At 45.2% G+C, this 71217-nt stretch overlaps 1 protein-coding gene across 1 annotated transcript; it reads right to left on the bottom strand.

Annotated features, from left to right (window-relative positions):
* Positions 1–17063: 17063 nt before the first annotated feature.
* On the bottom strand, positions 17064–41916 carry BMP3 (bone morphogenetic protein 3). The gene is made up of 3 exons (XM_080796404.1): positions 41574–41916; positions 25449–26356; positions 17064–18296 (listed from the first exon to the last, which is right to left on the bottom strand). The coding sequence occupies exons 1-3, from the start codon at positions 41896–41898 to the stop codon at positions 18105–18107; spliced, it is 1425 nt and encodes a 474-aa protein (XP_080652530.1). The 5' UTR covers positions 41899–41916; the 3' UTR covers positions 17064–18104.
* Positions 41917–71217: the final 29301 nt, after the last annotated feature.

Below are 71217 nucleotides of genomic sequence, written 5' to 3'. Positions count from 1 at the left end.
TAGTTAGACTTACTAGTATAAGTCTGTAAGGTGACATATTCTCCATGCCTAAATGAGGGCGAAGTTAACTTGACTGGTGTAAGCCTCCTGGGGAAGCCGGGGCAGTTCATTTTTGTACGAGTGAAGCAAATGATCTTGAATTTTAAAAAGCGGGAGTGCTTGGGTTATAACTGCCGTTCCTTGTTCTGTTTGTCTTACCGGCACCCGTGTCTCATTTGTAGTTTTTATTTGATAGGTCACGGACAGGCAGGGGACCACTAAAACCTGGGAATTTAAGAAATAAAGCACAGAATAGGATGGCAATTGCAAAATGTGCTGTTTTCTCTGTGGAAACTGACAGAAATAGGAACGTGACAAAAGCATTCCTGAGTATCGTTTCCTGAAAGGGTTTTAACGGAGCGCGTGCGATCAGGAGGCATTCCGCTCCGGGTCCGTCTAGCGTTTCATCCTTTAGACAGAATTAAGAGGTGAGCCTATTCCTTGATTTTTTTTTTTTTTTCCTATTTCAGCGCAGCAACCTTTCCTCACCAGGTGAATCTAAGAGCTCGGAATACTTTGGGGGCAGACATTTCTGACTGAGGACAGAGATGCAGAGAACAGTCGCTGTCTTTAAAGAAAATAAAGGTTAAGGAGAGAGAGGGAACCAGAGGGGAGAGGGAAAGGGGTCCAGGAACACCTAAAGTGCCATTTCAGATCTGCCCAAGGAGCTTCACAAATGGATAATTAGTTCACCATGGGGAGATGGACAAAGCCCTTTGATCTCCAGCTTTACCTAGAATTGTCCCCGAGGGTAGCAAGGGCCACTGGAGACCGTTCTGTGCAGGGGCAGGTTGGCATTCTTTTTTTTTTTTTTTTTTTTTTTCCTTTTCAGCGTAACAGAGTTCATTGTTTTTGCACCACACCCAGTGCTCCATGCAATCCGTGCCCTCCCTAATACCCACCACCTGGTTCCCCCACCCTCCCACCCCCAAAACCCTCAGGTTGTTTTTCAGAGTCCATAGTCTCTCATGGTTCACCTCCCCTTCCAATTTCCCTCAACTCCCTTCTCCTCTCCATCTCCCCATGTCCTCCATGTTATTCCTTATGCTCCACAAGTAAGCGAAACCGTTATGATAACTGACTCTCTCTGCTTGACTTATTTCACTCAGCATAATCTCCTCCAGTCCCATCCATGTTGATACAAAAGTTGGGTATTCGTCCTTTCTGATGGAGGCATCATACTCCACAGTGTATATGGACCACATCTTCCTTATCCATTCGTCCGTTGAAGGGCATCTTGGTTCTTTCCGGTTACCCCAGGGCCACTGGGCCGCCCGGAGGTGGGGGTCGCGACAGCCTCTGTCCCTTCAGGCTAACGACCGACTCCATCTAGTGGCCGCAGCGGCAAACGGGCTCAGCGGCCTCCAGAGACGCCGAAGCCTGCGGGGACAGAGCGGGACACAGCAAAGCGCGGGGCCCACCAGGCCCCTCCCTCCTGTCACAGCGGGACCCTGGGCGGGGGGGGGGGGGGGGAGCCGTGGAGGCCGCGCAGCCCCGCGGCCCTGTGAGAGGCCGTCGTCGCTGCGGGACCCGACGGAGGATGCTGGAAAGAGCAGGGGTGGGCGGTCGGGACCAGGTCTCTGCTCCGCGACTTGGGGCGGATCCCTGAGGCTAAACGTCTGCAGGACAGTGTCCTTGTGTCCGGGAGGAGGCGGGACGCGAAGCGTCCTCCGCTCCCCTATTTAATACCCGCCGGGCACTGGGCTGGGCGCTGTGCGGAGCTCAAGGAGCCGAAGAGAAGAGAGCAGCTTACTGTGGGCACCAAAACGCCATCACAGAGGGGCAGAGGTCGGCACCAGAAGGCCGGGGAACGTCCCGTGTGGAAACGTGAGGGTCAGGTGACCGCTGGAGGTCACAGCAGCGAGCGGTGGCAGGGAACTGGGACGTCTGTGCCCGTCCGTGGCTACATCCACGTCCACACCTGTTCTCTGTGTGTGTGTGTGCACGCAGGCAACGATCTGCACACACAAGCGCGTCTGCACGCAGGCAAGGGTCTACACACACAAGCGCGTCTGCACGCAGGCAACGATCTACACACACAAGCGCGTCTGCACGCAGGCAACGATCTACACACACAAGCGCATCTGCACGCAGGCAACGATCTACACACACAAGCGCGTCTGCACGCAGGCAAGGGTCTACACACACAAGCGCGTCTGCACGCAGGCAACGGTCTGCACACACAAGCGCGTCTGCACGCAGGCAAGGGTCTACACACACAAGCGCATCTGCACGCAGGCAACGATCTACACACACAAGCGCGTCTGCACGCAGGCAAGGGTCTACACACACAAGCGCGTCTGCACGCAGGCAACGGTCTGCACACACAAGCGCGTCTGCACGCAGGCAACGGTCTGCACACACAAGCGCGTCTGCACGCAGGCAAGGGTCTACACACACAAGCGCGTCTGCACGCAGGCAACGGTCTGCACACACAAGCGCGTCTGCACGCAGGCAAGGGTCTACACACACAAGCGCATCTGCACGCAGGCAACGATCTACACACACAAGCGCGTCTGCACGCAGGCAAGGGTCTACACACACAAGCGCGTCTGCACGCAGGCAACGGTCTGCACACACAAGCGCGTCTGCACGCAGGCAAGGGTCTACACACACAAGCGCATCTGCACGCAGGCAACGATCTACACACACAAGCGCGTCTGCACGCAGGCAAGGGTCTACACACACAAGCGCGTCTGCACGCAGGCAACGGTCTGCACACACAAGCGCGTCTGCACGCAGGCAACGGTCTGCACACACAAGCGCGTCTGCACGGACGCACTTGCAAAAGCCAATTTTAAAATTTCAAAATCAATAAAAAGACAGAAGATCACCCGGGGAACACATGTGCAACACAAACAACAGATCAAAATGTTATATTGTTCACATACAAAGAATTCACATATAAAGAAATGAATAATAATAACAACAATAATAATAAAAACTTCTTTTAGTGACTAAATAAGCAAAGGATATGAACAGAACACTCTCAAAAAAGAACTACACATGTTTAAAAATCCATGAAAACTCTATTAAGCTCACCAGCAGTTAGATCAGTCTAACTTTTAAATAATTAAATTAGTGTGAATTCCTGATTATTCAATTAACTCAAGTTAATTATTAATAACAATAAAATTTCTCGTTAGAGCAGCCAAGTTTAAAAGGGTCGAGAGCCCTAATATTGAATGTACTGTGCAGACTACAGGCTTTTGTGCACTGAAGATGGGAATGTGATGTATCTAAGTCTGGTGATGTGAGTCAACAAAGAAGAGATGTCATTGTTAAGAGTGAATCTAAAAGAAACAACGGAGTGGACAATTATACAGAAATATATTTGTAATAATCATCATTGTAGGATTTTATATAACAGCAAAAAACAAACAAACAAACAAACAACAACAACCCTAAAAGCAGAACACAGCAAGCAACAACCAACTGACCCAAATATTTTGCTATTTGGGAATGATAAAAATAATTGGGGTATAGACACATAGTACAGTATTACAATGCAATGAAAATTTGGGTAGATCTATATTTATACCCATAAAAATATTCATAACGTGCTACAGAGAACATAACTTAGAAAAGTATACCACAATTTTATTTGAAATAATAAATTTCATATGTACATGAATTAGCATGGAAAAATATCCAGGAACATATACATTAAAACGTTACTAATGGTTATTTCTCGGTGGTGAGATTACAGTTTCCACTTTACTTTTATACCTTTCTCTGTTGTCTGTATCGCCCACAATTATGATAGATTACTTTTATTATCACATAAACCGATTAAGCAATTTTTATTGAAGACGGAAATAAAGCCTGAGCAACTGGGACAAATTTCCATGAAACACTCTAACTGTGCCTTCTACAATGTTTCCTAATCTGAAAGTATAATTTCCTGCTTCGGTTTATAGTACTGCAGAGGTAAATAAAGAGAGTAACCAAAGAGATGTATCTTTCACAGACCATAAAAGTTCCATTTCACTGGTGAAAAATTCTCTCTTCTCATATCCCTGAGGCATTATATTAAGTCTCCATATGGAAGGAGGGGAAAAGGAACCTTGCAAAGACACAAAGGCTGTCTCTGAGGGAGGCAGCCCAACAGAGAGCTTGTGCGGTCACATTGTGGGGACACATTCCCACCCCCCTCGCCCCGCCCCCACCAGCTTCCGCAGTCAGCCGCCCCTGCGCCCGTGCATGCGCTGTGGTCAGAATCCAGCCGTCTGAGAGGAGGAAATGGTGGTGGAGAGCTACGCCTAGGCAAGGAGAGGGTGGGGCTGGGGGAGGATCCGGCCCTTCATAGGCTCAGTGACGTCCGCGGACCTCCCGTCTCTACGGTGAAGGTCCAGGTCCCGAGTGTCTCGCACTGATGACTACTTCGTCTCCCATAGCCTCCCTGAGGATCCTTCTTCTCTGGTCCATAATGTAGTTGTCAAACTCAGCGCATCTGTGGCTACGAGGAGCGACACACTCTTGCGTTTGAATCCCAGTATTGCCCTTTAATATCTCTGTGACTCCTGGGAAGTAACTGACCTCTCGGAGATTTCACGTCCTCATCCGTGGAGCAGGTACAATACCCTTGCCTCTGGCTCTCTGGAAGGGCGGGGGCCATGGCACCCAGCACTAGGCTGCGCCCTAGTCAGGGTTCCAGGAACGAACGGGAAACCACTTCCTGTGGCTAGAGCCCAGCGGGTGTCCACCTCCGGGAGGCCTTCGTTGGCTGACTGTGTCGTTCATCACACAAGCAGGATCGTTTCTGAGAGCGAAAGGGGGGCGCGTTAGTTAGGCCCGTGCAAGAGGGGATCAGGGGACTGACCTGGGCGAATTAGGACAGATGGCCATTCTGGTTCTTAATGTGATTGTCTCCAACCGTACAACGTTCGTGGGGGTTGGTGCATGATCGTGGGCGCGGAGTCTGAAGGGCTGCCTCGTGGGGGGTGGGACAGGAGACCTGAGCAGGTGTCTGCGGTGCGCTCACCGGGCATTACTGTTACTCACTTGCATGTCAGCGTCCCCATGGTGTGTTGTGTGACTTCACATCCATGGTGCCTGGCATCTTGTACGTGCCCAATAAATGTTTCTTGGACTTATGACCAGATGCTCGGGAACCCTTCGTCTCAGGTGCCAGGAAATGGCTCCTGCAGTATCGGGATGGTTCCTGGCTGGAAGCCCAGCTTCCTAGCAGTCGGAAAATTGCACCCCGAGGGTCCGCCAGCGACAGCAGCAATCATCCGTACTACCCGTTGGGTCGAGAAGAGAGTTGCTGGCTGCTGCTCTCCAGACGAGGTGGTGGGACTTTCTGACGGGGTTCGGACCCTACCTGGCTTTCTTGGCATCTTGTTGGGTCACTGTGCTTTGCCTGCAGAATCAACTCTTGAATCCGTGAGACTGTGAGCCGTTGGAGAGCAAGTGGCGGGTGGTTTTGTTCACGTGTGTATTCCCAGCCCTTACAGAGTCTCCACACAGATCTCAATAAATATCCGTGGGATGAAACATAAGAAATTGTGATAATTAAGTGGTTATGAAATAAAGATCCAAAGATAAAAACTGAAAGGAGTACTGTAACTTGCCATATAAATGTGGAAGGTTCACTTATCTTTGGGCCCCGTTTCCAATATCTGTAGAAGGGAGATAAAAAACCTCACAGTGTGAAAAAAAAATCTCACAGTGTGGCATCAGGTATGCCAGTTGTCATCAAAAGGTATAAGTTGTAAGTACTAGTAAGACAATAAGTCTGTAAGTCGTAGTGGCAATGCTAATAGCTTTGGGTTCAGATCAGTCAGAGTTCCCATGGAATCTATCTACTTTTTATTAATGGTTGGAATTTGAACATTAACTTAGTTCATCCAAGTCTCAGTTTCCTGCAAAGACTAAGCGAAGGGCCACTCTGGAAAACAGTTTAGAGGTTCGAACTGGAGGGTATCTGGTAAGGGAAATAAGTCAACCAGACAAAGACAGTTATCGTAAGATTTCACTCATACGTGGAATTTAAGAAACAAAACAGAGAAGCATAGAGGGAAGGGAGGGAAACATAAAACAAGAGGAAATTAGAGAGGGGGCAAACCAAAAGAGACACTTAATCATGGGAAACCAACTGAGGGTTGCTGGAGGGGAGGTGGGTGGGAGTTTGGGGTAACCGGGGGATGGACATTGAGGAGGGTAAGTGATGTAATGAGCACTGGGTGTTATCTAAGACTGGTGAATCACTGAAGTCTATCTCTGAAACTAATAATACACTGTTATGTTAATTAATCAAATGTAAATTAAATTAAATTAAAAGAATAAAGACTTCTCATATCAAAATTTAAAAAAAAGAAGACTAAGATAGGGGCACCCAGGTGGCTCAGTTAAGCGTCCAACTCTTGATTTTGGCTCAAGTCATGATCTCAGCATTGTGAGATCAAGCCCTGCATAGGGGTCTGCCCTGGACGTGGGCCCTGCTTAAGAAGGAGAGAGATCTCCTTCTGCCCCTCCCCACCTCCTCCTCTCTCCTTCTAAAAAAAAAAAAAAAAAGAGTACACTTACCAAATATAGATCTTTAAAAGAAAAGAGTAGATCAGACATTGTGAAAGGAAAAGAATATTTAACAAATGAAAAAGATACTATTATCAATATTATGACTCATATCAAAGGTGACTGTAAGGTCTTAGAATTTTATGCATTTGTTTCTATTATCTACATATCTATCATATGTAAAATAAAAGTGTATTTTTTGGTTTATAAAAAAAATATTAACATTCTTCTTCACAATTAGAAAGCCAGGAAGGTATCTTAGGCTTGGACTATTGGGACTTGAGGATGAAGGGAATAGATACAATGCACAGAAACCAATAAATACTGAAAGTTCTACGGTATTCTAAAGTACACAAAACATTTCCACAAGCTTCACAGCGTTGGAACAAGCTATGACGCCCTGGGCGGGTTCCATGCGTTACTGTGTCTCACCTTTACTCCTCAGCACGGCGTCTGGGAGCTCCCGCGGACACGGAGGACCACGGAAACTCATTTTCCTGGCTGATCGAAGAGGAGCTTGCGAGCTTCCAAGTTTCCACTCTCTCTTTGCCAGCCGGAAAACCAACATGCAGGTGCGTCAGAGGGACTGGAAGGAGTTTAATGGGGACTTGTTAGGTGGGGGAGAACACCGGAGAAACCCCGTCTGTAAATGTGTGTGCATGTGTGTGGGTGCATGAACACACGAGCGTCTCTGTCTACACAGCCCGCGTGAGGAGGTAGGAGAGTGGAGAGAGCTCCCTCTGCATTCAGTGACGGAGACAAAGAATCCTGACAACGTGTGCTGAGCCCGGGAGGAGTAAGAGTTTCAAGCAGGCGCTCGGGACTCTCGACTCTCTGGTCTTCAGGGTCTCTCGCCGGCTAAGACGCTCACTCACTAACGTCTCAGTCAGAACTTGGGACACTCTGTAGTTCCACACGGTATGATACTATCATCTTGATTACTCAGCATTGCTCGCAGTTTCCATTTAAAAACATCCTACTTCAGATATGAACTTCTTCCTCAAAACTGGCGTATAAGCAAGGATGATAGCTCAGTACTCATTTTGCTTCTCCATTCATCTCCGTAGACAGGATACTGAGGGAAAAAGCCCTAGAGCGACACACACACATTCTGAAAACATAACTAAGATGTATTTCACAGATAGAATCCCGTCCAAGGCTAGAAACATTAACATGTTCAGTCAGTTGGCGCAAACTCTTGTACGCTGGAAAGTTATAAAACACTTTTTAAAAAGGGTCTTAGAGGAGCATAATTCCTCCAGAAAATAGAAAGCAAGTGTGTTCTCTGGATTATAGAGACTGAAGTGCCCCCCCCCCGGCAAAATGAAGGCTTCTCTGGGCAAACACCCAATATTACATGGAGACACGACAAGAGAGTTTGAAACCGACTGCTTTTGTCTAGTTTATCCCCACAACTTTCTATTTTAGCCTTGAACATGGCTGCCTTTCTGAGATAATTATTTTTAACTGTTTATGACTTATTTTGAGAGCAGTCTATCTCAAAGGAGGGAGGTCTGGTGGTATACTTGGAGAACTCTTCAACTTTTTATAAGATACAAATAAATAATATAATTTTAATAATACTGTGGTTTTTTTCTGTAACATTTACATGTTTTAATTGATGCCTTTTATTTGTCAAGTCATTTGCTTGTAGAAAACTTACTGAACAGAGTCGTTGTCAAGAAGGGGTTGAAAAACTGTTGATGAAAAACAGGATAAAATGCTTTAACGGTATTTAACTCCACCCACTTATCTACCTGTCATCATCGTCTACCATGTAGACAGGTCCCGAATGCTCAGAAAGGGCAAAAGGGCAGTGGCACGTGAAAGAGGACTTAATGAATGAGGAACAACTGTGGGCAGGTGTAACGTTAGCACACGCAATTGTTCCGAGTCAATGGAAAGGCGTGCTGGGGCCACGTGAACCCAAGGTCAGGGTGGGAGTCGCCCAGCTGGGCCTGAACAGTAATTAACGCCTGTATTTTAAAGAGCAGGTGAGCAAAAACTGGATCTTGTGCCAGGACAAATGTCCTGAGGCAGCTTTTAGGTCAGACAGTGATTAACATATACTCTTAAATAAGTATGGATTAAATTACATTTTATAACAATTTTTCAACTTTAATTAGCCAAGAGGGCACTCACGTCTTCTGTCAGTTTTCAGAGGCTTGCATCTCGGACAAGAACCTCCCTACTTAGTAACGTGCTTGTTCAAACGGGGAACTAAAATAGACCACATTTTCCTGAAGGGCCAAGGTGAAACTACTCCTGGTTATTCCTTAGATCAGCGCTGTCCGGGAGAAGCTTCTGTAATGATGGCAATGTCCTACATCTGTGTGGTCCAGTCAGATAGCCACTAGCCACGTGTGGCTATTAAGCATTTGAAATGTGGTCTTTTGGACTGAGGAAAAGAATTCTTATCTTTATCCCATTTTAATTAATTTGAAGTTAAAGAAAGTTAAACATCTGGTTAATGGCTACAGTATTCATGCAGCTTTAGACTCGAGCTCTCCTAACTCTTGATGGTGAGGGAATTGTTCTGGACGGTTCAGTGTTGTCAGATACTGGACCTTTAAAACCTTCGCCAAAACTGAAACTCAAGCTGCCTGTTATCCAAGGACCTAAGGAATCTCTTATTTAGGGTCCTTCCACCTTTAGCCCCCGGTTTATGTCGGTGAATGAATAAATTACTGTCTAGGACCTTGTGTCTCCATCCGTGGTCATGGTAACAGTCTTCAGATTCCTAGGGATTCAGAAGATCCCTTCCCTCCCCTTCCTTTCCCCCAACTCTCCCCGCTCCCCTCCCCTCCTCTCCCCTCCTCTCTTCTCTTTTTTCTCTTCTCCTCTTCTCTTCTCTTCTCTTCCCTTCATTCTCTTCCCTTTCCTCTTTTCTTTTGTCTTTCCTTTTTTGAGTAAGTGGCTTTACAGTCAAGATAACTATCTCTCATCAGTTATAAATATCCGGGAATTGGCTCTGGCATTTCCATAAAATCAATAAACTTAAGAGAAGACCCTTTCAGTAAGTAAACCTTCAAAGTGTAGATTCAGTCATTTCATTTTTCTTTGTGTTCTAATTCAAGTATGTTGTCCATCATCTATGTGTGCCTGATAACCATGATAGACGTTCTTTGTCCTTCTCACAAATTCAAACTTTATTCCAGAAAGCTATTAGAGACTTGAGGAAGAATAATAATGAAGTCTAAGTTACATTAAGATTTTTGACTTTAAAATATGACATTTTCGTTGAGCTCAAAATACTCATGTTTCTGTGCTTTCTTCCTTGTTCTCAAAGCATTGAGTCATTTTCTTATGTGTCTCACAGGTGATTCAAAGCAGAATGCACTAGAGGGTCTGCCTGCTACAAGACAGAAATACCTCATCTTGATGATGAACTCTAGATCTCCATTTCATAACTAGAGAGAGTGGAGTAAAATTTTAATATAACTTCTGGAATGTTCTGCTAGGGGAAATGGGAACTCCTAAGGACATTACAGGCAAATACAACTTCAGAATGCTCTCGGCCCAACCTGTCACAGCTGAAATTTCTCTTTGCATGTTGCTCTCCATGGAAGTATTACAAAGTGAGCTTCAAATTAAAGGCAGTAGAAAGCACAGCTCCAAAGGGCTCCGTTATCTCTCGAAGCACACCCCTAGCCAGGCAGGTCATCTACTCCTGCATTATAAAATCATCCAAACCTTACTAACAGTTCTGGGCTTTCTAATCCACGTTATTGACACCGGAATATGGGCTCCAGATTCCACACAGCATTTGTCTGACTGTTTCAACTGGCAAAACTTTTAGATTGTGTCATTGATTTCTCCCATTTCTAACAAGATTATTTAATGAAACGGCATATGTTGGACCCAGCTTCAAGTCTGCTCGTGTGTATGTATACTAGTGTTTATAGTGATGGAAAATCTCCAGAAAGCAGGACTGAAGTCCTGAAAACACCAGAATGTGTCTCTTAAGTCAGTCCATTTTGGGAAAAGCTCTGTCACATGGTTCTTGCACATAATCGTCTCACCTCTGGACTGCTGCGTTCACATCTGGCCTGAGCCCTCATGAGGCAGGAGTGGGTTTTCACTGTAACTTGATGGCAGTTTGCCCATGCTTCGAGTTCGAAAATGTAGTTGGCTGATAGTTTGAGCTCAGGGGTTGGAACATAACCATACCTCACTCTCTGCCTCAGTGACACTGCCGTGGAGCCAGTGTGTGTGTGTGTGTGTGTGCGTGAGAGTGTGTGTGAGATGTGGGGTACGGGGCTGAGATGAAGGCAATGTGGGGAGGAAAACACCTGCCACTCTCTGATTTTAACTTCTTCTAGGACTGGATTTCTTATTGCCCTCAGAGCAGCAGTTCAGTGTCCCAGAAGGAAATGAGGAGAAAATGAAAACCAAGTTGTTGCAAACTAAAATGGACAACATTAAGGGCAGGAGGAAGAATGTGATTCAGGCTCTAACCTCGTTAATGAGAGCAGCTCCCAACTGTTTCACAGATAGACCTCTCTCTCCTGCAGGCTGCAGCTCAAATACCCAGACCACTCTGGCCTTGGACTCAAGGCAACCAAAGTTGGATTAGTTTTTCCATGTCTTTTGATTTTCCTGGAGAAAATAGGAATAATAAACAGGGCAGAAGAATTCTTATAAAACTACATCCCAATCACTAACTGAAACGATTACTGTATACCACGTTTGCTCCTTTTAGATTCATAATAAAAGTTCAGTATACTTTAAAAAGGTGATAGGAGACAGTTCATAACATAGTTTATGTTGGGGGGGTCAGTTTTACCCATTCCTCACCTTTCCATAAACGGGGTTCAGTTTTACCCCTGCTGGCTAAAAGGACACAGTGGTAGAAGACACGTCCTACTTCTCCTCATGGGAAGGCAGCGGTTGAACCAAATAGTGAAAGAGCGAGAACTGGCCATCCACCCATTGGCCCGTATTTCTCAGTGGGGCCAGGTGAAGATTTAAGATTACAGTCAAATGTCATAGACTTGTTCTTTCGAGTTCTTCATGCTTAATGGGATATGGGGAAGGGGTAACTTCCCATTGTGATGGTACTGTAGGAGTTGGAAGAGGAGGTTCTTTGCAATACTGGACCTCCAGCTTCCCTACAGGGAAAAAGAGCCCTGTGTACTCTCTTCCAGGAGAGTAGTGAAGTAATATTTTCAGTTCCTGTCTCCACTCTTTCTTTTTAAGGGGTCAACGTGTCTGACTGATGATGGGAAAAAATGGCAACCGGAAGTTCAGCCCCTCTTTGACTTTTTCCTTTTTAGGATCATCTACTCAAAACACACCTTTTCCATCTTTCAGGACCTTAGCTCGATGGACAGTCTCCATACCTGCTGGGGTTGACCTACAATCAGACAGGAAATTCAATGCCGGCAAACAGCCTCAGATCCAAACACTAGTCAAACATTGCCCTTACTAAAGACTGAAGCTTATTTTTTGCTTCCTGTCTGATGCCTTGGTCCATTTCCTCCATATTTCCCTGAACTCTGAGAGAACATTTACGCTGACAGCTTTCTTTAGGAAGAGGCATGGGAAGCAAAGTGGAGAAGAATAGGACGATCAGAGCAAGTCCACTACTACGTGACCCCCAGCTCTGCCACCAAATGGCTCTCACCTTGGCTGAGGCAATTATTCTCCTTGATGAATAAACTGGGAATAATACCTGAGATCCTACTTCTCAGGTCAAAGGAGGACTCATTCACAGAGACACATAAAATACATCTAATACATCAAAAAGCTAATATTATAGAACATTGAAGCTGTGAAGCTTCATAGGTAACAACCCAAGTAATCCAACTCTGCAAGGGAGGGTCTATGTTTCATTCTTATTTTACAGGTGAGGACATGGAAGTGGACAGAGATTTTGCAACTTGCGCAAGTCATGTGGTTAGTAAGTGACAGAGTCGAGATGCTGATGCGATAGTCTGACTCCAAGCCTGAGCTCCCGACTCCCACGCTGTACTCTCTTTACACAGCCAGTTTTTGTATGTTCTTTTAATTCGAGTGCGGTTGACACACAATGTTACATTACTTTCAGGTGTACAATGTAGCCATTCGAGAAGTCTACTCATGAGGCTGTGCTCACCGCCACTGCAGTTACCATCTGTCCCCATACAAGGCTATTACAACACCACTGACTAGATTCCCTCTGCTGTAAGATGCCCTAAGAGAAAGTAGGGAAAGGAACATAGCAGAGCGCACAAGCCCAGAGCTTAACAATGCCAGGGCTAGACTCCAGGATTACAGCAAATGCAACCGAAAAAGACAAATACTAGAACAAAAAAAAATTGAATTTAAAACTCAAGCTATGAGAACATTCATTTGTGAGCAAAAGACCATGAAGAAAAATTTCATGGATTCTTAATTTTGTGTGTTGCAGATCTAAATGTACAAAACCTTGTGGCATGATGCTTTTTCCTATGGTATGTTTTAGTTTTACTGCTCGATAGTCACTTGATAATAGTGACATAGAACTTATCTGCAGTTCTGAGACTGAACAATTTAGACGTTGCATGCCTGATATAAGAGAATTACAACCCTCCCGGGCAGCGCTGCCGCTGTATCTCCTCCCAGATTTACCAGCACTGGTCCAGCTTTTGTCCAAAGCCCATGTTTGTCATGTCAAGGAAACCATCCCTTGTTGGTGGGAGCGAGTTTTTAGTGGAGGGCGTAATCCGTAGACATTCCAAGAGGTGTAAACTATAACATGTCTACCGGTCCTTATTTGGAAAATGGGAAGACTGAATTAGATAATAATAATAATGATAATAATAATAACTGACAATAACTAAGTATTCTGTTTCAAGCACTTTGTAAAATAATTTGCATGTATTGTCTTATTAAACCTTACAACAAGCTTATGAGGCAGGAAACTTACTGCCTCATCTTATAGATGAGTAAATTGAGACCCGAAGAGGTGAAGAAAGTTGTTCAAGATGATCTCTAAAGTGCCTAAAAATTCCAAAATGCTATAGATTTTAATTAAACTTCACAGTCTGAATAAATCTGATATAGATTAAATGAGTGCAAGTAATAGGAAATTATGATTTACTTCTTAATATCAGGTCATTCTTTTTCTTCAAGGGAAGGCAAGAGCTTAAACAAAAATAAAGCAATCTACCCCGATGATCAGATTAACTATAGTTAAATGCTTATCATCTAAAATGTACCTAGAATATGCTAACGATAAGTGGTGAAGTCATGTTATTGTCAAAACAGGGAGTCAGGCTCCCAGAGGAAAAAAATATATATCTCCAATTAAGAAATGGGGACTTTGTGGTTAAACAAGAAATACAAAACCAAACAAACACAAAAGAATTCAAGTGGAGTTTCTCCAGTTCGGAAGACAAGTTTCCTCCTTCTGGGTGTGTTTCAGTTTTTTTCCATGATGTAACCATGCTTTGTTGATAGTGGGTGACAACGCCCCACTCATAACACCATGTGAAAATGTTCAACTCTGTGCCCAACCTTTATAACCTCTTTTCAAACACAGCACAGTATAGTAGAAAAGAATGGGGAAGCATTCAATTAAGCAATTTTTATTTTCATACTGTATAATGAAAAGCTCTCCATTACTGGAGAAAAATGATACAAAGTCAGCAAAGCTTATCCATCAGTAGTGACGTGTCTTGCACAGTCTCACTGCAACATGTCCCATTAGTGGATTTGACTAAAGAACCAAATTTCACTTTGCATGTAATAACTATAGTAAAAAGAATTTCTTCTCACCATCTAAGGATGAAAATTACCATTATAGAAAAGCAACAGTCATTAAATAAATTAAAAGCATCTTTAAAGTTTTCCATATATATATATATATGTGTGTGTGTGTATATATATATATATATATATAATATATATATTTTAAATTGCCATCAACTGTACAAGCATTACATTCTGGACTAACACATTTACAGAAACTAGTGTGAAAAGCTGAGGGGAGGTTTGGTTTTTAGAAAAGGGGGATCATTTAATCACCTATAAACTACATTAAAATATGATTCTCAAGGGGAAAAAAAATCTATACAGAGAAGTCTGATTTATCCAAGCTTTCTTATTTAATTTCGTATCTAATCTTACACATCACATGTGCATAGTTATTCTTTAACCCAACCTTGATTCAAAAAGAAGTCAATAACCAGATGTTAGTTACTTGTTAGCACAGAGAAAAGTGAAAGCAGAAAGACTAAACCGAATAATGTAATTATAGAAAAAAATTTGCAGCAGAGTGGTAATAGTATTATACACATATGATTGTCTATAAAAATATTAAGCAGGTGACAAGAGTTGTTCCAGAAATATTAAAGTATAAAATCTTCTTTCAATGAATAAATGATCATCTGTTAATATATAGCTAGGTGAATGTAAAAATGTATCTGGAGTATTGTATTCCTGAGATCTGGGGAATCCAATCTTCCAGTTTAAATTCCACAAATCCCAAATCCTATGAATTATATATCTTCTACACTGTTTACAGTAAGATATTTTGAAAATACTATATTGACATCAGCAGCCCCTGAATATGAATTTAAGAAAAGTTATTGAAAAAAATTTCATTTTTTAAGCAACTATGTGTGTGTGCATGTGTCACATCTAGGAATGGGGGTGCGCTGGTGGTTGGGAAAGAAAAGGGGGGAACGGGAGAGAGAGAGAAGAGGGAGAGACAGACAGAGATGCATGATCTAAGAAATGTCATTTCTAAACATAATTTCTCTTCTCACACCGTTGCCATTTTTATACCAGGAGATTTGTAAAAAGCCTATGTAAAAATTACACATATACTAGTACCTAAGAAATTGTGAAATAGTCACTCCATTTTCCAACTATTTCAAGTAAACTTTTACTAGTTAAAATATCATTTATTTCAACCCCTTTGACTAAAAAGAAATCTTCCTTTATTTTGGAGGGAATGAAACTTTTCCTATTTATAGCATAACATGTCTTCAATGTGGTTGTCAAATAATGGTCACAAGGCCACCCAGAAATAACTAACTAGTGGTCAAAAAAATATTTTGATTACTGAAAGACTACCACGCACTTTAATTGTGTTGTAATTTTGTTATATAAACTGCTACTTAAAATAAAATCTTACTTGGTTCATACTCATAGATTTTTATTATTTAGAGGCTTTTCTGGACATTGTGGCATTTAATCTGTAAAAGGGGTCCTCAATTAAAATTAAGAAAGATAACGAACAAACATCAGGGAAGAAGGCTGAAAAGTAATGCTGGGAACTGCTAGAGGAAAAAACTAAATATAGAATTTCATCATTTCTACCAATGAAAAAGAAATCTTTATTGAAAGATGTGATGCCCAGAATAGGGTAGCCACATACCGGCTCACTTCTATTATATAATTTTGCTTTCAACCTTCTGATAAAGTTTATTAAAAGTAATTCCATCACCTACCTCACTTCAAATATCTAACATAGCGCAAGCCAGAATAAAAAATGAACTAGGAGAAATCACAGTAACTCAGGCCCCAGAGCTTAACTTACTACTCAGAACAAGTGTTAATAGAAGTTAACAGAGTTAATAGAAACTCACGCCGACCTCTGTGTGTTCCAAAAGTGTCAAAGAGCTTCTGTTCGTGGTGATCTTTGAATGGATTTCTAATAAGTTAGAACGATAGAAATACGGCTGAAACCACAGAGAACTCCACACTCACTCCCAAACACTGAAGACGAGCACATTCTTGCCTTTGGTTTATGAACAGAGCCCCACAGTGTTTTATCTGCCAGTATCATCCATTCGAGGAAGATGTGTATGAAACAGCCGGTGTCATACGCCCAAACACAGAGTATCAAACAGGCCTTCTAGCTCAACCAGTCAACCTCTTCATTGCACCAGTGGGGATGCTGAAGACACACAGGTAACACGGTGCCTCTTACAAAGTAAATGCTCAGTAAATATTCATTAAGTGGTAAACCAAGATCAGGAGCTACAGGTAGAGAGAGAAAACGCCACGTCTTCTGATAGTTCATGGTCTCTGAGATGGCTTAGTTGTCTCTAATCAGGTGAGACTCAACTAAAAGGACGGTGAACCACAGGCGTGACATCTCACCAGGCCAGGGTCTGAAAACGTTTTTGTCACACACAGAATATAGTGGGAGAGATTTTTGAAGCAAGTTTTCAATGGCAAAGTATGAGAGGATACTTATGACAAACGGGAGTGGGGAGAAAAACAAAGTGTCTATATTTGACTTCCTTCTTTTTGGTGAATACTTTTTAGTGAGTCTGCTCACGTCCTGACTTCAAGGCTGAGCCTTGATCCACCTGAAAAGGTGCCTCGACCTGGATGTGGCTGAAGAACGACATCCCACATGTGACTGTGATTCATTCATTTAAGGAAATCCCCAATGTTCCATTCATTCTCCAGCCTTGGTTTCCTTCACAGGAAGTCAAGGCGTATCCAGAGAAGTGCAATTTTAATCAAATTTTAAAAATTCAGTTGCATTTTTGTTTTTGTTTTTGTTTTTAAGATTTTATTTTTTTACCTGACAGAGAGAGGGTGAGAGAAGGAACACAAGCAGGGGGAGTGGGAGAGGGAGTAGCAGGCTTCCCGCCGAGCAGGGAGCCCGACACGGGGCTCAATCCCAGGACCCCGTGAGCCGAAGGCAGACGCTCAAAAATTGAGCCACCTGGGCACCCCCCAGGTGAATTTTTGAATTCAGTTTAAAGGAACAAATGAAGGTACTTATGACAAAGTAGTACAGAAGGGGAACTCCCCCTGGGTTTCTGAAAACTGGGTTGCTGCTTCCCTTTTATCGGAGGCAATGAAATGAAAACAAGTGTATTTCAAACCGAAGGGCCGGGCCAAGGGGTAACACGCTGCTTATGCTCTTGGATCACTCTCTCCTTCTTGGTAAAGTTCTCATAATTGAATGGTGCTTGCCAGAACGTGACAGGAAAAAAACAAAGAATCCTGTGTAGACTGAATTATAAAACTGTGCAAAGCAAACCTTCCTACAGAAGGGCCAGGGCAGCTGGCAGCGCACCCGCATCCGTACACCTCAACTCAGCACACACTCTCCGTCATCCGTTCACACAAGGCCACATGGAGGACAAACACCGGCAAACTAGAGTCATAAACATTTCTAAGATAAACATAAATGTTGATTGGATAATTCAGCACTTGCCGAGTCGCTCAGGAATCTAGGGCAGTAAGCCTACTTGGAGATAAGTGAAAAGCTACTGGTGTTTTCCCAACCTATTTTCAAAGCCCATTACAAAAATAAATCAGTGTGTCCTCTAATAGCTCTAAAAACAGTTTGAGTGATCTTTTTTTGTGATTTTTTTAAAAAAAGAAGTAAATGTCCATATTTGTTAAAATCTTGCATTGAGTTACATTCAGAAACAAGCACAGTCCCTTCTCCCTGGTGGGAATCATCAGTCTATTTGCTCATTCTCTTTGACTATAAAAAGATCTTTTGGGGTGAAATGCATTGGCAGTGCAAAAAAAAAAAAAAAAGGAGGGGGGAGTCCATTAAATAAAGTACTGATAGAATTAAGCATTCGTGCGCGTTCTCTGCCAGGTTATCTGCAGGCACAAGACTCTACCGTCATGTTAGGATACACTTTAAGTACCACGTTCTTATTTTCATCAAAGAATAAGATGCTGAGAGAGGACATCTTCTCAGGCACACAGCAAGGCTCGGGGATTCCGGGCACGACCCCCACCGCTCGCACTATGCTCTGGATGGTAGCGTGATTTGATGGCTTCAAAGACTAGAAAAGAAATGGGAGAAGAATATGGAGGTTAGCGGGAGCTGCTTTTCCACCGTTCACCACTCATCACCTGAGCGCACTGGCACCGGCAGCGGACGCGCTTCAACACGTCCGTGATGCTCTGGCACTGTCGCCCGTTCAGTACAAGCTCGGATCCCGCCCCCACCACGACGGTTGTCGTACACTGATACACACATCCATCACGCCGGCTGGTGTGTGTATATATATGCGCTAGCTGTGTGTGACCTGTTATCTCATGTCCTTACAACCACAACTACCAGTGTTTATATTTTTCAAGTAAAGAAATAGGCTCAAAAACTCAAATAACATGTTCAAAGTCAACTAGCTAGAAAGTGACAGAGTGAGGATTGGAATCCAGTTATCTAAACCAGAGTCACTTAATTAAACACAACCTGGTCCCCGCACAGGGGGTTAATATGTCCTCGGATGTCTTCAACAGCAGGGTTGCAAAACACCCCATTCGTTCTCGAGTCTACGCTTCCCAGAGATATATGACCGCCCCCGCTATAGGGTTTGACACTTCGCTGTTAAAATAAAACCAAGTATCAAGGAACATTGATCTGTTTGCCAGGATGGACTGGATGGTAATCGCTCTGCGCTGTGATGATTGACCTGGCAGAAGCACAGAGGTGACGACGACCACCCCGCTGGCCACTGGGGGTCACTGTCGCTCCATGGGTTCTGACTCCAGGAGGCCGGGTGGAAATTAGTTTCATGGGGGGCCAAATCCTCTGGGAACAGGGTGCCCGAGGTTATTCCATGGGTATCAGAAGTTGGACCAAAGGTGCCTGGTGAAGTCCGCTCCTGGGAAAATGCCGAGTGGAACCCCCAACACCCACGTGACACAGGTGACTGTCACTCGGCTCCATCGGGCTCTGCTGCGCCCTGAAGGACAGCCGCTATCCAAGCCCAGGACGGGCGGGTGTTGTCAGAGCGCTGCAGACTTCAGGACCTACGCCCGCCGCGCCGCATCTGTGTTCCCCAATGTCTCTTTTAGGCAGGTGAACCCAGTGTTGTCTTAAATATATTTAGAAACAGAAATTGGGCAACTTGCCAGAGATCGCATGTCACTTCAGAAGTGGGATTTGGGCCAAAACTCTGGGTTTTTAATTTCAAGACTTTGAGCCATGTTTCTCATGGCTGAGAGGGACCTCTGAGTTGGTGTTTTAATTTCAACCTCCTAAAAACTCCTGTATGACAACTTCAGTAGGTTAAGGCACAGACAAACCAAGGGAGAAGCAAATAATACAGAAAGCTGGCATACTACTAAAAAAAAGAAGAAGAAGAAGAATAAGAAGAAGAAGAAGAAGAAGAAGAAGAAGAAAAAGAAGAAAAGAGAAGAAAAGAAAAGAAAAGAAAAGAAAAGAAAAGAAAAGAAAAGAAAAAGGATTAATTTTGGCAGAGAAAGGGCAAGTCCGATTTGTCTCACCCCATCTTTCAACTTTAATGAAAGAAAATATCCATATATGAGACTTTAACTTTACTGTGAATGGGCATAAATTATTTACGATATGGTCTGAACGGTGGGCAACTGGTTTTTTTTTTTTTTTCCTCTTCTTTTCCTAGAAACTTTAAGTACGTGTTGTAAAGGATTATTAGCTTTCAATTAGCTTTGCAAAGCAAAGTATGCTCCCTTTAAGGAAAGGAAGTCTATGTCTGATATCACATGTCATGTGCCTGGCACATCCATAAACCATGTAACTGGTACAAACTGTAACTACTGCACCAGAGAGACCCATAGCCACTGTTTGTGACTTCATCGGTACTGGTAATTTCCAAAAAAAATTTTGCAGCCATCCGCTTTTCTCTATTGATTTATTCTTAAGACTAAGCGATCCAAACAGACTATGATAATGCCCCCAAAGAGTTTCTTTAAACCATAGATTTTCTGACATCATTATTCTGTTATTCTTAGTGTTTTAATGACACTTGTAATATTTAAATTTCATATGAAGTGGATCTATTTAAGTAGAAGGGATCTCGATTGATCAAAACTGCTGTGTGTTTCTGGTCTCCGGGGCCTGGAACACAGCGTGCTCTGGACACTGAAAAAGTACTTGCTAAATGGACAAAACACTTAAAAGAAATAACATGCTCTCCATTTTACCTATTACTGTGGAAATCGTTCCCATCAACAAAAATAAGAGGTTCTGTGCAAATGACCCAGAGTAGATACGGAAAATATTCATGGGTGTTTCCTAGGAAAATTCCTGTCCTCTTTTTTTTTTTTTTAAGCTCTAACTCACAAATGATAGATTCAGAAACTATGAGCCGTCTCTGGTGGGCTCGCTGGAATTTAGGCACGGGCCCTTGATTCCGGGTTGGCGTGTGTTATCAAGAACCTTCAATTTGCCAGGGAGTTTCCTCCTTGTTTCTTCACTACAGAACCCTCTGATCAAGCTGCTTTTACTGGGAATCATCACGTCATGCACAAAAGATCCATGCAGTAATTGTTTTTCTGAAACAGGTTGCCAGTCTATAATATTTGTTTGTCTTTTAGTTCAGATCATCCTTCTCATAACTCTCTTTGCATAGCTTAAGAAATCTGTCGATCTGTGTTCTCTCTCTCCCTAGTCTCTGCTTTTTTTTTTTTTTTTAAAGATTATTTTATTTATTTATTTATTTGTCAGAGAAAGCAAGTAAGCACAAGCAGGGGGAGCGGCAGGCAGAGAGGGAGAAGCAGGCTCCCTGGGCAAGGAACCCCATGTGAGACTCGATCCCACGACCCTGGGGTCATGACCTAAGCGGAAGGCAGACGCTTCACTGAGCCCCCCAGGCGTCCCTCTCCCTTGTCTCTGTTTTTAATGAGAGTAAAACATGACTTTAGCATCGGTCTAGGGAATTTGGGCTTGGATCACTTCGTACATCGAGGTTGAGGGTTTTTAGGTCATTTTTTTTTCAGGAGCAGAGGTTGGAATGGGAAACTCCGGGAATTAATTGAGGGTGTATCATTTTGAACTCATTAAATGTGAATTTCTTTTTTTTTTTATAAGGAGTATTTTTTTAAGAGTTTATTTATTTATCTGTCAGAGAGAGAGAGAGAGAGCGAGCGCGCACAAGCAGGCAGAGGCAGAGGGAGAAGCAGGCTCCCCGGCGAGCAGGCAGCCCGATGCGGGGCTCGATCCCCGGACGCTGGGACCACGGCCCGAGCCGAAGCGGGGCCTCAACCCGCTGAGCCCCCCAGGCGTCCCCCGTGAATTTCTTTTTTCTATCGGCTGTTTGGTCCCACGCGTGTGGACCCTGCGCTGCGTGATTCTGCGTCTCGGCCCTGGTCCGCGCCCGCGGCCTTCCCGGCGGGGGCAGCTCCGTCCCTGCGGCGCGGCGGGGTCCGCGGGGTCCGCGGGGTCCGGGTCGCGGGTCGCGGGTCGCCGTCCGCCGCTGTGTCGCGTGTCCGCGTCGCCGGTGTGCGGGTCGCAGGGGCGGGCGGCGCGGCTCGGGCTCCGCGGGTCTTCACGGCCCCGCACCCGCGGTCTCGCCCGCGGCCCAGACGGCGGTGGGGCTGGAAGTCGGAGCCGTCCCGGCCTGGGGGGAGACCCGCCGCGGTGCGGGGCCGGTGCGGGGCCGGTGCGGGGCCGGTGCGGGGCCCACGAGGCCGGACCGGAGCGCGTGCGGGGCGCGGGGACGCGTCGGGGCCCGGAGCCCTCCCGCCGGCCGCGGCTTTGCTGGGCGCGTCCGGTCCGGCCCGCGGGGGTGCGGTCGCCGGGGACGGCCCCGGGGGCGTCGGTGCGAGGGCGAGGCCGGGCGTTCGGGGACGCGGAGCCGCGCTGCGCCGGGTGACGGGGCGGTCGTCGCCTTTCGCCGCCGAGGGGCCGCCGGGGGAGGCTGTGCTCGGGACGCCCGAGGGACGGGGGCGCGGGGCCGTGTCCGACGTCCGGGAGCCCCGCGGCCCCACGGGGCTCCTCCGGCTCCGCTCCGAGGCCTCGCGGGCCCCTTCCTCCGAGCGTCCGCTCCGGCGACCGTGCCCGGGGCGGTGCCGCGACAGACGCGTCCGTCGGTCCCCGCGCGGCCGCTCCCCGCGCCCTCGGGTTCCCGCACCGCCCGGAGGCCGTCGGCCGCCGCCCGGGAGCCCTAAACGCGAAGCGGATCCGCACACGGCGACGAGACGGAGAACGCCTCGCACCCGCGGACGCCCGCCCTCCCCTCGGGACCGGGACTCCGCGGCTGAGACGGGCCCGTCGCGCGCCCCCGCCGCGCCCCCCGCGGTGCCGACGCCCCCAGTCCCCCGAAGAGTGTGAGGAGTCCGGCCGCCGCAGCCAGGGCCGTCGCGACCCTCCAAGGGACGGTGACTGGGAGAGCCTCCAGGCCGTCGAACCCGCAGGGACAACCCTATCGGAGGCTTTGCGGTGTCTGAAAAGGGGCTAGAAACGTTTAAGAAGCTGTTTCTTGTCTTAACATCTTTTATTCTCTCGATCGTTTTCCGTTCGGTCTTTCTTCAGTCCCTGTATTGAATGTTCTGTTCTCCTCAGCCTCGACAATGACCGTGACTAATGATATCAACAGCAAATATGTACTGAGCGCCTGCTATGTGCAAGGGTTCCATTTCCCCACCGCTGTCGTTACGCAGATACTATTGTTTTATTATGTACCATGGTACCCATTTCAAAGATGAGAAAACGAACATACAGTTGCCCCTTATACAACCCAAGTTTGAACTGCACAGGTCCACTTACATGTGGATTTTTTTTTTAAATAAATCCAGTACTGTAAATATGTTTTCTCGTATTTAGTTTTTCTAAGCATTTTCATTTTTCTAGCTTACTTTATCGTTAAGAATCCAGTACAGAGTACATACAACGTAGAAAATACGTGTTAATCTACTGTTGGTGTTAGCGATAAGGTCTCCAATCAACAGTAGGCTGTTAGTAGTTACGTTATGGATCAAAAGTTATCTGTGGATTTCCGACCATGCAGGGCATCAGTGCCCCTACCCCCCATGTTGTTCAAGGGTCAACTGTGTAGAATATGAATAACTCTTCCCAAAAACCATAACTGGTAAGAGGTAGAGCCCAGACTTGAGGCAAAAGGATCTAGTTCTCAATGTGGCTACTCAAAGAGGCTTTGTGGCCCAGTGGCATCAGCACCTGTTAGGAACTCTACTAAAAATGCAGATTCTTAGGCTCTGTGCTCAGAACCACCGGATCAGAACCGACATAGCCCCAGGCAAGCTGTAGCCACATTAAGGTTAAGCAGCCCAACGAGGAGCCTGTACATTTAGTCATTCCACTGCACTAACACACTCAAACCTATCTCTGTGACGCTTAACTTATCCCTCATAAGCTTTTAAATAAGTGTGCTTCGGCTCATGGAGAACCGTCAGGAAGACCCACTGAGGCAACAGTCAGGGCAGGCACAGCCAGCAGGAGAAGGGTGGCAAGTGGGGGTCACTGTCGTGGAGCGGCGACCGGACCAGGCCTCCGGAGGGAGGAGTTGAAAACTCACTGAAAAGCGCCACATGGTCAGGGCTCCCTGGCTCAGGAAGGAAAACTCCTTCCCCAGGCTACATGGAAGAAGTTACAGTGTACGAGTGTGAGAGATTATTTGGAAAACTCCGTCGTCCTGAGTTTAGAGATGGGTTTGAATTCATTCCACCTCTCAATGCCGCGAAGCAACCCACACTATAAAAATTCATCACTGTTACATTCTGCGTCTTTGTGGTGTGTTTTTAAATGTTTCCCTGGTTGGAACAAGTTTTATCTGGTCAGCGGTGCAGTCTTTATGAGTATTTAGACAAAATGAGGCTGTTTATATCATAGTAAATGTACATAATCCTTACTTCGTGTTTCGGTTTACGAAGCACGGAATCAGCAAAAATCCTCAGGAAAGACAAGTCTTAGATGCAGAAAGCTTGTCCTTCTGGGGTATCTGATAGGAAAACAGGGATTTCAGTCAAGCTCCTCGCCCTGAGGCTGACCCCTGGCCTTGTGCAGCCGGACCTTCTGCACATGCTCCACTGAACAACCCAATGATCACGGGACTAGTAGCACGAGAACAGGAAATGTTAAAGAACGATAAGCAGAAGCTCTTCACTCTTGGAGGCAAAGGATTTTTTCCTCCGTTATTATATAGCAGCAAAAATTGAAAAAAAAAAAAAAGAACAACAACAACAAACCCAACTCTATTCTTTCTCCGAATTCCAGTCTTACCGCCCCATTTCACTGTATGTCAGATTCAAACTGTTGGAAGCCAAGAATAGAATTTCGGCGATAAGCTTGACTGAAGGCCAGAGGGCACCCCTGTCCCTTCCTAACTTTAGATCCAAAGACAGAAGAGTCTTTGGATCCAAAGACAGAAGGGCCTGGATGTGCTGTGCAGGCAGAGGCGGGACTGGGAAAGCTTCTGAGAGTAAATCATTTAGGAGACTGAGGACTGATGGGATAAAGTCATCTCTGCTGATTTTGGAAGAGACACAGGTAAGGCTCTGACTGGTTGCAGTAAGTTTGGAAGAAACTTACAGGGTCAAAACACCCTATTTTGCATTCTTTTTTTGATGTTTACTAGGGAAGCAGATGAAACAAACACCTGGTGGATCTCATGGGGTGAGTTCACCGGGCCCAGCCCTGATCCCGACCCTGGTGGATCTCATGGGGTGAGTTCACCGGGCCCAGCCCTGATCCCGACCCTGGTGGGTCTCATGGGGTGAGTTCACCGGGCCCAGCCTTGATCCCGACCCTGGTGGGGCCGGCTCATCCCAGGGGACACCACTGGTCAAGAAATATCCTGCAGGGGCGTCACTCCAATTAGTCCTTCCTGTCCCTCTTCCCACGACATCTAGTCCTTCCCTGACCATCCCCTCCCAAACCAGACTTCTGTCCCTTGGGGCTTGTGACTGCGGGCGTAGAGCCGCACAGAGCTGAACACGCCACATCCCTCAATACACGCCGCGTTTGGAAGCACACGAAAAGCACATTTCACACATACGTTTTTCCTCATATCCTTCTTCTTACCAGTACTGACTTCGTGTTAAGGTAACAACCGTTAAGGAAAAAACCACGCCCGACCGCGACTGCCCGGTACGTGCCGGATTGCAATCAGTGAGTGTGCGGACGGGTGTGTAAATGAAAGCGCACGTTCTGTCAGCGCGTCTCTCTACCCTACCCGAGCAGGAAGGACAGGACAGAGAGCGAGGGCTACCTTCGGCATGGGGAACTGGCATGCTCCGGAGCAGTAATAGGCATCAAAGGACTTGGGGGAGATGATCCACTCGCTCCAGCCGATGTCCGCGAAGTCCACCCTCAGGTACCGCCGGGCACAATTTCGAGGCTCGATCCACTGCTTCCTTCTGGCCTTCTTCAGGGTCTGCGCGTCAAACTGGAGCGTCTGGCTCTTCTGGTGAGGTCCCTTTCTCTGTTTCTTTCTGTTTTTAGTCTTCTCTGGGGCCTGAGTCTGAAGGGTCTTGTAAGGTTTTCTTCCCTCCCATTCCGCGTCCTCCCGGTACTGGTACTCGGCCCCGGGAAGCTCGTTGTTCTGCAGCGGGAGCAGGATCCCCGCCGAGCGCTTCTTCCTCCGTTCCCCGGACACGGCAGTCCTGATGCGGCTATCCAGCGGAGGCACAGCTCCGGCGGGGGAATCACGGTGTCCTCGTAAGCTTGAGACCACACTCTCTGGCTCGGAAATGGCCGCATCGTTCGCGTACACCAAGATATAAGGCTCGGGGAAGGGTGACATCTTCTTCGGCAGCTGCTGTCCTTTGGGGGTAATGTTAAATCCCACGAGGAACTCCTCATTTTCCCTGGCCTTCCTCAGGACTTGAGTGATGTCTTTAGACAGCCAGGATCCAAAGTCTCGAGATTTGGCGACGTCTACTGAAAGATGACCCAAGAGTTGACTTTGGTTTCTGTCGGATTTAAGGATCCACGCAGAGAGATCAATCTGCAAGTGTTTCCTCTGAGCCTGCTGTGAGCATCCTCGGGACACGGGACAGCTCAAGCTCATGTTTATTAGCTCCCCGGCATGGAAGTGCAGGGTGGCAGATAAAATGTTTTCAGACTTGGTTAGAGAAGTCAGGTTAAAAATGTGCAGTCCCTCACTTCCAAGGGTTCCTAGGGAGGGAAAAAAAAAAAGAATTAACAGGAGTAAACAGGACCCCTACCTAACACCTAACACCACATACAAAACGTAACTCAAAATGAATGAATGACCTAAATACAGAGCTAGAGCCATTACATTCTTAGACGAAAACATACAAGTAAAATCTTCAGGGCCTTAGATTTGGTGACGGATTCTTAGATAATGACACCCAAAATATGAGCTGCAAAGGAAAAATAAATAAATAAATTGAGAAGATGGCTAAGTCGGACTTCATCACAATTAACGAACTTTAGGGCATCAAAGGACATTGTCAAGAAAGTCTGTCCGACCTACAGGAGGAAGAAAATATTTTCAAATCATACACCTGATAAGCTGTGGCACCCAGAACATACAACTGACTCGTACGACTCAACCGCAGAAGGCCAGAGACACCGATAAAAAATGGGCAAAAGCACCAACCAGACACTTCTCTACAGAAGATCTATAAAGGGCCAATATGCACATGAGGAGACGCTCCACATTAACAGTCACTGGGGAAATGTAAGTCAAAACCACACTGTGGTGCATCTGACATGCGCTCGCTGGGCTTTAGTAATCAGAACCAAAGTAAGTGCTAGCGAGGATGTGGAGAAAGAGGAACCCTTCTACATCGCTGGCTGGAAGGTGAAATGCTTCCGCTGGTGTGGAAACGTCTGGCAGGTCCTCCAGAAGTCAAACACAGAAATACGATGTGACCCCACAATGCTACTCCCCTGTAGCCCAAAGAAAGGAAAACACATACTCAGCCAAGTGCATGCAAATGCTTACCTGCAGTTACAGGGTCACAACGGCCAAAGTGAAGCGAGCCCGCAAGTGCACCCCCGGAGGGGCGGCTGAACGACAGCGCCGCGTCCTCGCGGGGAATACTTATATTTATATGATTTATCCATAAAATTAGTATTTATATATTATATATAACATATATGTATGCTTATATATAATATTACATAAATATTTATATTATTTATCCATAAAAAGTAATGAAGAACCGACACATGGTAGAACATGGGGGAACCTTGACAAGATCATGTCAAATGAAAGAACCGAGACACAGAAGATCACAGGTTGCATGATTCCACTGACACGGAATATTCAGAGCCGGTAAACCCATAAAGACAGAACACACAGTGCTGTTTTCCAGGGACTGGAGGCAAGCAGAAGGGGGAAGAAGCTCTTACTGGGTGGGGGGCTTCATTCTGGAATTAAAGAGCTATTTTGAAATTAGTGGTGGTTGTATAACAGTGCAAAGGTACCAAATGCTGCGGAACTGTCCACTTAGGAATAGTTAACTTTATTTTATGTGAATCTCACCTCAGCTAGACAAACAAGCAAAAAAAGATATCAGGAGTAATTTTTAAAGCTAGAGAAAGATTTGGGGCGCCTGGGTGGCTCAGTGGGTTAAAGCCTCTGCCTTCAGCTCAGGTCATGATCTCAGGGTCCTGGGATCGAGTCCTGCATCGGGCTCTCTGTTCCATGGAGAGCCTGCTTCCTCCTCTCTCTCTCTGCCTGCCTCTCTGCCTACTTGTGATCTCTGTCTGTCAAATAAATAAATAAAATCTTAAAAAAAAAAAAAGCTAGAGAAAGATTAAAGCAAGGATGAGCCATGTTCACTAATTTGGTTTTTGTTTTTTCTTTTCCTGAAGCACCACGGATGTGTAGAGGTTTTAACACAGCAGTGAACTTCCTGCCATGAGAGCTGAGAGTTCTGGCCCTTCGTTATACTACTACCAAGAACCAGTCCTATAAATCCGGCCCAGAACTGTAATAGCTTCTTAGCCGTGGCAGTGGACAGCCTACCGGTTACAAGCACCAGTGGGATTAGACTCGCCTGGATTCAAGCGGAGGTTCAGCCGCTTCGGGCAAGCTAGCGTTCTCACTCGTAACACGGAGACCACACCTCCCTCTCCTCCCTCCTGATTCAATGAGATGCGGGTAAAGCAGTTCATAAGGCGCCCAGCACGTGGTTCTTCAATACATGTTCTTACTGTTGTTGGTGCTGCGCGGACTGTACTACGGGATTATCTCTTCTACCTGCCTCACAGAGTTTACGGTGCAGCGTGAGGGCTGGTAAGCAAGACCATACAGGTCAACACTCGGGTAATTTATGGGAAACAATGAGCCACACATTCAACTTATCCTAAAGAATTAATGCCCTTGTAGAGCCTGCCTGGGGTTTATGACATCCCAAGATCTTAAAGAGTTGAATTTCCTCCATGTCGTTTGATGAAAATTATTGAAATTGGTCAATTGTGTTTCAATCCTTCAAACATGAGAGAGACAGAACAACAGAACAAGAGCTTATCGGTCAGGGCCGAGGCTGGTTCCTTCTCTTGAGATCGTCTACCGAGTCAGTGGTGAGGCTGCGCTTTGACTCAAGAACGCCCCGTCCCAGGATCCATCACCAGAGCCCGAACCCTCCCCCGTGCACTTGTTCCTTATACATACTGGGTTCAGGAACATACACCCGATCCTCAAGTTATGTTCCTGATCAGAAACATATTTCCATAAAAACAAAACATTTTTATAAAGACGTGGAAACTTAAAATGAGTTCACTGAGTCCCCAAGCACAAGGGAAGTGCAATGGGAAACATATTTTACTCATTTTTAACACCACGTGAAGGACGAGGAGGGAACTGCCATTTGTGCACATTTGTATAATCCATGACACCAGGATAATACTTTGCAGACCTTTATAACAAAGCCACGGCATCAGGGCTGTTCAGAGACTCCTGCCTTAATGCATAGCGGTCCCTGCAGCGTGTGCTTTTACCCAGACTTCTCGTAGCAGATGGGAGCTCCAAATGGAAGGAGGGGAAGCCTCTGTTCCAAGTACGTGGCAAGCCAGCGGTTGCCCAACAGACATCCCGGCAGGGAGAAACGGGAACTACAAGGGGCCTGGTGGCGGTGTCTCAGCGGGTGCAGTGAGAGTGCTCCTTCCCCCAACGTTCTGGTTTCAGATGTTTCCTCCTTCTCAAAAAAAAAAAAAAAGTTTCCGTCTTCCAAACATGTTTCCAGACACCTTGTGACCTGCTGTTAAGCAGCTCCCAGCCCTGTGTCTAATCTTCAATATCCTCTCGTAAATGCTTCAGAATCTGCCCCACTGCCTCTGCGGGTGCTTTCAGTGTAGCTCGGCACACAATTTGCAAGTCCCACCCCGGGGCCCAGGCCTAGCGCCACCACACCCACTCACTGTCCTTGGGCAAGTAACCCAAGCTCCGTAAGTCTGTTTGCTCCTTTGTGAAAAGAGCCCAATAGCATCAAAGGCAGGGATGTGAGAATTAATCGACAGGGGGCAGGGAAAGCACCTTGGCCCCCCGAAAGCTCTGTGAAGGCTCGCTAACCAGCACTGTGCTGTCCAAAAGGATCGCCATTTACGGCTGAGCTGAAATGCGCTCTAAGAGTAAAACACTTGGGATTTCACAGACTCAGTTCAAAAAAGAATATAAAATATCACATGACCAGAGGTTTACATGGACCGCATGCTAAAATGACAATACTCGGATGTCTTGGGTTGAATATTATGATAGTGTGATTTTATCATAAATATGTATATTTGGTCCTCGTCCCCTGTCTGGCTCAGAGCTCCTAAAACCCTTGGTCATTCCCAAGAGAACCACACAGGTGGCTTTTGTTATGTTAATGAGACGGATTTAGAGGACCAGTAGGGAAAGGGGTTGGTTGCCAGGAGAGCTGACCCACTGATGAAAGGGTTGAGGCTTTTAGCCCCATCCCTGATCAGGGAGAAAAGAGCAGTGGGACAGGGAAGCCCTCCCCATGGACTGAAACCACCACGCCTGTATTACGAAGCCTTATAAAACCCCAAAAGAATGGGGTTCAGAGTGCTTCCATGTTGGTGAACACATGGAGATTTGGGGGAAGCAACACACCAGGGGAGGGCATGGAATCTCCACACCCTTGCCGCACACCTTGCCCTCCGGATCTCTTCCATCCGGCTGTTTCTGAGTTACATCCTTTTAATAGAAGCTGGTAACCCAGAAAGCAAACGGGCTTCCTGAGTTCTGCGAGCTGCTCTAGCAAATTAATCAAAACCCAAGGAGGGGGTTCACGGGAACCTCCAATCCGGACCTACGCTCCAGGTGACGACCTGGGCTGGTGATCCACATCTGAAGTGGAGGGAGGTCCTGCAGGATCTGACGTTATCTCCCGGAGCCAGAGTCGGATTCTCAGATACCCTGCTGGCGTCTGACAACTGCGTGTCGGTGTGGGCAACTTCTGACCCACGTCACCCACACCAGAATCAGGTGCAGAATATTTTCAGGATAATAATATATGATTAAAATTAATGTCACTGGTTGCTTTTCATATTTTTAAATGTGGACACCCCAAATTTTAAATTACATATGTGGCTCACGTTTGTGGCTCAGATTACATTTCTACCAGACAATGGTAGTCTAGGATAACTGTCACTTTTGTAGTCATAGAGTCCAGAAGAAAAGAAAAAAAAAAGGAATTTTTTTTTTCCAAGTGCAGAGAAGAATTAGGATTTTGCTGAGCATGAATACTCAAACCAGAAACTAAGTTGGGCAAAAGATTCCCTTCTTGGAATGCAACAGGCTTTCCTTTACCAAGAACATTAGACGAAGATAATTTTGGTAATTGCTTTTTAATTTTCCCTCCAGCTGTGGCTAATCGGTTCAGTCTGCAGTCCGAAGTCTAAGATGAACAAACCGCTCGACGACAGAGTTGGAAGAGTTAAACGGGCAGGTTAGCAACCGTGCTTTCCGGCATAGCGATTCCAGACATAGCTTCAGTTGTGTTATTTGTGTAGGACACAAATACATCCACTACAGCCAACAAAGAACCAGAACCAAAGCAAAACCAATGTTCCACTTTAACAAACATGAGTTGAACATCTACGAGGCGCTGGCCCCTGGGCTGGGTCTCGGGGCCGCACAAACGTCCACTGCGGTCCACACTGGTGGTGGAAGGAAGGGGTGGGGTGCTGGGGCTGAGAAGCAAAATGGGGGTAGCTGTGCCGTAAGGATCCTACTTGCTGTCAAAGGTGTGAACTACGTTCTTGGAGCAGCACCGAAGCGAGCGTTTACCTCTGCCTGAGTAAAGAGAAGAAGCACACACGGGGAACCAGACTTTCAAGAATGAAGGGAGACAGGGGTCTTGGGGGTGGGAAAGGGAAGGAGCCCATCCTGGCAGCAGGCAATGCTGCATACCCAGAGGCTTTTGCATAGCAATATTTCCTGTATTTTCAAGAGAAATTTACTACGTCCTAAATTAATCTAATCCTAACAGACATCTAAGCTGCCTAAATTCAGAAAAGGAATGGCCAACCCATATTCAGCTCCTAACTCGAGGTCCCATTTTATCAGTATGCCCAGCACGTGACGTTTGGCCGCTCCTACCCAGACCGGGGGTGCCTTATCCTGGCCGTTCTAGGGGACCTCCTCTCCCACTCTGGCTTAACAGTAAGCTAGAAGCCTCAAGCATCCCGCCAAAACACGTCTTGACTTCTCCAACCCCTATTGTATTTTTGTCCTCTTTCACCTTCAAGTACTCAGTTTCTGGGCAAGTTAATACTGTTTCCCTCCAGAGGACCCAACAAGCACGTAGTGTTTACAGAGGAAGAAAACGGGAGCAGCGAGCAGTTGAGCAAATGAGTACAGAGAACGACCTAAGGAGATGGATACCGCCCTGCAAAGGGACACAAGTGATGACATCTACTGACTTATGCTCACGCTTCTTATTTGATAGATTTTGCAAATTGACTTAACTTTCCAAATAAGAGTCTTCACATGTGTGAGAACAAGGGCCTTGCAGCAGGTGTCTCTGTTCTCCGGGAGTGGCACGGTCTCAGCTACAGCTCCGATATCGGTGCACGGAAAATGCCACGGCTCGGAGAGAGCCTGATACATACCCGTTTGGAATTATTGACGTAGAAACCCGAGGTACACCTTCTGATTAATAACAACAAACTGACATAATGTAACAACAATGGTGGGTTTTATCAGGTTAAAAAACAATCGCGTATGCATTTGCAGGCGGTCTGCAGTCCTCGGGTACGAGGAGACATTTGGCACCACACCCGCCAAATGACATCTGGGGCCGCGTGCTTCATTCTGAACACCCTCGTCCTGACCAGTTCGTTGGTACAGGGGAGAGTAGTAGCCAAGATGATGAAGGGTCTGGAAACTCTGCCTTACGAGTTTGAATTCAGGGAGAAAACAAACGGTTTGCCGATGGCATGAAAATTGTTGACAAATACTTGAGGGACTGAAGAGGGGGGACCCCAGGGTTGTTCTTTCCAGGGTCAGAGACGAGACCGAGGTCTAAAAGAGATCGGTGCAGGGAGGCAGAATCCAGAGGGGTACGTGGAAGGAATGACTTTCGAAGTGTGGAGTGTGGCGGTGAGCCCCGTCTGGGAGACTGGGCTACGTGAGACAGTCCCCCTAATTCCGACGACTACAGGAGGATACCCTCACGGTAGGGAGGGTAGCAGAGATGCCCTGGGTCACAACCTCTCAGGTCCCTCGCAAGGAAGGGGGCTTCATTTTCCAGCTCCTGCTCAGGAAACGTTTGATGCTGAAGTATTGCTACCAACAGGTGGTGCTGTTTCCTCACTGTTGCTGGCGCGAGCCCCGCTCGGGATCTTCCTTGCTGGGGACGCTCCCGGCCTGGCCTTCTAGTTAGGATTCGCCAGGGCCATTATCCTCTTATTTTGCCTTTTCTAGAGTCAAAGGATCCGTGACTCGAAAGAGGCTTCAGACGTCAGGTGAGTTTCAAGTTCCCCTCCTCTCTGCACACCTGTCCGGATGTGGCACCTGCCGCCTCGTCTCCCTGCAATGGCTTCGTCCCCCTGTTCTCCTTGATACCCCAGACTTGGCTTTTTACGGCAAAGGGGAGCCGCCACCTCCTGAGGTGCGCTTGTCATGCCAACGCACTCCTTCTGTTGGAGCCCGGCCTCTAACACTATTCTCCTAGCATCCCTGCTCCTTCCCAGGACCATAAACTCCTTAGAGGAAGATCCTGCGGTAACTTCATGGGACTCCTCAGCCGTAAGCATTGGGCTTAACTCTAGCGCCCTGCTCGGTCGATGCTTCTTTCACGAATAAACAGACGGAGTCCGACCTATCCACGTAGAAATGCAAAAATGAGGCACCTGCGAGTTAACACGGACTTGGGAGAGGAACCAGCTCTTCTCTTGACTGTACAGACGTTTCTCAGAGTTTGATTCATAGATAAAGGCAGAAGATTTATTCCTGTTTTCATCTGAAAACAAAGCACCTGAGCCCCCTGAAACCAGGGACACAGTGAGGAGCCTATAACTCAGGACCGGCCCTGCCATCATCGCGAGGGTTCAGCCCCCCACCCAGAGCCGCTGGGGCGGTGCCCAGGGAGTGGGGAAGTGGAAGTTCACCTTCGTGCTGGCCCACACAGAGTGTTTTCAGAGGGAATTAGAACACACAATGGAAAGCTTTCTATGTAAAGTCTGATTTTAAAACAAATAGACTCAATGAAATCTTGATGATTAGTTAAATCCCCAGAAAGCAGGGAAAACATTTCAGTCATACAGAAAATATGTAAGTCAGGACAACGTCTTTCCCCCCACTTCTTTCTCCAAACAAAGTACAGCTGCGAGGAATGCCAGGGGTGCCCAGGAAAGAGCCGAGCTCACGCCCAGTCCCTGGCTGAACGCTTGCGGGTGACCCAGGAAGAAGGCGGGGTCGCTCAGCCACCGTGAACTCCCAGGCGAGGCGAGACAGAGACTTCCTAGCTGGAACGCAAAGGCACAGAATTTGGGTTTTCCTTGCAGAGGGCCAGTCAAACGACTGCGTTTTCTGGATTTCAAGACAGCCGTTCTCTGTGTCCCGACTCAAATGTGGCCAAGGATGATCTAAGGTATATTTTTCTGGAACAGCAACATGTCCGTCAATCAGTTTATCTACTCTTAGCCTCTGCCTAAGGGCCTGCCTAGACTGTGAGCTCTCGGAGGGCAGACTCATGTCCCAATAAGTCGCTGAGCTCCTAGTACTTCGCGTGCTCTGGAATATTTATATCCTGAAAAATGTCTGCCTAATTTGTTGAGTGAACAACTGTGTAAACTAACCAGATTCAAAATGGTTCTTACTTAACACCAAAGTGAAAATACTTTCAAGTAGTTTCAACTTTCCAAAGTCAGCAGAAGCCTTTCTTGGGTAGAGGTACCAAATGGCATTTCTCCTCAGTTCGTTGGAAAAGAAGCATCACTAGAACACTGTATATGGAGAAGACTGGTACTGCGACCGGACCTACACATGGTAAAATGCCTCATGGGAACTTCATTCATGGCAAGTTTATTTTTTAAAGTTTGTTTTTAAAGGATCCTTTGGTTGGCTGACAGCCTTTCTACTATCTCTTCTTATCTAGTCCCCTGGACATCTAATTCTGCTCAACTGAAATATTTACCGAGTGCCTGCTCCGTGGCCAACTACGCCAGGTCCTCAGAACACAAGACGTGCTTCAGACGTGCTTCACAGATCCCTGTCCCATACCCTCCTTCCACCAAATCTGTTAGGCCCCAAACTCTCTGCAACTATGGAAGGAGGACTAGAAGTCTTTATTAACTTCCTTTGAAGTCCACTCCAGAGAAAAAACTGCCATAAAGATGGAGATATACCTTCTACCGTGAGGGAAACTTACCATTATGGAAATGAATAAACCATTTGTCCACAGAAAGGACCACGAAAGTGCCAGATGAGACCGGGACTTACACATTAATCAATCCTGGATTCCAGATGCTGTTATAAGATCCTCAAAACTCGAGGGACATGGGCTTGACAAGTGTGTCTCAAACATGCGTCAGAATCATGTTGATGGCTTGTGAAAGCAGAGATTTCTGCGTCCCGCCCCCAGAGTTTAACTTGGATGGTCTTGGGTGGGCTGGAGAATCCCCACGGAGCTCCCTGGTGATGCTGATTCTGCTAACCTAGAGATCACACGTTAGAACAATTTTCCTCAAGAAATCACTCTAAAAAGGTGCCGCTCTGCTCCACTCAGCCGTCAAGGTCAGGACAGAAACAGTAACTTCTTACATGTGGGTTTGGGGCATCACAGATCATGTCACAAGAGGGTTTTCACCTCCTTCTATTCACGTTGGTGGTGAAATATTATCCTTTGTGCCACAGACAATTACACACAGTCAACAGGTTAGGTATGTTTAAGGCTTGTGGGAAGCTGGAGAGAGATACCTTTTATGATATTAAGAATATCTCACTTACAGAGAGCTTCTAACCATTTCATGCATTTTCACAGTCATCTCAGTTGAGTTTTACCATCTTTCTGTGAGACTGGCACAGCAGGTGTGACTTAATCATTTGATAGATGAAGAAACGGAGTCTAGCAATATTAGATATCTTCATTAGTTGGCAGTTCAGCCAAGATTAGTCATTAGATCTCTTAACTCAGCTTCAAGAATAGAAAAAGTAAAACACCGGGAATCTCTTCTTTACTTGAAAACCATTTCCCTTTACACCTGCCTAAGTGTAGCGGTTACACTTAATTCAGATCATCTATAGCTTAATTCCATGGGCGGTTTTAGTTTTAAAATACCCTTTAAAGGAAAACAAATAAGATTATGCTGGGTCTCAGTTGTTTTAATTGTAAAATCGGAAGATTGGACGAAGGATCTTGTATTTCTACAACTATCAGATGCATTTATTTTATAGAAAGAACATTTAATAGAATTCACTCGGTAAAGTAAGAAGTACTTATGGACGATGGTAATACGGTAGCATCAGTTTGTCCAAAAATTTTATTCATACTGTGCCCAAATAAAATCTAGGCACTGCGTTTACTGTGGTTCTTTGTCAGGAAATGATGGTCTTAAAGGCGGGTCCATCACTGAAGGAGTCAGAAAACACGCTATGCTCAATGGGCTCCATGACTTAGATGCTTAGGTGTTTTAAATGAATGCAGACATCTATGCCTTTAACTTGCCATCCCTAAAAACTGTGTCACCCAAAGTCTTACTTGAGGCACCAGTATGCTGGGACACAGCCACTACGAGCATGTGAAGAGACCAGCAACCTTGTGCATTTCTAAATATATTCCCTAGCTGAGTGTTCTTCACGTACACTGTCGTCATTTACTGCTGTCCAGGGGAGCTATTATCCTGGTCTACGTGTGTCCCTTCATTAATACTAGGTCAGTGCTTCCACGACATGATTCTGTGTTCATGGGTTCGTAACCTAATCATGACAATGCGCTCTGAATTGGAGCTTGGCAGGGGGACGTTCAAGCTGAGACTATTTGTGGTGATGCCAAACTCATTTCCACTACTCCCACCAAAGCCAAGTTAATCAGATAGAGATTGCTAGGGTGTGCAAACTGGATAGATGGGAAAACCATCCACACTTGGGGAGGAAAGTTCTGATGTAGCAAAAAAAACAAAAAACAAACCAAAACAAAAGAACCCCCTCCTGAGTAGCGACTAGAAAGTATATGCAAAGTTGCACAATAATTTTCAGGAGGCTTTTTGATAGGAACAATTTTTATTGCTCTCATAAGTACAACAAACTCGGGTGATTTTAGAAGGGATTTGATAGGTGTCTTGAGTGTGTCTTTCATCAAGATATTAATGGTGATAAAACAAAGTGATGTGTAGGATCTCCAGTGAATTCCTCCACAAATAGAGCGGCTTTTCTTTTAAAAGCACAATACTGTTTGTGAAATGATGAATATTAAGAAATAGAAGATTTCTTCCTATAGAAGAGAACAGTGGCTGAGAATTCATAAAGAAACCAAGAGAATGGAAATTTAATGACAGACAGACTCTACAATTACAGTCAGAGGAGTTTAAAACATGAAAGCAGGAAGGTGGTCCAGCGCCCATTGGACCCTGGTCCACACAGGAACAATGTGAGTAAACATCCTGAGATAGGTGCTCACCAGGAAGTGAGAAATGAGACAGTTCTCAGTTGTAATATTTACTTGAATTTTGTATATCTTCCATTTCTGAGAAATTAGGAAGGCACTGAACCACTGTTTCCCCAGCTTGGTATCTTAGAACCACAATTTTCTAAAATGCTCTCAGGGGGAAAATGACCCACTCTCCAGGGGACTCACTAGCATTGAAAGGCCCTGAAAGTTCCCAAAGCAAGTAAATATGATCTTTTTTTCCAATCCTGTTTGACCACGGGACCCAATTATACATAACACCTGCTAACATCTTCCAAAGACCCCTTTCTACCAAAGTTTCTTCTAGAAAATTAGACTAGACTATTAGGAATAATAGGTTTTGAGATGAGCTCAATATGTTTGAAAAATTGTCTGGTAAATATATCATGACGTCCAATTATTCTTCCACATAAGGGGGGTTGAGCCCGCTTTCCTTGAAGCCTCTCTTTAAATACAAACTTGTAGGACTCCAAAATGCCCGAGAGCAGATGTGGCCTTCAGGCCCCCATTTAGTTTCTAGAGATACCTGAACTGGGCCAATCAAACGCTTACAGAGTTCCACCGCTTAGATAAAATGAATGCAACCCTCCTAATATATTCTCAATTACATACATATTTTTGATGTATAAATATATCCTGAGTGGGCTATCTACTTAGGGGGCTTTTTAATTGACCCTTGTAGTCCCTTGGTCTGAGTGTGGCTAACTATACTAAAAAGCTAGATTTAAATAAATTTTTCATGTAATTCATTCTCTTTCTCTTTTTCGTTCGTATAGATAATCCAGCATTGTCTATTATCGTAAGAACTTCATTGGGGCTATCCTGTATTCAAGTGGCGAGTAACTCAAAGCAGCTGCACACCCGGCTCCCTTTCCCCAGATGCACGGTTGTCCTTTGAATGAAAACATTAGATAACCTGGGTACTCATTAATTTCAAGCCTAGTTTCTGGGTGCCAGAGGTTTTAAGGTAACTGTGTTTTAATAAAGTCATCATAGTCCCATCAAAATAAACCCATCAAAAATAATGTTCGCTCACTGACCCGTGTATCTTACAGGACGCTCATTCTGCCCTCACCTCTATCTTTTCCAAAGCCTTATATGTTCGCCTGGCTCTTCAGAAGCACATCAAATGGTAAAGACTTTGGTCACCTTAGGAAAGGCTGTCCCTTCCTCATTGAATGACAGGATTCACTTTACGGTCCCAATTACCTCAATTTTCTTTTATCTATGAAGTCTGTGTGATTTTTTTAAGAGACAAATATTCACCAAAATACAATCTTTTTGTAGTTACATGTCATAAATTAAAATAATGATGCTTTGCTATTAAGAACACGTGTGCTTTAATCACTTTTCCTGAAGAAGTTAAATTTAGGAGTAGGAAAAATAAGAGTGAGTGGGTATGGGAATGATGAGAAACTAATGAGCACAAAGTATGCATCTTCAAAGACCAAGCCAGGAGAAGAGCTCATGTAAAATACTCTTCTTTTATTCCAAAGTAGCCCAGGACACCTTAAACTAAGATGAGAATAAAATCTAATTTCATATACCTCTTATCTTTCTTCAAGATGGTATATTTTTATAGAGCTAAACTTCTCTGTCATCGACAGTTTTGTAAATTACCTTTTACGAAGGGAAAGATAAAACCCATCTTTCTGCAAGCCCTCACACATCACAAAAAGACTGAGGAGTGTTCCAAACCTCGGGTTTTGGCACACCCTCGGCATAGCATGGAGGGAGGAGAAAGGGGTTAGCAGAAAGTGTATTTAGGATCAATGCCACCCACCATCAAGTAATGGTTTAAGTAGAAAGTAATCAGAGGGATACCACAGCAGCTAAATTTCAACCAAAGATATTCTAGGTTTAGAACAATAAATAATTTTAATCAGGTATGTTCCAAGAAGCAAACAGGGCTCGAAGGCTGTAAGTCAGCCTGGATAAGCACGTGGAAAGTCTGTCCCATCGGCAGCCACCCCACACACCCAGCAGACCACCTGACCCTCCACTAACATTCCTTACGTCGCTGCTGCAGAGAAACCCATACGTTGTGAAACCTAAACACCACGGACTAGAAAATACATCTGATTTATTAAAGCAGACAGCATCTTTCACCCACATCGGAACATATGTCACAAGACAAAGAGTGTTATGGAAACACTGATATGGATGAAGGAGAGGGACACACGTGAAAGCCTTAGCACCTTCGTGAAGTCGTGCCTTCTTGGAGCCAGAACGGCCTTATAATAAGGGCTTTTGAGTGTGCTAGTAACCAAACACGCTTGGAAAGGGTCCAACACGAACCACCTCTCCAGGAGTCTCCATCCAATGCAGTAACACGACACTTTAGCTTCCACAAAAACCAGTGTCTACATTTGATGAATAAGTCATTAAGACCATCTCTGGGATGCAAAAGGGATTACTTTTCTTATCAGGGCACACGGCCTTGTATATATGCTTCAAGCTGCAATCCATCATTTCCAGGGAACTTCTGGCCTCCCTATCAGAGTTTATCATTTACGGGTGTAAGACCTGGGAGGCTGATACAGGGCACTAGAAATTATAATGCACAGAATGAGCCGAAGCCCGGAAGAACACCAGCCCGCCTTCTTCAAACCCTTACCCATCTCCCACGCATGTTGCACTCAGCCTGAGACAGACAGACAGACAACCAGGCAATGGGTGTGAGTGAAAAAACTCACATTCCACTTCCCAACCTTGTGATTCAGACTAAAAATGAAACTTGTTGATACAAAAAGTACTACTCGTCTCTTGGGTGCTTTAGCTACTCCCTGGGAATATCACCGAGAAAGCGAGGGCCAGGATAAGAGCGATCGGAGCGCATCTTCCTGGCGGCCCCCCGCCTCACCCAGCGCACGTCCTCCGATCCCTGCAGCTCCCACACGGCTCCTGCCTTGAGCTCTGCCCCCGGAGTTGCACGGAAATAAACAGGGTATGCGCTGGTGTGGCCAGCAGTCAGGACAGCCTCCCGGAGGGGCTGGCCCACTGTGGATAACTCAGAGAAGCTTTTGTTTCCTTCGCAGAGGGCAGCCCCTTACAGATTACGCTCAGGGTTTTAGGAAGAAAGTGAAATGTGGCTCGGCTCCTCTGCGTCAGAAAGCATAACTCACATTTATGGCGAGTGTCGTCCTGCCTGGGGCCCTAGAGTGTATTCACAGGGTCAGCCTAGGGCTTTCCTTGATGGATGCTTTGGTTTTCCTTTTTTCCAGGAGTCCTACATGTCAAAGCTCTGGGATATTTCTTTCTAGTGATCCTGACAGAACTGATAGAGCGTGAGGCAAGGCCTCCCTCCTTGAAGATTCTTGGCTACTTTCAAGGGTTCAGTGGGGGCTTTGCAGTTACATTTCCCTCTGCCATGACTGCACTGAGCAGAAAAAGCCTGATGCGTCCTCAAAGCACATACACCGAGTCAGTGTCCAGGAAAGTTTCCCTCAAGCGGTTGGCACAAGGGAGGCAGGCTGCTCGCTTAGGTTACTGGCTTCACCACAGGGGACAGGAGGAACCTTGTTAAGCCACGAACTTCGGTCCGCAGTGATCTGTGCTGAAAACGGGATGAGCAGTTTCGCCAGCAGATAGCAGGAGGTGCCCGCGTCCACCGCCGCCCGCGTCCACCGCCGCCCGCCCCCGCGCTCCCCCCGGGGGGCACAGGTGCAGCCCCCGTCTGCCCGGATGGGCTTAAGGAATCGGAAACCGACCACCTGGGTTAGTTTGCGTGTTTGTCACCAAGCGACTGTCAGAGGGAAAGTGTCCAATACAGGAGCACGGGGGACGCGAGTCAAGAGGGGCGCACGGTCTGGAGAAGCGACTGTCTAGAAGGCGAGGGGAAGGCGTCTCGTTCGAGGGTGACTTTTTCCTCTGGTGCCTTGGGGCTGGCATGGGATGACATCTGCTTTCGGGACAACCTGGCTCCGGCCCAGCGCCGGGAACACCCGCACGAGGCGCTCCGGGGTGCGCAGACCCCAGCGCAGGACGGCTCTTCGGGGCGTGCGGTAGCCCCTGCCCCCTCCCCGGGCCGTCCCTCCAGCCCACCCCGACCTCCTTGGTGGCTCTGCAGATCCCCTCTCAGTCCGGGCTCTAAGCGGGGGACTCCTCGCTGGCCGGACGCGGGGTGCTTGGGGATCGAGGGGGCTCGGCGGGCCAGTGCGGAGGCAGAGGGAGCGGCTCCGGGTGGCATCAGAGAGCGGAGGGCAGGCGAGGAAGCTGGGGGGGGGTGTCCCCGAGAAATCCGTGCGGGACCGCGGAAAGGGGGCGCGCGGGGCACTCACCGGCTGCTCCGGCTCGGAAGCTGCGCACCGTGTTGCCTTCGCGCAGGGGCCGGGGGCGCGAGGGCCGCGAGCCCCGCTCCGAGGACCCGGGGGCGCGCTCCGCCTCGGCCGTGCCGCCGCCGCTGTACCGGTCGTAGAGCCGCAGCATGTGCGCGGACACCCGGTCGTGCGGCCGCAGCGCGGGGCCCGGGCCGGCACCTGCCGCGCGGTCGCCGGTCGCAGCGCCGCGGGGCTCCGGGACGCTCTGCCTCAGCCGGTCCCCGCGCGCCAGGCCCGCGCAGAAGCAGCCGAGCCACAGGCAGAGCAGCCCGCGCGTCCCGGCCATGGCGAGCTCCGGCCGCCGCGCGTCCTCTCCGCGCGTGGCGGGGGCGGGGGGCGCTCCGAGCCACGAGTGCCCGCGACGGCGGAGGGTGGGACTCCGGTGAGCCGGGCCGGGGGCGCCGGACGCCGCGAGCCGCACTTCGGGCGCCGACCGACCGCGGCCCGGCAGGTGGCTTCCCGGCCGCGCCGACCTCACCGGACGCGGGCGAGACCTCGGCGCGGGCGCCTTCGGTCCGTCCTGTCCTCCCGGCCCGTCTGGTCCGGAGCGCCCGGCCGAAGCGCCGCGCAGGGGGGAGGCGGCCGCGCGGGGCGGGAGCGGGGGCCGGAGCGGGGCGGGAGCGGAGGCCGGAGCGGGGCGGGGGCCGGAGCGGGGCGGGGGCGCGCGCCTGCCTCTTCCAGGGACTGGAGCGGCTGCGGCCGCGGCCCGACTTTTGAGAGTGTGTGCGCGTGTGTGCGTGTGCGTGTGCGTGTGCGCGCGTGTGGGGAGACGCGAGCCGCCTCCTGCTCCGCGAGCGCCGGCCTCGCCCTGTCCCTCGCCGGCAGCGCGGCCCCTGCTGTAGGCGGAGGCGCGGGACGGGGAAGCCACGGGCGGACCAGCAGGGGGAGAGAGAGGAGAGGAAGTAGGGGTGGGTGCCGGGGAGAGGAGGGGAAGGGCACGACCGAGGGGGCCGGGGCAGGGGGACGCGGCGTTTCTCCGGACCCGGGGGAGAGCGCGCTCGTGTCCCGGCCTCCGAGGGGCGGAGGGGACGCGCGTCCGCCCGGCGCCCTCCTCCCCGGGCGCGGCCGAACGGACGTGGGCCGCGGCCTCGCCCCGCGCGCGGCCCCGATGGAAGTGGCGGAGCCGCACCTGCGCGGGCCGCCCCGGTCCCCCCCGCGCCCCCGGGCTCAGCCGGCAGCACTCGCCTCCCCCAGGACGAAAACACGTGCGAGTCCGTCTTTCGTGAGAAAAGTCAACGCGCGGCACCGCAGCCCCCGCCCCCGCCGCCGCCCTCCCGCGGGGGTCTCCCCGCGCGTTGGGGGGTGACCTCCGCGAGAGCCGGGGTCCGAGCAAGCTCTCGGGGTCGCGGATTCTGAGTCCTTCACTCACTCTCCTGCGTTTGGCTGCAAAATGGAGGTTCAACTACCAGGGAACGTTTCACCCCGCACTTCTCTCGCCCTAAGCACGCGTTGGGCACGATACGCCGCACGCATTTTTTTAAGCAACATCTGCCCCCAAGGTGGGGCTCGAGCCCGCAGCTCCGAGATCGCGCGCGCCGAGCCTCACCAACCCAGCCAGCCGCGCGCCCTTCGCTCTCTGTAAAGAATGTTCCCAGGGAAGCCCATTTCACAGACGAGGAAACTGAGGGAAAAGACAGTCCAAGCTTAGGGAGTGTGACTCCTGGCCCTTACCACAGTATCATGCAGTTAGCATTTAAACTGACTTTCAGTGTGACAATTATGTCAATGTTCTTAGCAGGGAGCCTAGTCTGGTGCAGTAAAGCCCTTAGTGACCCTCTGTCCCAGCTAGCTGTCCCCTCTGTGGGAGCGGAGTGGGGCTAATCGAAAGGAAGATAGACTCCCGGGTCACCTTGGCTTCCACATCCCACTTTTTTCTTTGAAGGAGAGTAATGACACATCTCTTGGAGAGTTTTGTTTGGATGAGACTGGAAACCAGTGCTGAAATGACTGGCTCCCCGACTAGCCTTTAATAGGGGCTCAATCCCCTTTTATCTCAAATTGATCCCAAAGGCAGACTACATTCTCCCCACTCTGTCACTTCCCAACCCCTTGCGGTTTGGATTTTGCCCCTAGCCACCCCCAGAGCGGTTCTGCAGATAATGACGCCTACTTCAAGGGTGGTGGTGAGGATTCAGTGGGTTCATGTGTATGATCTTCGCTTGGCATAAAGAACATAGTAGCTTTTGTGATTAATAATGAAGACCCAATTGCAAAATTCAAGAGGCCCTGGAAACTCTCTCCCTCTGATTTTTCCCTGTGAATCTTTGGTTCTTTCCCTCTCCTTTCTGCTTTGCTTCAGTTCTGAGAGCTGCCTCGTCTTGCCAGACTTGCCTCCAATGTTCCTCACATCTTTATACTCAGCCCCAGAAGATGCCAAATTGAGACGAAAAACTTTCTGCTTTGGTGGTCACCTCTGACCTTTAAATTTATATTGTCCTGGGTTTCTACCAGCCCCACCCCCCACTGCATTGCCCAAATTTTTCCCTTCTCGCCTATGTCACCATCCCTGAGACCTCTCTTCCTTGAGCTTTCGTGTGTATCTGTGGCAACCTTTGCAACTCCACATTCGATGGAGTTCTTCATGGGAGGGGCTGTGCTGTGGGTGCTGGGGTTGGCTGCATGTTTCCAATGCCTACCTTCACTTCTTAGAGGCATATACTCCCCCTCCCCTGCTTTTTAAAAAAGATTTATTGATTTGAGAGAGAGAGAGAACGAGTGCAGGTGAGCAGGTGGGAGGGCCAGGAGAGGAGAGAGAATCTTGAAGCAGACTCTCCATGGAGCGTCGAGGAGGACTCAGGACTCAAACCCCCGACCCTGAGACCATGATCTGAGCCGAAAGCAAGAGGCAGACACTTAGCCAGTTGAGTCACCCAGACGCCTCGTGCACTTTCCCTTTCTTGTGCTTCTATTCTCTTATTTGAGCCGTAAGTACAGAATAATGGTTCCTGTCTCACAAGGTCGTTGTAGAGAATCACTGGGCAGTCTGTGTCAGGAGACGAGGACAGCCCCTACCACAGAGCAAACGCTTAACGGGAATCAGCCATGAGCTGAGATAATTGCTTGTGTGGTTTTGTGTAAAGCCGAGGAAAAGCCATACCCACCTTTACAATTCAGGGCCCAGGCAGCACCTTCAGAATAAACAAGGTCGCTAGGAGATGATAAGCAGGTAGAATGATCCCTCGCGGGGGCTTGCGGCTGTAAGGGCAAGTTTGGAAAGCAAACTGTGGATGACCGCCAGCGAGCTAAGGAACACTGGTGGCAACCAAATGCTGGACCAAAGAAAGCCTCATGGGCAGTTGGCCTACACCCGGGAAGCCGCAGCAACGGATGAGACAGAGGAAGCCAGCAGCAGCCTGTCCGGCCGTGACACAGTCACGGGACCCGTGCCGGACCCGCTGAGCAATCTGCTGGGAAACTGAGAGCAAACGGAGTTGGAATTAATCGTTCTTTCATCAGAACATCTGGAGATGCCATCTTGTGACACTTCAAGACAGTGTTCCTTTAACCAAAGTCCGCAGACGCTTGGATCTGGACGGACGAACTAGTCTCTGGAGGCCGGCGGCTTCAGATGCCTTCCGGCCCCGCTCAAGGAGTAAATCAGAGGACTCATAATTCCAGCCGAGCCACTGGCTTATTGGACATACGGAAAATGTAGAACTAGCCAGAAAGGAGAACTTCAGAATTGAATATAATGGTGGTACACGTGCCTGTGTCTGATTTCTTCTTGAGTCTCGTGAATTTAAATTTGCCTTATATTTTAATAACAGGAATGTCCCATGATATGCTAGAGAATAAGGGTTACCATTCCAGCCCATCAGTCAATCAGAGGATACTTATCCGTCTCTTTTCCTAAAAAGAAGGAGAATTAAAGAAAGACATTTTTGTAAAGCAAACACTCATTTGACCTTCAGTGGGTTCTGTTGAGTTGGGCTCTACTTTGACCACAACATCCCGTGTGTTTAATGTGTATTCCGTGTGTCTTTCTTAGTTCCCTTAAACACTATACACCTTCATTTCCCAAAAAGTCCAACAAGTTATTGAGTACGTATGTAAGGCCACGTTAGTGGCTGTGGGCAGAGTATGCGAGGAGGAGTATTGGAGGAGTTTACCTTCTAGTGGTTGAGCCAAAGAAACCCACACGGGACAGTGGGAGAAGGATCAGTTCGGTGTTCGACCGTGCGTTGTAGACCAGGTCACAATCTGCTGGGCCCGCAGCAGGAGGAGATTGGCGGGAGATAGGATAGCAGGGAAGGCTTCCTGGAAGAGGCGGAGCTTTATTTAACCTTAAAAATGGGTGACATTTTAGAGTCAAACATAAAGGACTTGCAAATTAGGAAAGAGGAGTGGTGGGAGAGAAGGCGTGGGAGCGAGCCTGAGCTTGTCCTGCTACTGAGGCCACGTCGCCTGGGACGAAGGCTGACCTGACTTTACAGAGTCTGTACGCTGGAGAGCTCCAGGGAAAAGAGACGGGATGCGGGGCGGAAGGAGTTTATGGAGAACCTGGATCAGGGGAAAGGAGGCAACCGGAGAAAGTTTTTGAGAAGAGAAGGCTTTCTAATGGTCAAAATTCTCCAAAATGGTCTGGACAGTTTTACGAACTTGTAAGTGTCCTGCCCTGGAAGTAGATACACGTAAGGTCGACGACAACTTAAAGATAGTTTAGGGCTGATTCAAATATCGGCAGGCTGACTGGAGATATTTAACGCCTTTTTAGTTGCAAAGTTATTTGGGGGCAATAAAATTCGTATCTATACACAAAGTCTGTATCCGTATCAATGGATCTATCTGTGTGCATCTGATGCGCAGGGGCTTAAACACTTAGGGGTTCATTTTTCTTCCTGTTGCAGAAAGTCTGTGGTTAAGGAGCTGTTGGTATCTGCTCAGTGGCTTGACGAATGTCATTACCAGTGTTTATGGGACTCACTTATCATTTCCCCCTTTCTTGCTGCCTTAGGGTCACCAGATGCCTCTTGCAACTTCAGCCATCAAGTGCTTGCTCAAGGGAGAAAGGAGAGAGAAGGGAAGCCTGGCTGTATTTCTTCCTTTTCATCGGGAAAAGCGAAAACTTTCCGAGCCCCGGCAGGTATCTCTTCTATCTCACCAGTCAAAATTTTGTCACATTGGTCACCTCTACCTGCAAGGGCGTCTGGGAAATCTAGCGTCTTGTCTGGGCCCTGGCACACCGCCGTTGCAAGAGGATTCTGAGTTCAATTGTCAAGGAAGAAGGAACAGTGAAAATAGAAAGTGACTAACAGGATCTTGTAGAAGGACCCATCCAACAGGAGCGGTCTATGAGTCTTCAACCCATTAATGGGTTATTTTCTATTCTGCTTGTGAACTTGTTTAGCTTTTCTCCAGTCCCAAGGCAAGAACACACATCTATCAAGAGAATCAAAAGGATATTTACAGAAATCTTAAGAAAACAAAACAAAACAAAACACACATCTGTGTTGTGATGAGTACTGGGTGTTTTCTGTAACTAAGGAATCATAGAACACTGCATCGAAAACTAATAATGTACTATACAGTGGCCAACTGAACCTAATAATAATAATAAAAACCCTTTTCCTTATCTCTTTCACAAGCTATCACCTTGTCACTTTCCTTTCTTTGATCTTTGAACTTCTTTAAAAAGTTTACCTAACATTTCACTTTCTCACTACCTCTAAATCCCATCACTTGGTTTTATTTCTGACCATCTGTGATGTGATCTTGGTACTCAAGCTGTTCTTGTGTTAGGCACTACACTTCCCATGACCAAACTAACATCTCCCCACCAGCGAGCCTTCATCCTTTATCTTGAAGCGTTTGACACTATTTACCACCCTCTTTTGGGAACTCGTCCCTTTTTATCTTATGTATGTGGCACTATCCTGGTTCCTTCCTATCTTTTTGATTATTCCTATCTTTGTTTCATTCACTCAACAAATACTTAGTGTCTGTCGTACTCTTGACACTTGGTTTGGTGTTGAAAATGCGCCGATGAAATAAGACGGCCCCTGTCTCCTGAAGACTTAGTCTACTGGGGAGAGAGGGATATTGTCACTTAGGGAAACTCCAGATAATTTTGAAAGATGGTGTGAGGCAGGAATTGCTTTAAGAAGGAGATGATGCTTGAAGTAGGTGGTTTTCCAAGACAATTTCAGATAGGATATTCCAGACAGAGGAAGTTTCAAGAGCACAGAAGTGAGAGGGGACTTTCCTCTGGGAATCCTCATCCGACTTCATACTAATTTCTCCAGTAATTTCCTCAGCTAACTCATTGTAGCCATGCATTATTTATTTATTAGACACTCCAAAAAACAACATTCCTAAGCTTCTCTATAGATTTTAGACTTCCATTTTTTATAAACTTGTGGATATGCTGTTGTCATCACAAATTCTGCACATCTGAAATGAAGCTGGTCAACCCCCCCCCCCAATATTATTCTTGGTTTCCATTCCTCTGTAAATGGCACCTTGTCCTCTCAGCTATCCAGTTCCCCAATCTCAGACTCACATCCCCCTGTCCCCCCGAGACCACTATAGCTGACCCATCACTAAGTCACACGGAGGCGATCTCTTTGATCTCTCTTCCATCTCCTCTCTTCATTTTTATTGCAACCTCTTTCGTTAAGTTACTAGTTTATTCTAACCTAGACCAGTTTTAGAGTCCCCTGAATGGTTCTCTGTTCCTCCTTACTCCCAACTGTATTTGATTTCTAATGCTATGTGACAAGTCACCACAAACTTAGGGGCTTAAAACCACACCCATTACTTCACAGGTCTGTGAGTCAGAGGTCCAGGTGGGCTCATCTGGCATCTCCGCTCGGGATCTCACATTCAAGGTGCTCGGGAGGTGGTGTTCTATTGGAAAGCTCTGCGTAAGAATTCTCTTCCAAGCTCATTCGGCTGCTGGCGGACTCCAGCTCATTACAGTTTCAGGACTGACGTCTCATTGTCTTGCTGGGTATTACCAGTGCTTGTTATCAGCCTCTGGAGGCCACCTGTCATTTCTCTATCTTCAAGCCACCAGTGGAGAGTGTCTTATGTGTTAAATATAGTACTTCTAATCTCTTTCTCATGAAAGAGTTCCCTTTCTTTTAAGGAACTTGCCTGAATTCAGGGCCATTGAGGATAACCTCCTTTCTTAAACTCAGTTTTGCCACGTATCTTAAGCTAATCACCGGAGGGACTCTCCGTCACACCACAGCTTCCTCTCACACGGAAGGTGGAGCTCCTTCTTACACTGGGAACCCAAGACGGAGGTGATTATGCAAATGACCAAGAGCCATTTTAGAATCCTGCCTACCCTAGTAATCATCTAAATACCACGAGACTGACCTTCCTGGAACTTAGTTCAGTAGTATTTTAAGCATTCTCAAAAAGCAGAAACTAAATTTGAACAAAACCAAACCTCAGTTTGGTATTCATAGGCTTCCATAGTCTGTCCTCGACCTAATTTTCGTGTGTCTCTGTCTTCTTTCCTACATGTCCCCTATGCTCCAGCCATACTAGAGGGTCCTTTTCGGCTTCCCTCACGTGTTGTTTTCATATGCTTGGTTTGTGCTCCTCAAGACCCATCTGAAAATGGTACCTTTTCCGTGAAGTGCTTCCTCATCAGTCTAACGGCTTGTGAGCTCTTAGTCCTTTAAGTCATCAGAGCATTCAGGACTTCTACCCTTTAAGAGATTCTGTCATATGCTGCTGTTGTTTCCTTCTATGAAGAAACAGCTCCTTCTCTGATGAAACCTGCTCCCCCAGGACTGGCCGTAACGGGAGAACCTCCACCTGGGAAGACGGCCTGGATCTCTTGTCTCGCTCCGCATCCCCGGAGATTTCCCGTCTGTCCGATCCTTCTCTGGCTGATCGTGATTTTTACGGTTGCACTGCACCAAGGATTCTGCCACTCCTTCCTCAATTACTCTGGTTACGTTTTCACACACAGCTCACCCTTAATGTGTGATTTTTGTCACATAGCTGAGGCAAGCCTGGAACTTGCAAACAACAATGGACAAAAGGTTTATGGAAATAAACACAAGGAAATCAACACACAGCTCCATAATCTGGCTTAAACGATATTTTTCCGCTTGAATTTTCTGCTTTTTAGTTCTTTTTCTTCCTGGCTCCTGTCATTATTTTGTTGATCATTTTTTTTTGACTGAACATCATTATGTACTAGTAAGTCTTTCAGATGCTGGAGATGTAGCTGGGAACAAAGTGAGTGTTTGAGTTTTTTTTTGTTTTTTTTTTTTAAGAAAATCTAGGGTCAAAACAGTAAGACCCAGAGAGGCAGGTGTTTTCTCTCTCATTTCATAAATATTCATTGACTATACATCGTAAACCTGATACTATTCTAGAAGCTAGAGACACGACCATGTAAAAGACTTTGAAATCCCTACCCTCAGGAAGTTTATATTCTAAGAGAAATGGGCAATAAACCCAAACAAAAAAAAAATAAGGATTTCACAGAATTACCATGGAGACAATAAAACAAAATAATAAGGTCAAAAATAGTGCGGATATGGGGAAGGGAATGTCGGTAGCGGTGCTGTTCCAGGATGGTGAGGTGGTCAAGGAGGCGTCTCTGAGAATCTGAGACCTGAATGATGGAAAAGTCAGCCTGAAGAAGGTCTGGAAGAAAAATGTTCCAGCCCTAGGAAAAAATTGGAAAGGAGACCCTGCTGAGAACCATGCAGTGATAGAGGATCTCCCATGTTCTTAATTTTTACGCGGAGAACAGTTAGTCACTCAGAGGGTTTTACCCAACGTTTGGCCCTGTTCTCTATCAGAAGTAAGAAAATCAGACAAGAACGGAAGGCACAGGTTGGGGTAGGAAGAGGTAGAAGTGACGCCCTGATCTTCCTTCTTACTTGAACCAAGAACCTTGAAGGCAGAGATAACCACTCATCTCTCACCCCCATTGCCTTCCCCTGCTATCTTTATCCCTTGTTATGTGTTTAACAAGTATTTGTGGAATTGAATTCAGTTGCATAGTGATAAGCTGAAGGGCTGTTTTATCAAATGTCTCCCACCAGTAAATTTGTGGTCCTCTAGGAATAGAACAAAAATACACTTATCTTCCTACTTGGTTTTAGCCTTTGCGTATTTCCTTTCTTTCCTGCATTCATTTTAATTGTTTTTCAACTAAGACATTCCTTAAAACTTTAATCATATTAAAATTAAAGATGACTAAACAAATACAATAAGGAATAAGAATTAGTCAGCTCCTGGGCATGCCTGAGTGGCTCAGTCGGTCAAGCATCTGCCTTCGCCTCAGGTCGTGGTCCCAGGGTCCTAGAATGGAGTCCTGCGTCCGGCTCCTTGCTCAGTGGGAAGACTGCTTCCCCTCTGCTTGCTGCTCCCCCTGCTTGTGTTCTCTCCCTCTGATCAGTAAATAAATAAAATCTTAAAAAAAAGAATTAGCTCCTCAAGGGAAGAAACTCTGTTTTATGTATTTTCATATTATCTGTCATCTTAACAAACAAAACCAAGATTAGTATCTTGGGATATATCTTCTCAATCTCCCTTTTTCTACACCTAGAACAGAGACTATTTCCATGTGTTAATTATATCTTTATGATCATACACTATTTTGACCTTTTCTGTTTAATTAAAAAGGAATTATATTGTGAAGTGACTGGATCCCTTTTTTATGCTATTTTTTTTTCATATGACATAATTCTTTCTTTCTTTCTTTCTTTCTTTCTTTCTTTCTTTCTTTCTTTCTTTCTTTCTTTTTAATAAACATAATGTATTTTTATCCCCAGGGGTACAGGTCTGTGAATCGCCAGGTTTACACATTTCACAGCACTCATCACAGCACATACCCTCCCCATTGTCCATATCCCCACCACCCTCTCGTGTCCCCCCTCCCCCCAGCAACCCTCAGTCTGTTTTTTGAGATTGAGTCTTTTATGGTTTGTCTCCCTCCCAATCCCATCTTCTTTTATTTTTTCTTTTCCTACCCCCCTAACTCCCCCACATTGCATCTCCACTTACTCATATCAAAGAGATCATATGATAGTTGTCTTTCTCCGATTGACTTATTTTGCTAAGCATAATACCCTCTAGTTCCATCCACGTCATCGCAAATGGCAAGATTTCATGTCTTTTGATGGCTGCATAGTATTCCATTGTGTATATATACCACATCTTCTTTATCCATTCATCTGTTGATGGACATCTGGGCTCTTTCCACAGTTTGGCTATTGTGGACATTGCTGCTATAAACATTCGGGTGCACGTGCCCCTTCAGAGCACCACGTTTGTATCTTTAGGATATATACCCAGTAGTGCAATTGCTGGGTCGTAGGGTAGCTCTATTTTCAATTTTTTGAGGAACCTCAAATTTCAGATTTCTCCCTCTTGGACTTAGCCCTTTCAGTACATGGCAGTTTATTGAGTCTGATTCTTGTCTTTTGGGGAAAATAGTTACTTTAAAAAAGTCTTCTTAAAATGCATCTCTCTTCTCTGCCTTATCATTTTAGTGATAGTTTCCTAAGCTGGATTTCTTTTTCTTTTCCTTTCTTCTTTCTTTCTTTCTTTCTTTCTTTCTTTCTTTCTTTCTTTCTTTCTTTCTTTCTTTTCTCCTTCTTTTTAAAGTAGGCTCCGTACTCAACATGGAGCCCAATGCAGGGCTTGGACTCATGACCCTGAGATCAAGGCCTGAGCTGAGATCAAGAGTCAGATGCCAGGGCACTTGGGGGGCTCAGTCAGTTAAACATCTGCCTTCAGCGGAGGTCACCATCTCAGGATCCTGGATCAAGCCCTGCGTTGGGCTCTCTGCTCAGTGGGGAGCCTGCTTCTCCCTCTCCCTCTGTGCTCTCTTGTGTTCTGTCTCAAGCAAATCAGTAAAATCTTTAAAAATAATAGAGTTAGATGCCCAACCAACTAAGCCACCTAGGCACCTCTAAGTTGGGTTTCTAAAAGCATAACACTTAGATGATTTTGTGACCAAGCAATGGTGCCCAAACAATTCAATGAACGTTTCCCTTCCCACTTCCATAGAATTTCCCCAGGTACTCCTGTCTCCAAACTCCCTCAGCTGGGAATGCTGAAATACATGTGACTCTCTCCTTCCCCTCTCTGTCTTTTGCTCTCAAGCTCCTCTCTCTACCTTCTCCCATGTTCCTTTTGCCCCTTTTCCTTCCCACCAACACTTCCCCTAAATACAGCCCAGGAGATGGTTGGCAATAGGACACTGGACAGAAGAGGTTACTGACCCTCCAGTAACTTGGGGCTGAAAGGCGCTGGCGGGAGGTGATCTCCTCTGTCATCTCTGCAACCCAGGGACCCAATCATTGTCATGCTTGCAAGCATCTGCCTTTCACCCTATAGATTTCCAGGTGTAGCTGCTCAGGTCGCCTACTTAAAACCTTAACAGGATCAATTAAAGTTGTTTAGGTACAGTGATGAATGCTCTAAAAATATGGACAGATGGGGTGTAGAAATGATAAATATCACCACTGGGAACTAATTTTATTCTTTACTTTTGCTTCAGGATTTCCAGGTGTTTTTCTGGTATTTCTTCCTTGTGGGAAGTCATTTTAAACTGCCCCTGGAAATCTGCCCATAGAAAAGCAAACAGCTTTCTTTGACCACAAATGATCACCACCAATAACTCCTCCACCCTGTTTTTCAATTTTTGAACTCTAGGGTAAATTTTTGCCTTATAAAATTAAGATCTAGATAACTCTGGCAAGGAGCCAGGTCCTGCAAACCAATTCTTTTACCTGGCAATGAATTGATTGCACAAACACTGTATAAATATTTCAGGTATCCATGTTGTCAATCGTAGTGACTACTGCTGAGCCGTAAACAGAGCAGGAGTGCCTGGACGGTGCTGGGTGAACTGAGTCGAGCCGAGGTCTGGGCGGGAATTTCAATCGACTGGAAGCAGACAGATCTCAAGCTCCATGAGACCAATGGTGCTGCTTTTCCATTTTTGTTATTCCCACATTTATACTACGTATGCAACACATTTTTATTGAAGTTCATATTTTGGAGGAAGCGTAAATAATTAAAAAAGGATTCATAATGACCTTTGCAGCTAGATCAATATGTATTTTTGAATTCTGAGGCATCAACAAGGAATGCTGTCCTGTAGCAGTTTTCTTGCTTGAAAAGACTCTGGTACAAATTTTCTCCTCATATGACACACAGCCAAAACCAAACTTAAAAAAAATTATTATAAAATATGTATAATATATTTATATATGATAAATAGCTATAACAAATACAATTAATTAACTTAATCAATATATATTTAATTATAAAATCATAATAAATAATAACTATAATAAATATATAATAAATATTTATATAATAATAAATATATTTATTATATAAAATATATAATAATGTATAATATATAAACAGATTTCAATGTCTTCATAAAGCTTTTTTTTAAAAAGATTTTATTTATTTATTTGACAGACAGAGATCACAAGTAGACAGAGAGGCAGGCAGAGAGAGAGGAGGAAGCAGGCTCCTCGCTGAGCAGAGAGCCCGATGCGGGGCTCGATCCCAGGACCCTGGGATCATGACCTGAGCCGAAGGCAGAGGCTTTAAACCCACTGAGCCACCCAGGCGCCCCTTCATAAAGCGTTTTGATGACTCAAGTCCATTATTATTTGATACATAAGCACATGAGAAATTAACTGACCATATAAAATGGGCATTTGTGTACATTTGCGTCTCCATTTAAAATGCAGCTTCTTGCGCATAAGAGTCATGCACAGCACCTGGATGGCATTTTGCCTACAGTAGGTATTCATTAAATATCCCTTAGAAGAGCACCTGGAATAAGAACACGTAGGCAAAACCAGTGACATCCTAATGCTGTCACCAGGATGGCAGAAAGATGAAAAAAGAGGCTTCCTTTTTTTTTTTTTTTTTTTCAACCGGGTCATAATCTATTACATCTCTGCAACATCACAGAGCTATACAGACGAACTTCAAGTTAATAGAAATTTCTCTCCTTTTTGGATAGTGAAACACACTACTACTTGTCTTTCAGTGGTATAACAGTTGGGAGGGAAAAAATGCTCAGTATTTTTCTCTGTGCATTCAGCCCTTATACATAGTGTGAGGTTGCCTTCTGCAGAGCTTTGAAGGGATGCGGGTCGTAGAAGGTATGCAAGTGATCACATAGCAAACTTCATGTCCTAAATTCCCACTTTCCTGTTCAATCATGTGTAACAGACTGGCTATGTGAAATTACAGAAAATTGGATTTAAGTCCTAACAAAAGACAATGGCAACCAGGCATTTCCTAGTGGTTTCAAGTTGTTCCATTTCCCCCCTTTTCATGTAAGGAGAGATCTTCAATGTTGTTGAACTTGGAAATGCTGTGAAAATGTCTGTCCTGCTAGGAGAAAGAGATCCCACCTGGTGGCAGTGTTTGGGCTCTATTCCCAGCACACTTCAAGGGACAATATACCTGCTAACAATATTAAAACACAAAGAATGTAGTTACAAAAAGCTCAGGCAGGACCAGATGGGTCCTGGTATCAGGTAGTTCTGGGCAGAAAGATGACTTTCATTTCTATTTCTGTCCTTAAGACAAAGCAAAACCTCAGCGTACTGGTTGATGTAGGAGGAGGGGAGGCTTCTCTCTGGGAATGGAGGGTCCTCTCCTGGTGGCAGAGTACATGGGTGAATGACCCCAGGGCTGTACACTTTGTGAGCTCTGAGGAGAGAACAGACTCTCCCTCAGCAAGTCAAAGAGCTCGTTCTGTGGGTTCTTGAAATTCAGCCAGCTGTCGAGAGCCACCTAATAAAAGGCAGATACTCCTGGGAAGGCTGGCACCTTGAGAATTATCAACTGGTGTCCGTTAGCACCTTGAGGGAGACTGAGGAGGGTTGCCGGAAGTGGGTAGAGAAAGAAAGAGGAAGAGGACATGGTACCTGGGGTGAAGGACCGCCTCCCTCACTCCTGCGTTGAGGATCAGCCCTGCTTTAGTCTCCAGAACAAGTGGACTTCTGACTTCCTTCAGTGGCCTTGGGCAAGTCATTCGGCCAAGCTAGTTTTTAGTTTAACTGTTAATTGGAGAGAGTGATTATTCTTTATCTCATGAAGGGTGTTGGGAGAATTTATGGTCTATAAAACACTTGAGACTTTCAGTGTGAAGGAGTTTATCAGTACAAAGTGTTATTATTGGTTTTATTATAGGATTGTAAAGGAGACCCAAGTAACATCTTAGAGTAATATTGTGTGGAAGTACTTATCTCTACTTCTGCGGAGAGGTGGACCCATTTGTATCTCTTTTCTGGACCATGGTAGAACTCCTGGTAAATACTGATGAGTACAGAGTAAGTCCTGATCTCGAGGAGATATTGTTGGCCTGTATTACCCAACACAGGTGTTTTATGGTGTTTCTTATCAGAAAGCAGTAATAGCCGAATGTGTAACTAAGCCCTGCTCAAAGTCAGTATTGGTGGGAGTTTTTAAAAATCCTGTGAAAAAGAGGGAAGGCCTTTTCCCTCTCCACGCTCATACCAGTATCCTCCTGTGTGATGACAGACTGCACTCATATTTCCGCCACTTCAGAACAATCACTTGTTTGCGTTCCCTGTCTCTTTCCACACACAGAAACAAGCCAAGAAGAGCCAAGTATGGCTGCTGTCTTAATGCTCCAGGAACTTATAGTGACGGTCTAAGTCCTAACATTTAACATTTGAACTCCTCGGTCCAGAGTTCAAGGGCCTCTATCTTTTATCAGCTTCTCCTCTGCTGATGTTTTTCCATAAATTCAATAACATTTTGCCACTGATGGCTTTCCCTCTGTGTAAATGTTATGGCTGTAGGGACGTTTACGGTCTCAGAACCATGAAAAGCATCTGGTTCATAGTAACTGTTCAATAAAGAGTTGCTAGATGCATGAATGAATGATTTAAATCCTCAAACACTTTTCCTCATTCTCTCTCATAATCTGTGTTCCTAGAGTTTCTGTACAAGTTCTGCTTTTTGCTGTATGATTCTATTTGTTTGAAATATCTAGAATAGGCACATTCGTAGAGGCAGAAAACAGATTAACACTTGCCAGGAGCTGGGAAGGGTGACTGCTTAACAGGTATGGGATTCAGTTTGGGGTGATGCAACAATTCTGCAAGTAGATAATGGTGGTGGTTGCACATTGATGTGTAGCTTTAAATTGGTTTAAATGGTAAATTTTATGTTATGTGTGCTTTACCATGCACAAACACAACCTAGTAAAGTGCAAAGTTAACATAGTCTGACTTGTTATTAGCTGGATAGCTTGTACCAACAATAATTGGAAGGAACCTACTGGATAGCTTGTACCAACAATAATTGGAAGGAACCTACAAATCTGTGTAACACTAATGTCCCCTTTCACCATGAAATTTGCTGCAGGGGAGAGAGAATTTAATGTAGGGTGACCAACTTGTTTTGGTTGACTCAAGCCCATCCCGACTTTAGGACAGAAATATCCATGTCCCACACAACTTCTCTGTCCTGGGAAAAATAAGATATTTGGTCACTGGGTTACTCAGAGTTCTCTGGAGAAACAGAGCCAATAGGACACACACACACACACACACACACACGTGTGCATGCACACACACACAGATCTATCGTTTATCTATCTATGTCATCTATCTATCTATCTATCTATCTATCATCTATCCATCAAGACATCAAGACAAGGATTTGGTTCACATGATTGTAGGGCAGGCCAGCTGGCTGGAAATTCAGGTAAGAGTTGTTGGCGTCTTGAATCTCAGATTCTTAGAATAGGACTGGCAGACTAGAAGTCAGGCAGGATTTCTATATAGCCTCCAGGCAGAATTCCTTCTTCATTGGGAATTCTCAGCTTTGTTCTTAAAACCTTCAACTGACTAGATGAGGCCCACACATGGAGAATAATTTGGTCTACTTAAAGTAAACCGATTATAACTATTAATCACATCCACAGATACCTCACAGCAACATCTAGATTGGTGCTTGATGAAACAGTTAGGCAGCCCAGCCTGACCAAGTTGACATAAAATCAATCATCACAATCACCTTACTTTAAATGACTCTTGAAAACTTAGATGTCTACAGCATTACAGTCTTAAGGAAGCAATGGAGATAAGATATTTCAAAAAGAAATCAAGGAAAAATATGGATATTGTTGGTATTCTTTTCAGGTCACAAAATATGACCTTTTCAGGTCACAAAATATGGTCATAAAAGTATGACCAATACTTCAGAGTGCTGACATAATTGTACTTGCAATTATAGAATTTCTGATTCGTCTGAAATTATATATAAGAGCACAAAGCAGATGAAAGAGGGTTGCATTTCAGACTATGGTGCATGTAATCACTTAAATAATTATTCTTCGAGTACAGATCCTGCAATGATGAGCCAAAGAGACAGTGGGAGAAGGCATCCGAAACAAGCTGGCTGGAGTCAGAGTTGAGTTCAAATCTGGATTTCTCTACTAAGCTTAGCAATAAACTTAGCCTTAGCTTAAACCTCTATAAGCCTCAGTTTACTCATGTGTAAAATGTGTTTTAACCCTTGTCCTAGGTTTTTGGAAGGAGTACATAATTCCATGTTCTGGGTTCAGTGTATGACTCCCTTAATATTCAATATATATATGGTGGCTACAGAGTGGAGTCTAAGAAGTTATTAGTCACCAAGCACTTTCACAGGCTAAGAAGTGTGTTAGTTGCTTTAATCCCCACAACCACTCAATTAATTACAATTGTTATTGTCCCCACTTCATCAGCAGATCTTCGGGCTTGGTTGGAGGTGGGGAAAGTAACCAAGATTCCAAGGCCAAATAACTAGTAATTGGAAGAAGTAGGGTTTGAGCCCAGCCACTACGCTCCTAATACTTCTAATACATTGACTATATGGAAAAATTAGCTGAGGTTGAAGTCTGTAGATGAGGCTAATTTTGCACAATTATCGAGCCCGTTATTCCCCAAATGGATGACCGTGGGCAAAGTATTTAAGTTCTCTAGGTCTCTACTTCCCAATTAAATAGGAGTAACAGTCATTGAGATCAATCTTCATTATTTGCAGATTCTATATGTGCAAATTCACCTCCTTGTAATATTTGTTTGTATCCTCAAAATCAATGTTTGGCACCTTTGCGGCCATTTGTGGACATGTGCATAGCAGTGAAAAATGTGAGTTGTCCAATGTGCATGATCCCAGCTGAAGCTGGACAAAGCAACACTCTTCCTCCTAATTTCAGCTCTCATATTATAAACAGGTGTCCTTTTCAAAGTCTACTGGATGCCATGTTTTTTCACATTTTTGTGCTTTTTTTGCTCACCAAAAAAGCCTCCACGTGCCTCCGCGATAGCCCCCACGCATGGTGCTCAAGTGCTGTCTAGTGTTCTTACGCATAAGAAGCCTTGATGTGCCTAACGGAGAAAACACATGAGTTATAGGAACTTTACTAGGTATGAGTTATGCTTGAATGTTGGCCATGAGTTCAATGTTAATAAAACAGATAATATATAATAGATAAGGTGTCTTTAAACAGAAACACTCATAAAGAAGTCTGTGCATCAATCAGTTAATGAAAATAACTGTGATCAGAGGCTTGCAGGAATCTAACCCTACACTTCTTTCCCCAGGAACATTGCATCCATATTCTCCAATACGGTGTTTACAGTGACTTTATAGAAGGCGACTACTGGGAATAACAAAGAATTGACTATTTCTTAAGACCATTGTAGAGATTAAATAAGATAATCTAGTGCACTTGACACAAAGAAACTGAGCAAATTGAAGATCTTTTTCTCTTTGAAGATACTGTATCACTTCATCCTATTTTAAAGATCATTTAATGCAAATCTTACCATGTTGTTCCTATACGCATCACTTCTAAAAGGTACCTTTAAAATACATGTTACAATGGAATACATGAAATAAGTGAAAATGAGAGGTACAAACTTACAGTTACAATATAACTACATCATGGGGATGAAAAGCACAGCAAAGGGAATTTGGTCAATAATAGTGTAAAAACTTTGTACCGTGACCGATGGTAGCTATGCTCACTGTGATGAGCATTGCATCATGTAGAGAATTTTCAAACCACTATGCTGTACACCTGAAACTGATATATTTTATGTCAACTATACTTCAATAAAAATAAAAATTAAAAGAAAAATATATGTTGTAAACTATATCTCAAAGAAAGAACAGGAAACGTTTTTGGAATGTTAACGTTGGAAGATATATGGCAAAAACTGTTGCCTGTTAGATCTACTGTGAATCCTTATGTGTAGGCAAATACAATTATGGAACAGGACACTTCAAAAGACAAATTTTTATTGCCCTGATTCTCCCAATCATAGGAGCAAAACGTTAAAAAAAAAAAAAAAGTTGGGACGCCTGGGTGGCTCAGTTGGTTAAGCCGCTGCCTTCGGCTCAGGTCATGATCCTGGGGTCCCGGGATCGAGTCCCGCATCAGGCTCCTTGCTCGGCAGGGAGCCTGCTTCCTCCTCTCTCTCTGCCTGCCTCTCTGCCTGCTTGTGTGTACTCTCTCTCTCTGACAAATAAATAAAATCTTAAAAAAAAAATTAAGAAGCTTCTAAACACTTCTACAATTGAACAGAATCCTTTACTCTTTTTTTTTTTTTCAAGTAACTAGGTCTTTTCAGTAGAACAATAAAAAGAATGAAACACACTGAAAAAAAAACTGTAACAAAACTTAACATATTTTGTAAAAATACTGAATTAATAAGTCACTATTTTAAAACGTCCCTGATCTATGTCCCTCAGACAATATGAGAATGTGAATCTTGTTCATCTCTTTTTAAAGCTTTCATAAAATTTCTTAATAATTTCTCTCAAGGAGGGGAGTTTCTCACATGTTCTTACTCCTTCTGAAAAGAACATGTATTATTCTCTGGAAGAAAATAAAGTTTAAGATTTAAAAGTTCAAGTTAAGATCACCAGGCAGTTTTTCCTTCTAGGAAAGTCGTCCTCAGCAGGGGACGTGGGGGAAACTCCTGGTCAACCCTCCGGAGAGTCCAGATTTTACTTCCTTCGTGAAGTCCCGCCATAGCCAAGGGGAGCCTGACTGTCTTTTTTGGTTATGCTCCCAACAAGCTGTCTTGTCTTGTGCCTCACTGTTGGTACCTTGTTTTCTTCTCAGTCGTTCCCCAGGGTCACGGACAGTGCTTAGTACAAAAAGGACTTAATGAAAGTATGTTAAATGAATAAATGAATGAATGAGTTCTACTCAAGTCCTCCTGTGTGTGTGTGTGTGTGTGTGTGTGTGTGTGTGTGTGTGTGTGTCTGTTTAGCTAAAGCACTTGGCTTTTTAAATTCAACTCACATAGCTAGTGGGCAGGGCAGGGTTAGCAAAAAAATTGTTCTTTCTGATCCAAGGTTATTCACACTTTATCCTTAATCTTTACCCTCTAACATTACATTTGGGATCCTTGAGACCTATTTTGTGTTCTGACAAGGAGATCTTCTGCTCTGTGAAAGGTGGCGAGTCTGTCAGTACGTCCACATCCTTAAGAATAAATAAGGGGTCATTCTCAAATGTGTTTTTCTTCCTCCAACACTTACTTTTTTTTGGTGTAATGAAGGATATCTCCACGAATTGTAAAACAAACCATTGACTCTAATGCAGCGTATGTTAACATTAAGGATCTTACTGATGAATTTAAGATAAGTAACATTGGAGCCTGGGAGCTACTCTTGACCCCGGTGCCTGGAAAGCTGTGAGCATTCTGACGTGTCTTATCAGTTACCACTGGTTTGAGGAAAAGTTACTGATTTCTTGGTTTTCTATGGTTCTTAGAATGACCTAGGTCATTTACACACACAAATTATTCTCTATCATGTGGGCTCTTGTAACTGAAAACATCTCATCATTTTGCAATCTTCCCCTCTTCTTGTATCCTCTGTCTCTAATTATTCCCAACTTTTGCCAGTTCTTCTGTTAAAGATCTGATCCATTTAAAAATATTTTCACTGACACTCTGATTCATACTTCTATGTCCTGACAACTAAGTTAATGTGGCAACCTCAAGAAACAGTTTTCCAAACTTACAAATTCTTTCTTTTTTTTTTTTTAATATTTTATTTATTTATTTGACAGAGAGAGACACAGCGAGAGACAGAACACAAGCGGGGAGGGGGAGAGGGAGAAGCAGGCTTCCCGCTGAGCAGAGCCCCATGTGGGGCTTGATCCCAGCACTCTGGAATCATGACCTGAGCTGAAGGACGCTTAAGGACTGAGCCACCTGGGCGCCCCAACCTTTCAAATTCGTGATTTTTCTTCCCATCCATCCATTTTACATACACCTGATCCAGTCTTTCTGCAGTATAAATCGCTTCTGCCTTTCCTCTGATAAAAACACATTTCATGGTTCCTTGTCATCCATCTGATTAAGGAAAAAAGGCCCAACTACCTCAAGGTATGAACTTTATGGGGGTGTCTCATCAACGCTCTTACATTTCTATGGTCTGGCCGTAAAGTTTATGCTCTCTCCCATTACAGTGCTACCGCAGGACCCAGTAGGGCACAGGGCATAAGGAAGCACTCATGCATCATTTTTGATTGAACAAATCAATTAAAAACCTGATTTTTCAATTCCATTTGGCTTGGGTGTAACTTCTAAATGACATACGTAGTTCTGGGACACTTCGTGTCACCGTGCTGGTGTCCCCTACGGAGGAGCTTTGAGTCTACAGGAGACATGAAGGTAGGGATGTAGTTCCAGTTCTGCCTCCCACCAACCTATAACGGACTTGGGTTTCCTCAACATTTTGCTTTTATATACTGAGTTGTCTGGAACTAGCCGTGGTGCTTGGTTGACTGAGTGCCTCTAAGTCCACAAATATCTCTAATTGTTTGTCCAGTTGTTTCTAGTTGTTGTTTTTATTTATCTTCCAGTATGGCTGAAGCAATGGGAGTTTGATGATTTGGTTTCCCCTTAGTTCTTCAGGCGCTTTCCTAGTGAGTCTCTGGTTTTCTCTCCTTCCATCATTCAGTGGGCAAAACAGGTGAGTGGAAAACCTCTCCACTAAGTATTTCATAAACTCGGCTTTTCCTGTCTCTTTTCTATTGCTTCTCTAAGTGGTTCCAGTGTTCTGCTCTGTACTTGGGTGCTCGGAGGCTGTTTGATTTCTAAGCCAACTTCTATTGTTAGGGGAAGGCATAGCTGGTCCCTGGCTCACCAGGTGCAGTGTCGTTTCCCACCATGAAGGCAGAATAGCTGAGCTTTACCGTACTTGCTTCCGCTGGGAAGTGTCTGTCAGTCCTCGCCAGTTGACTACTGTCCACGTTGAATCTTGTGAATCCTTCCTTGGATTTGACAATGCCTGGGCTCAGCTGTGACTTTTTAATCAGCTCTCTCAGGATGTCCGTGTTGGCCTTTTCTACTTCTTTCTGACCTTTTTCCCCTGCCCCTCCTCCTTTCTTCCTGCCCTCCCAGAGACTTTGTGCTCTTGCCCAACATCTGCCCTTGGCCCAGGGGGCAATTTCCAGCTCTGGGTATTGTCTTTTTTAAATTTTTTAATAACATCTCCCTCAGGGCAATAAACACACATTTGCATTTCAATAGCAACTCTTGGCTATGTTTAAAAAGTACCACCCACAAATAATTAATATTTTAACACAGGAAACTCTGTGGTTCCCCTTTCTGATCCGTCTTCCCGCTGCATTCAGGAGGGGCGGGCTCCATCCCTCACACAGTGCTTGTGAGGGTGCAAGTGAAGCTCGAAACAGCTCCGTTGGACTGATAGTGCTTTCACACCTTGAACTTGCGATGACTGTTCTTCAACTTACCAGCTGCGATCTCTCACCTTTCTCTTCAGGGGCCACACCTTGCTCCGTACAAACCAACCGGTGCTGGACTTGCAGAGGAAAACAATGCTGACTTCCTTCTCTCATTTCACAGGTTCTCAGACAATCCCTCTAAACCATCAGAGGGAAAGAGAGTTGAAGATTCTCCGCCTGGAATAATGATTTCTCCCTTTAACATTCTACCCTTTACTGCATCCCCACACCTCTAGATATGGAAAGGTGGGTTGAGAGGAAAAAAAAAAAATCTGTGTAAACATACCAGTGGCTTTTCACTTTCTTTCAGGAACTGAAATAAAAATTACTGAATTGTGTACAGCATTTGTAAATTCCAGAGTATCCTCATTTGAAATTTACGACAGTCTTCTGGGGTAGGAAGGCGCATTAATTTATAGTATTATTACTATATATATTTTCCTAAAGAAGGAACTGAGGTTTAGAGAGAGGTAGGTTAATTGACTACCATTATGGCAATAACCAAACAAATAAAAAGCTCATAAACACATTATTTTGCATTTCATACCTTCTTAGACCTTCACGATCCAACTCATTCATTATTTCTTCATCCGGCTCAGATTTCTTTAATTCCTGTTATGAGTGAGGCTTGTTGGTTGTATGACTGGTGTACTTATATTAGATTGTGTGGTTTAGGGCGCCGGGGTGGCTCCATGGGCGAAGCCTCTGCCTTCAGCTCAGGTCATGATCTCAGGGTCCTGGGATCGAGCCCCGCATCGGGCTCTCTGCTCAGCGGGGAGCCTGCTTCCTCCTCTCTCTCTGCCTGCCTCTCTGCCTACTTGTGATCTCTGTCTGTCAAATAATAAATAAAATCTTAAAAAAGAAAGATTGTGTGCTTTACAGTTGTTCTGCACATGTCTGAATAAACCTTTCTTTCCCCCTCTTAATGCTTTGACCTCCCTCAGCAAACACAGTTGGTTCCCGCATGCTGCACCATCTGTCCTTCCATAGTGGGCTCATGAGAACTGGTTTTCCACAAGCATCAGTTAGGACCTTTGTAATTGTTTACTGTAAGAATTTACTTCTCAAGAATTAATGGAGTCTCATTTGTTAGACTCAGATTGCCTTGGTCATACACTTTTCCACATTATTCCTTCTATTTAGGTCCTCTTTGGGGGGGAAATCATGTATAAATATTTCCTATCCCAAATTAAAAATATGCCATATTGACATTTCATTTGCCAACCTTTTATTAAACATTAAAAATAGAATATTTGATATTAAACGTGTATCAATACTCGTTAGCCCAAAGAAGAGAAGAGCAAACAAACATATCTTTGTTGTAATATTTGAAATAACTCATCCCTGGTATAAGAGGCAGATCCATTCACTTAAAAACCTGTAGAGACAGATAACAAAGCAGATATGATAATGCCCTCGTGGACAGTTTTCCTTTAATGAGCAATTAATGTAATAAAATATTGGCCACAAGAAACTGACAAGAATGTTTTCTCCAATTGTTAAGGTACTTACACAACAAAATGGTAGTTATACATTATAAATCAAAAGCAAGGTAGAAGGCAGATAATTTTCCAGGAATGGGTTAAATTATATCAACAACTCCATAGTGTGACTACGAACTGTATACCCTTCTTATAGTATGAAGCCATTAAAAAAATATTTATTTATTAATGTGTTTATTGAGAGAGAGAGGGACAAGGACAGAGACAGAGAGTGCATGAGCAGGAAGGGCAAAGGAAGAGAAACTCTCAAGCAGACTCTCCCCTGAGTGTGGAGCCCGACTCAGGGCTCGGTCTCATGACCCTGAGACCATGATCTGAGCTGGAACCCCAAGTTGGCCACTTAACTGACTGAGCCACCAAGGTATCCCTAGTGTGGAGCCATTTTTGAAGTAAAATGGCAATATCTCTGTATTGGTCTCATCTAATGGTCAATTAAATTGATTAATAGCTTAGATAAAATACTGAACTAATTTTTACTGAGAAGTTAGTATGTACTAAGGACTATTCTAAGAACTAAATAATTATTGCCTTACTAAATTACCTTAACAACACAATAGGAGACCTATTATTAGTATTCATTTTGCAGTTGAGGAAACTATGCCTCGGTGGGGCTAAGTTGTGTTCCCTGGCTCACAGAGCAAGGAAGGAGCAGATAGGGACTATGGTAAGAACCCAGGCAATATGCCTTCAGAAACATTGACCCTTGTAAGACTCTTTCAGTCCAAGTTCCGTGAGATATATTTTGAAGGGAAACCCTCACAAAGCTCGTTGATGGTAAATGAAGCAAAAGCCTATTCTGACCATATTTTCCAAACAAAAAAAATTAGGATACATAGTTTGACAAATGGTATGGTGCATGGAAACTACTCAGTAATTTCAAGGGGTGAATAAGGCAGGATGTTTGAAATCAAGGTTGTCTTGGAAAACTTTGGGAGATACAGTGTCATATACATGTTCTTCAAGATGCTAACCATAGACTTTATGCATATGATGCAGATTTGAGATTCTTCCTCCACAATGAAAGAGTATTTGGTACTCTTTTATCAAGGTGGTAATAATGTTCATCTAGTCATTCACCTAGATCTGAATCATTTAGTCTTTTGTTGACTTGGTTGTAATGTTTAATCTCTTGGTAATGCATGAATTGATAGAGTGTTTGACTTACCTGGTAGAGCAGGAAGTCTAAAATGGTCTTTGTATTATTTATAATGAACTTTAATCTCAACTTGATGCAGCATTATAGTATGTTCTGCATGTTCAATTGGGATAAGTTTGCTGGAGATTTTCTTAAAGTAAAATATTGTAGACTAGTTGTTCTTCAGCAATCAATCAAAATCAAAGTAATGTGAAGGGGAAAAGAGAAATTCTTTCTCTTTTCTTTTTTATTTACTGTTCATTTTTTTTCTAAATTATTTACTTACTTGAGAGAGAGGGAGAACATGGTGGGGAGCAGCAAAAGGGAGAAGGAGAGAGAAACTTAAGCAGACTCCACGTTGAGCGTGGAACATGACCCAGGGCTCAATCTTGTGACTCCAAGATCATGACCCGAGCTGAAACCAACACTAACTTAATGGACTCTGCCACCCAGGTACCCCAATTCTTGCTCTTTTAATTTGTTTATAAAAATAAGACAAACATTTCAAGAAGAAACATGGTCTGGTTCCAAACTCCAAGAGGATTATGGCTTCCTAAATCACTTTTTGGAAAATTCAAATAACTCTGTCTCTATTTGAAATTTCAGGATGTTGTGTAAGTTGCGTCTTCACATAAAAGGGAAGAAACAGCAGAAACAGAGTTTGTATCTGGCCTGTTATCATTCTTGCAGACCCTCATCTCCTGATGTCATTGATCTTCGAAGGAATCTTTTTAAAATAAATGTAAAAGGTGTGCGCGAGTTCAGCTTACTTGGAAGCCATCTTCAGCATCATCAGTAATGCAGTGAGAATAGTACCATGACAGAGAAAGTCTAAATTCACTTAAGTTCTGGTGATTCTGAAACAATTTATCAGTCAAAAAATCCAGACACACATCAAGTGTGATGAAATAACGAGGGGAAGAAGTGATACACTTTCTTCACCCTGTTTTATCCAGTTGATTTTTTATTCCCAGCAATAATTTCTGTGTAGAATTTACAGTAATTTAAGACAAGTGGGTATTATAAAGGCAATTTAATTTTTTTCCAAGTCATTCTCCTATGTATGTGACAAAACAAAAAAGTTGTACTTTTGTTACAGACACAATCTTTCCTTTAAAATGTCACCTAGATATAGAGATCCGTGTTCCATCAAAAAATACAAGTAAAAATAAGCATATGAGATAGCTTAGAAGCAATGGCAGTGTGGATAAGAGTGTGATCTGGGGCTCAGCTGTACATGTTCAAACCCCCGTTCTGCTGCCGACAGCCGTGTGACAATCAGGAAGTCACCTCATCTCTGGGTGCCTCAGTTTCTGCGTCTGTAGAGTGAGGACAGTGAACAGCACTTCCTTCAGAGGCTGCTGTGAAGATTAATGAAGACGACACAAGTCAGGTTCTCAGAACAGCATGTATAAGTGCCCGCTGTTTGAATGATCTGAAAACCTACTGCCCTATGGAGTAGAGGGCAGGTGTGCAATCACGCAGGCGTCTCTTTCTAATCGAAGTATCTGAACTGTTTCTTCAGAAGCTAAAAACAAGGACCGTAGCCTAGTCAACACTGTTGCACCCGACTGGAGAACGGGGTATCGATAGGAGGTTGAAACTGGTCCCGGGGAGACGAGGGGCAGGGCTTTATCAGTGCAAAGTTAGACGTGGCTGCCAGCGACCATCCTGAGCAAATTGGTTCTCCTTGTCGAGTTGAGCCCCTCGTGGAGACAGACCAACTTTACTCCTAGTGCTTCCAGATGGCTTTGCCCTCACTCCACGCTCACTCCCTAGGCCCCTTGGCGAGAGGAGTTTGGTTTCTCCTGGGCTGGGAAGCGAACAGACTGGCCAGCCAACTCGAGTGTTATGATGTTCCTGGTGTTGCTCTTTCTTGTTAAAATTCTTTCTATGATCGCATTTTGGGTCATATCTGGTTCCTGTAAGTTTTATTTAGGGAGGCCGTATAGTATTGTGCAAAAGTTTCAAATTTGAATGCATAAAACAATCACTCAAGAAACTTGTTTTAAAAAAAAACAAAATTAGATTTCTGCCCCTTTTGCCGTGCAACACACACACACCCACACCCACACCCACAACCACACACACACACACACACACAGATTTGGAAGATCTGTCCTGCGGTCAGGGAACCTATCTTACTTGTAGACTTACTTGTAGGGATTCTGATACAGTCTTTAGACGAGGCCCCGCTGTGTACTTGTGACACAAGCTCTACCTCCTTCTACAATCATATGATTTGGAGGCAAATTACTCACCATTTCTGAACTTCAGTTCCTCGGCTTGTCCTTGCGGGGGAAGTACTGACACTGTCCTTGTGAGGCCCTCGTTTCCCTTCATCAATGGGAGGCAGGCTCTTGGAAGCTGATCGTCTCACAGAGAAGCGAGGCAGACCAGTGCTCGGGCCTAGACCCAGAAGGCAGTGACTCTGCCCAGGAGCTGCGGCCCTCACAGGCCCTGCCTCTTCCGTGCGCTTAGTTTCAACATCTGACCCATGGTGAGTGCCCAATGGGTAGTAGGTTCCCTCTCTCAATGCTTGGCCAGGTAGCACCTTCCTGAGACCTCTGGTTATGGATCCCTCTTTTTCAGAATTTCCAAGATGATCAAGTAAACTTCCAACGCACACAGCCGCCCCTCCCACTTGTTTGTTTGTTTGTTTGTTTAGGGCAAACAACCCCCAGATTAAAATTTAAAAAAAAATTTTTTTTTTCAATTCTTCATACAGCTAAAAAAAAGGAAAGCCCAGCCTGGTGATGTTTTTATTTCTGTTACAGAGTTTCTCAGCTAGAAACTACTTTATAATCCTCCAGCTCTTGTCTAAGGATCCAGAAGAAGAAACTGAGGCCTAGAGAGACTCGGGGCCAGGTCTTGCGTCCTGTCTCTTGTCCCTTCTCTTATGCATTGTCTTTAATGGTCCTCCAGCTAGATGTGTCACAGAGACTCAGAGTGCTCTGTGCTGTGAGTGTGGGTCAGGCGCAGCAGGTCACGCAGGGGCTGGGTTCTGTTCATTGTTAGGAGGTGGCTGCACCAGGGACGTGAGACAGCTCTGCTGTGTTTCCCAGACGAGACTCTGACAAAGTCCAGGCGCTTCGGGTACCACTGCTGACAAATGGCTTGACAAATGGGAGATGTAAAGAGGGTGCTGGTGGTGGGAGAGGAGGTAAATTCTCCCCTTGGGAATATTTTAGACAAAAGCTAAGGGCTACAAAGTGATCCCTGAGTATGTGACTTTTTAAAAGCCTCATTTGATTTGACTGGAATGCCTCCTTTTGTCATGAGTTGTTCTGTATTTCATTGGATGTGCACTGTCAGCTACCAGAGAAGTGGTCCTTTTTATTATGAAGGCTAAGTTAGAAATCCATTTTAATGTTAAATGGAGTAGCAGGAAGGATCATGATGGGAATAAGAGGACATGTACTTTGTCTATGCCTTACAGTGTTATAATTCTTTTCCCTGTAAGATATTGAGATCTGAGAGTTATATGCATCGGCATTTAGATTTTGCCTTGGTTTGTGCTTATTGAGAAGAATCAAAATTCAGCTTGATACCCCAGAAACGAATTTTTCCCTCCAAACTTTTCATAGGTGTGTTTTTTATGCCTCCGGTTAAATCCACTGGACCCTCATAACGCGCTTCTGTCTACTCCATTAACGGATCCTGATTCTGGGACTATACTTCTTGACCCAGCGACTTTCCAGACGATGCAGGATGAATGACGTGTGACGGGCAACACTGGACGACAGCGCTGTGTGTTACTTCAGAGTCTCATCGATGGAAGAACAACAACAAAGTAGCAGTGGGAGAAGAATGACAAGGAAGGAAGGCTGGGAGGCAGGTAGGAAGTGAAAGGAAGGAACGATGGATGGAAGAAGGGATGAATGAGAGATGAAAAAATATAAACTGCAAGGAGAAATTCATTGTGTGTCTGTGTTAAGGACTAAAAAAAAGTAGTGCTTTTGGTGAGAGTGAGGGCTTGGGGGGAAGATCATATGAGAGGCAGTAGCTCTAGTCCTGCTCATTTCTCTCTCTCTCTCTTTTTTTTTTTTTTTTCCATTTCTCTATCTTTCTGAGAAATGTAGATGCTACCAGATGTGTCTCTCCTATTGACACATTTTACTGAAGGCCCGTCTGCCATGTGACTATTCCTTTGTGTTTTGCTTCCCTACTCCTGGTAGAAACATCAGGGGACTCAAGAGTGACTTAAGTCCTCGACGTTGTTCAGGTAGTGTGCTCCAGCGAAAAAGAGTGGGATTTGCAATCTAATGGGTCACACTAATGGCGTACATCTTCCATATGTCTCTCATGTGATCTTGATCTTGCACAGGTTATAAAACCTCGGACTCAGTTTCCTCATCTGCTGAAAAGGGACAATAATTGGCACTTAGAGTGAGGTGGTGGAGGGGGCTTATACCAGCTCCGAAGAGCCCAAAGTGCCCATCTCTTCTAGTTCCATGATCAGTGATGTCACACCAGTAGGTTCAGATTGAAATATTAGTAATGAAGGTATTTACACTAAAGAAATTGGCAAAAACTACAGATCAAGGCCCCTTTTCATTCCAGAGCCCATTGTTAAACACTAATTAGTACCTCTCTACTCATGGTAGAATGAGATAATAAATAGGTTCTCATCACTTGTAGGGATGAAACATTAATTTTCCTTCACCTGAGCCATCTCTTTAGAATGTAGAGGTGTTGACCTCAACACCTCTAGATAAAACAGAATGACCATAGATTGTGACTTGGAGACTCAATTTCATATTATTATCTCCATACTTAGTTTATGTTTTTTTTTTATGTGACTCCATTCTCCTCTTTCTGTTTCTCTCTCAAGACAGCTCCGAAGAGATTTAAAAAATTTACCTCTTTTCTCTAATTCTCCTTACATGATACATAATACAATGCTCTGTGAGGACCATTATAATACTGCATTTTAGTGATGATTTTCAGTGTGAGCATCATCTTTAATAGATTTTGATGAGCTACAAGTGGAACATGATGAGTTATAATGGGTTTAACACATATAAAAGGCAGGAAAAAGGTTTTCTGGGAGAGATGACCTTTGTGCTGATCTGCGAAACATAGTCAGGTCTCCCTGGAAGGAGGCAAGAATAAAGGGTAAGATAGATGAGTCAGAGAAGTCTTATTTGTAGGAGGAAGGGCAGAAACCTGGGATACAGCCGGAGAGCTTTGACTGGCAAGGAGTTTAGAATA

Source organism: Martes martes (assembly GCF_963455335.1).
Source record: "Martes martes genome assembly, chromosome: 2".
NCBI lineage: Eukaryota > Metazoa > Chordata > Mammalia > Carnivora > Mustelidae > Martes > Martes martes.
Note: the sequence above shows the minus strand (reverse complement) of the source record. Positions and strands in the feature narration are given on the sequence as shown.

What these genes read in the sequence shown, in the direction of transcription:
- BMP3 (XM_080796404.1), bottom strand. Translation starts at nt 41,898, where the DNA reads ATGGCCGGGACGCGCGGGCTGCTCTGCCTGTGGCTCGGCTGCTTCTGC. An exon ending in CTTCCGAGCCGGAGCAGCCG is followed by an intron (nt 26,357 to 41,573) that starts GTGAGTGCCCCG and finishes TTCCCTCCCTAG; the next exon opens with GAACCCTTGGAAGTGAGGGA. An exon ending in GCCAGTTCCCCATGCCGAAG is followed by an intron (nt 18,297 to 25,448) that starts GTAGCCCTCGCT and finishes TTTCTTTTCTAG; the next exon opens with TCTTTGAAGCCATCAAATCA.